This window comes from Vanellus vanellus (genome assembly GCF_965231255.1).
Source record: "Vanellus vanellus genome assembly, chromosome: 2".
In the NCBI taxonomy this organism is placed as follows: Eukaryota; Metazoa; Chordata; class Aves; order Charadriiformes; family Charadriidae; genus Vanellus; species Vanellus vanellus.
The window spans coordinates 145,878,703-145,950,445 of record NC_138906.1 but is presented as its reverse complement, the minus strand read 5'-3'; the positions used below and the strand labels follow the sequence as shown (position 1 = coordinate 145,950,445).

The following is a 71,743-nucleotide window of genomic DNA, read 5'->3' as shown; positions in this document are numbered from 1 at the left end:
GGTGATACAGCTCAGTGGAAGAAATTAATGATCGTGCTGCATAAATCAAAACATGCACTTTCAATCAGGCAGTAGAGAGGCTTTTGAAGGTAATGCCCAAGAGTTTTGGGGTACTCAGTAAGGGTAGATTCAGCCTCAGCAAGAGCTTCAGCAAATCCACGTAACCAGCAGAGGGAGAGGGAACTGGTACCCACTGGAGGACTCTCTCTCTTTCCTACTGAATATCCCCCTCTACCACACAGTTCCACCTGTAGATACTAAAACAGCCTGGCATTTTAGGCACTGATTTTAAATTGCTGACTCACCCTTTTGTGTAGAGATGGCAGAGGGAGAAAACATCCCATCCACACCCAGTGGCACCAGAAATTCCTGTACTGTACACTGGTCACATTTTCTTAAAACCAACAGGTTGCTAGAAAAGGGCTTTTTCCTGCCTGAGAACTTTTTTGAACTTGTTTCAGGAAAAGTTAATAACAACACAGTTGAAAGCCTAGGAAGACTGTGCTGTATTTTTCTTAGGAGACATTATGAGGAGATGGTAGGTAACCCCTGGACTTTCTTTCCCCTCTTCTCTCTTTTCCCTGCCTCAGCCAGCATCTAATTCTACATGTACAGCACGAGTTGCAGGGAAGGATGCAGCAAGTACACAGCAAATCTTGTTGACTCAACAACATATCAAGCTTTATTTGTTCCTTCTGCTCCCTGGATTCATCTGTTTTGAGCTTCCTCTGTCCAAAGAAGAGGGAGGAGTGAAAGGCTCCACAAGAGACTCTGAGATACCAGCCTGATTATCCTGGTATGCTGCTGGAAGTTCAAGCAAACCCCGCTGTAAACATTCTCTTTGGGCGGGGAACTAGCTCTTCATAATTGTTTGTAAAATGCCTAGCACAGGTTGGCTGCCGAGATGTAAAAAAGCGCAGCAGAAGTTGCAGAGTTTCCAGTATAAATATATAGCGAGGAGACAGTACAGCAGTATAATGCAGTCCAACAGTCTTTCTAAAAGTAGCCCCGAAGTGTGGTCTGCTGAGAAATACAAAGCCCCAATGGTACAAAATGTTCTGTGTGGGTGATAAACCATCCCCATGTGGCACTCCACTGGCATCAGAGGAGTTCTGCAGAAATAGCCTCTAGTTCCCACATGAGACAACTTTGAGTCACCTTCTGAGACTTTGCAGTAGCATAATCATGTCTGAGCAAAAATGACTATCCTAGCTCAGCTTTTTTCCTCTTTTGCTTATGTGCACTTTGAGTCACTACAGAAGACATCAATTATAGATGAAGCTCTTATGTTTCCCTAAACAGAAGCATAGTGAGTATTGGGTTGTTAATATTTAATCTCCGTAAAATCAGGTTCAAAGCATCTCTACTTTTCCTTCAAAGTGCCTAGAAGACCCTCCTGGTTCATTGGTCCCGATGTTGCTGTATATCTCAGAAAAAGAGTTGAGGCAGACAATGTGGTATTTTGTTCTGGAGCCTTCTGGTAATGCTTAGGAACATGGAAAACATCATGATTATAAAAAAATGTTGATGAGATGTCGGCTTGAGGAGACTTCAGTAGAGATTAGTTATAATAGCAAAAATGATTGTAAGCAGGTCAAGATCCTTCAATTCCTCTGAACAGAATATCTGAAGCTGATATAATCTACGCACTTCCCATTCCTGGACTTTGTATTTAACACGACCACAACTATCAACTATGAGAGCGAGCACTATTTTTGGTAATTCTCAGGAGACAATCGTAGGCAACAGCTGGAGCACCCCAGGAGGGTCCTTGTCTGCACGAGGTCCTGTTAGGAGCCATGCATTCTGCTTGCAGTGTGACTCAATGTGATGGCCTCTCTCATGTCTTGTGATTAAAGGTGACATGTTGGTGGGTCACCAAGCGGCACAGAACCATGGAAGAATAGCTTGGCTGCTGGGCAGCACAAAGTGAAAACTGATTGTTTGAATTTCGTGCTTAGTGTGCAAGACTGGACAGAGCTGTGTAAACTTAAATAACAGCCCTGAAAAGCAAACATCATCTTTGTCCCCCAGGTTCAGCCACAGGACTACCATCTCTGGCCCTACACCACTGCTTCCCCAGGAGGCAGAAGCAGCCAAGCACACAGACCTGTGCACCCCTTCCAGAGCTGCCATCAGGGACTCTTGTGTCCTTTTCATGGTTTTTCTTGGCTGTTTCCTTTCAGAAGTGAGTCTTCTTGGAGGGTTTCTTTGCTTTCAAACAGGAGGAGATCAAAGTGGAGCCTTACGGTAGCTTTAGCAAGAGAAGAGCTGATGACAGCATGAGGACTGGTGGAGGGCTGATGGACAGAGCCAGCAACAGTGACTTGGCTCAGTCAAGGTCGGTGGTGCTCGGCACTACCTGCCACTCTGGGGGCCGGAGTGAGGTGGAAGAGGGAATGCAGCACCAGAGCTGGTGTGATGGAGCGGTTAGAGCCAGCGACTGTCCTTGGGCTTGTTTTTGGATGATTGTTCTTGCGTAGTTTGAAATCCACGTGACAGGGCAGATGATGGTGCTTCCCTCTATTGGCATTGTGATTGAAGTTGTCTAGGGGATATAAAATGAATCAATACCTGAGTTGTAGTTGGCTGCCTACAGTAGGGCTGTCTCATGGGTTTCTGCACACTCGGTGGCAACCAGTCCAAGGGCCTGGGAGAGGTGGTGGGTGCTCAGGTTTGCGTTCGGGGAGGAGCAGATCTCACAGTGCTCTGTCGCCTGGTGCTATGGCCACATCCCAGTCACAGCATCCTGTGTGCCAGTCCTGAACTGGTGTGTCATGGAAAAGGATACCTGGGACATCTCTGGAAGATCTTTCTTAGCCTGGGCACCTTTCTGTGTGGGGAATATTTATTTAGCACAGCTTTCTTCTATTCTGTTAACAATTGTTCACTGTCAAAATAGCAACTGAAGCTATTTGGGGGCTGCTGTAGCTGCAGCCTGATAATGTGATATTCCCCTCTGGCCCTAAGATGCGTTTGCCAGTGACACGAAGAGCGAAGCTGTTACCTTTACTTCTGCTCTCGACTTCCCTCAAAACCCTGTCGTAGTTTTCCACAGGGAGGCCAAGATGAACTCACATGTCTGCAGATCTTAACATGACTTCTGCCTCGGTTCCTGATTTAGACATACCCAGTGTTACACTGTTGAACAAAGCTGGAGAAGATGGCCGAGTTACTGACTGTGAGACCGAGGCAAAGGCCTCTTTTCTACCAGCTGGTGGCCCAGCTTTCACCTCTGGGTGCAAGCCTGGTGGGGAAGGAAGTGCCTCTGGAGGGAGATGAGACTAGCACTCCACAAGAGACTGGAAAGATTATTAAACAAGGATTAGTCCGGGAATGCATTTTTTTTCATCCAAGAGCAAAAGGCTTTCTTAGATTCAACACATTAAAAAAAAAAAAAAGTTTGATTTTTTTTTTTTTTTTACATCTTGCAATAAATATTTGACTTTTTTAAAAGGAAGTTGGTATAAAATCCAGATTTGTGTTTGTAACGTTCTGGGATGCAATTGTCTCTCAGTTGTCTTTGGGAGCAAGGGATCAGTGTGGAGGTAAATAAAAAATGAATTAAAGCATAATTATGTTCTGTTCATATTTTTGAACACTACGAAACTGGGGGAGGTGTGAGTGCAGTAGAAAATTTTAGTAACTGAATGTAGCTGATGACTGCTTTCCTGCTGCAGTCACTCTCCAAAATGAGGAATCGGCTATGTTACATTATATAACTGCTGCTAGTAACTGTTCAGTCACTTCTTTGGAAAGTTCATCAGCGCAACACCCAGGTCTTCTCGTGTCTAGTGTTGCCTTATGGCGACTGCCGGTTTAAGAGTGGAGTGGCATTATAAAACATAAATTAATATGTTGGTGACAAAACCAAAGAGATAGATGTGAGGTTTTTGTATGGCTTGTTTTGTAGGTAAAAAATGACAATAACCAGATTCATTAATGATGACAATCTCATTTTCTGTCTTTTTTCCCCCATTTGATTACTTTCTAATGTGCACAAACTTCTCTTTCTTCATGTTGTCTCTAAGGCTACCAGGCTTCTGAGCGCCTCTCAGTGCAGAGGTCCATCATCGCTGTTTTCATAAGTCTTCTGGGCTTCACAGAAGATTTTTGGCTTTTGCACTTACTGTTTTCTTTAGGCATAGAGGGGTATTTGGGCAACGTGGGTAGGAGGGAGAATACCCATCCTTTTGAGATGGCAAAAGGCAGGAGTTACTAAGGGAATCTGCAAAGAGACACACTAACAGCAAGTCAGTAAATTTAACTCTCTGTTATTTAGCTGTCAGGCGTTATTGAAGGAACAAGTTTGAACCGTGCACAGTGTAGGCAAAGCTGCTTCAGCAACTGCAGATGTCCTGCAGTGTGGTCAGGTAGTGTGTCATTGAGCTTTTCAAGGTAAGCACTTGACAGGTACCTGTGATTTAAGAACAACAGCGTGAGATAAATATTTTCCTTCTTACAATGTATGGCCGAAATTTTGAACAAAAGGACAGTGTTTGGGGGCACTTTTTTTAGTAGGACAGGGGAGAAGGGCAAAGAGGGTAGCAAAAATAAGCTTGTGTGTCACAAAGAGTGACACTAGGAATACCAAGGAGAGACTGCGGTTCCGCCAGGTAAATGCTTTACTCCATAGGAATTATAAGCAGAGTTTCTGTACGAATTATTACCAATAAACATGGGTATCTTTGCTGTCACATTAAAAATGCTACCAGTGACAAACTATAGCTAGAAGCACAAAAAGAAAAACCAAAGGAACAAGAAATGCTCAGAGTTTAACTTCTGCTATAATAGGAAAGATAAATGACAACAACTGTTTGATAGATCAGTCAACTGGCAATAAGGTTATTTTTTAGCAGAAGATGCTTAATAAAATAATTCTCCTTTGAACTGTTAGAGCAGAGAAAATGAATGTGACATCTCAAAGACCCTGAATGAAGGATTTATTACATAGTTTCACAGCTTTAACTTTCTTTCCTTATATTTTCAGATCTTAGAAATTATAATATTCTGCATTCTCCTCTATTTTTACAAAAGAAAGTCTGTGAAGCACATCGTGGTTTTGTTAATGATGGTAGCACTACTGGGTAAGAACATATTATTCACTTTAATGTTGCTGTCTGTTACTTGATAATTCCTTGTCACAGCCTCCCCAGCTAGTTTAGATTAGGGCCATTTCAAAGCAGAGTGCTGAATGAGAATCATCGAAACTTTTCCCATGATTTTTACTGTGGTCTCTTTTGGAAGAGAAAAGCCGATTATGAAACACAGTTTCTATGCTTATTGCTGGGACTATCTCTTTTTACAGATTTCCTGAAATTATTATGCTGTGTGCAATGGTATTCTATAGCTTTTCTTTAAATAACGCTTTAGCTTTAGATCCTGGGAAAGGGGACTGTTTGAAACTGTTTCGGAGAGCAGGCTAGCTGTGGAAATAAGTTCTTTAAAACAGAGCAGATTAAGATCTTGTAAGCACTCCATCAGCAAATGCAGAGATATGCTATGACTGCACAGGAACTTTGAATTATCTATGCCTGTTTGCACATGCAACATTTCATACTTTACCACCTTTCCGGAAGCATAGCAAGACCTCAGCGGGCCACTGAAGTTTGCCGGCTGATTAACATTGCCACAATCAATACCCAGGGAAACAAGGGAGATCATTTTATCAGGCAGCTTTCTACCAAGTTAAACTTGAATCAGTTTTGAAAAATGTCAGGAGTCTATCTCTAAAGCTCCACTTCTTGCAGGGATATATTAAGAATTTGTCGCCACCCTGTCTTCTGCTGTCCTTGCCTTGTCACTTCTCCGTGAAACCCTGATGGGACACCACATTACTTTGGTTGAAGTGAAAGGTGCTTGAAGTGTGCCATTGAAGCCAATGGTTATATTTCCACTGAGTTCAGCGGGTGCACGTATCAGTCTACAAAGACTTATAAAGCACATTTCTAATGGACCTTTGGCACTAATGGTCATGAGTGGGCGCTAATGGTCATGAGTATTTTGATAAAACAGAATTTCACTAAAATTTGCCAGTTATACAATTTGGATTTAAATGAAGGTGAAAAACCCTCACGGATTCATTACCTGCCATTCATTACCATTACCTTCAGACCCCTGACTGGTTTCTTACCTGGCTGAAAGGCTCAGTCTTTCAGATACTCTTTTTTGGGACAGTCCTCCCGTACAAGTTTCCCAGCACTAGGAACATCAGGATCTGTACTCTGCAGAAGCCTTGAAGGATTTCCATGCTCCCTGCATAAGGCAGAGATGGAAGAGCTCCAAAAGCCTTAGGACTAACTGTTTGACCGCTCTTGGTTTGGAGGAGTGACGTGTGGGTCCAGCCAGCCCTCAGCTCCTAGCACGGAGCCTCGGAGCTTTGGCAGAGCTCACTTGAGCTGCTCTGCAGCTTCTTACCCTGTCATGAGGAGCACGAAGCACTGCGTGCTCCTGAGTGACAAGTGGGTCCAGCCTCCTTGTCACATAGCTGGGAGCCTGAAGACCCCCAGATGGGCTTCTGCACTTGACGGCTGCAGTTCTGGGCAGACCCACCATGATGGCTGCCCCAGGCAGGGTCAACACATGGCTCTGGGAGACCTGGGCCACTGGGCTGCGTAGCCTTGCATGCTTCTTTTGCCACAGAGCCTGCCAGGCCTGATGCCACCAGTGCCAAAGAGACATGTGGAGCTGCTGAACAGCAGCGGGGCTGCAAACTCGTGCCACAGCAGGCACTAACTACAGTTTGGTGGTCAGGATGCAATCAACCAAAAATAACAATTTCAGCCGGTGGCTGCTGACATTTTGGTGAGCATATGCAGCTTCAGGAAAAATGTGTCATTATTTCTGGTCTATTAAAAAAGACACAAACAAACAAATCCTGGTTCATGGGAACTTTTGAAATACTGACATTTCCCTTGAGCAGGAAACCCAGAACTGGGGCTGGCTCTGGTTCCTGCAGCCGTCCTGGTGCCTGGCCATCCCCACAAAGCTACACTTAAAGCCTTCGGCTTGCTCTCCAACTGCTCTGCTGAGCAAAGTGATGGAGGTCTGAGAGAGGTCCCAGCAGCTTTGCTCCCAGCCGTCTGCCACACACACTGCCCTCGGAGAGCCCTGGCAGTGGGAGGGGTGGATGAGGCTTGGGGTGTCTGCGCAGAAAATTCTTGGTGGCAGCTTGTGGAAGGGGATTTCTGCTTTTTCTCATATCTGCACCGATACACTCCTGGTGGAGGGTTTGTACAGATGTAAACAAAATGTAGAAATGTTTCTTTAAAAAGAAGGCAGCCTTTGTGCTTCGTTGGATATGAGAGCTACTTTCATTGGGAAGAAAATACAGAGGTGATTGTGAAATCTGCAAATGTTTTGCTTAGTAAAACTCTGCAAGTTCATTTGGTGAGAATTATCTTACCTCATGTATATACTGGGAGTTATCATAAGTTTGGGGGGAAATGTTTCAGATTAAAGTGGGATTTCTGAGTTTCCTGCCCTAACAGCTGGAAAGTGACATCATTTGTCACACTAGCCTTGCGGGGGGGTCATTCTATCAGAGATAGGAAAACCATTTATTTCCTAGGTTTTGAAACATATTCCATGGCTACTTTAAATAAAAAGATCATTCCACTTTTCAAAAAAACCCCAAACCAACCAACCAACCAACCAACCAACCAACCAGCCAACCAACCAACAAAAAAAAAACCAAACCCTTATGCTTTCTTTTCTGGGTTGTTAAAATTCTAAGGGATGGAAACTACCCTTTCATCAGAAACTATTTTTCAGCAGTCTTTACCCTTAGTTGGACAATTCAAACTACTGATTTTTACCTGTAAGTGTTCCTTTAAAGTAATAACTCCCCCACATTAGGGTGCAAATCTTGATTTTTATGTAGGCTGCTTGTTGGGGCTTGAGTGTGGTTTTTTGACTTTTTATCATACCATTAGCACCACTGCAGGCCTGGATTTGACCTCCTCTGCTCAATTTTGCTGCTGTGTTTGTTAAACCGCTCCATCTATTTCCATTACAGAGCAAGAAGTGAAGTACTAGGTGGAAAGGTTGTCACGAAAACAGGTTCATCACAAGACGTACGCAACTCCCCCTGAACTTTTGGACTTGCTCTAAGAAAAATGCTTGCAATCAAAACCACAGACCTGAATCTGTTCTTCTTCCCCCACCTTTACTCCCAAGCCTTGGCCTGAACTTTTTGCACAGTGCAGCTTCCCTTGCCAGTCTGAATTTTGCAGTTACAGGAGGATGAATCAGACCACCGAAATCCAACACTCCTCAGCTCTGGGAGAGGCTGGAACTGGATCCCAGCTTGGGGACAGTGCTTCTGACGATTAATTGCCTCTCTTCAAAGGTCATCTCCACACCCTGACTCTTCTTATCATTTTTTGTTTCTTTTGAATTTGTTACATTCTACTTGCAGTAATAACAGCTTGCTTGGGATAGCTTCAACAAACCACGAGCACGCTCCAAAAGGAAATCTAAAGTAACTCTCAGCTGAACAGTCAGTCCCTTTTCTGAAAGATGTATATTGCATGACTCCTCTGAACTGGCGACATGCATTAAAACCATTGCCTGCTGTCTGAGATTTGTTTGTGCTGATGCAATGACAGTGACTAAATGGATTGAAAACACACTACTGAAGTATTCTACTCAGTGGGCTAAATCCAGTAATGGTCTTATGAGCCTGGCCCCTGAAACGAAACACAGCCCCCTGTGCTGGTTGACTGCTCTCTGTACAAGACCAGGGGTGAGGAGTTAGATGCTTTGTGATGTGACTCCAAAAGTCAGCTTTGGCCAGCTTCGGCCAGCTCCCATCTCAGCAGAGAAATCCTGAGGGTGAGGAGTTATTTTAGGCTGCTGGTGTCACATGCAGGCTGCTATTAGGAGGTGTCCCAGCGACTTTGAAAAGATAACGAGACCTCTCAGGCCTCTCCTGAATAATGCAACGTGGGCTCCAAATTAGCAGCTGGAGCTAAATAAAGTATGTCTGGAAGATGTGGAGGCTGTTGTACCACCTCGATCTGGTAGTCCAGTGTTTAGGATGTGTGCCCAGCAGTGGGAAATGGATCCAGTTCTTTCCTCTACCTGAGCTCAGCCTCTCTCACACATGCACACAGAGCAAGATTTTATCTGACTCTAACTTCAGTTACCCTGTGGGAAAATTGGGAAACTTTGGGTAGATGCAGCTTTGCAGACCTCATTGCTACAAGAACTTCCAAGCAAAACACAAAGCACACATGGAGTGGAGTTAAGGCCGCTCTGAGTTTAGTCAGTAACTTAGCGAGTGTTTGTAAAATCAAATGCTTGGCTTTCGGTGCCCAAATCCTACCTCAGTGCGTCTTTAGGTTATGAGCCCTGTGGCTCTGACCTGCCACCTTGTCCTCCCCTACTGATGCTCTGAGGTGCCGGCTGTGAATCCTGCCCCGCTAATCTCTCCCTTTCCCTTTCAGCGTCGCTGACTGTCGTTGCTGTAAAGGCTGTGGCCAGCATGATAACACTCTCTGCAAAGGGGAAAATGCAGCTAACTTACCCCGTTTTTTATATCATGATTGTTTTAATGGCAACTTCTTGTGTTTTCCAAGTCAAGTAAGTGAGTTTCTACTTATCTCCTAACATTTGTACCCATTTATCTGTCATTTTATTTCAGATCCAAGTTGCACTTAAAGGCAACAAATTCCTGGCAGAGCCTTGACAGATGCATGAATTGCCTCCAGCTGACTATATTGTTTATTTAGGCTTTATTTCTCAGTTTATAATTGATTAATGACACAGATGCTCCCTCATTTCATTATCACCTTATACAAGGTCTTACCCAATTTAGTTCTAGTTTGGCACAGGTTTGGAACTCATGAAATGAAATTTATGTTTATGTAATTTTTTTTGTAATTTTTTTTTGTTACTTTCAGCAACCTTCATTGCTGAATAATCAAATGGCCATGTTTACCGTCTTTCTGCATCTCTTTTCCCTAGCTTATGTCACCATATCAGACCAAAAAAGAGAGCTTACCCCAACTTTCTCCCCGCCTCTGTTAAATCTGCATGTTGCGCTTTGTTACCCTGTATGCCTGTACCTTTTTAGGAAATAGTTAACTTTTGGTGAGTAGGGGACATCCAAGTTTTCCCTGCTGGCCTCTGGCCTGTTGAGCGATTGTTTTATGCTGCCTTTGCAGATTGCTGGGGGTGGCAGCACGGTAAAATATGACTTGCAGCTGAACAGAGAGTCCGTTCCCTTTATGCCGGTCCCTCTGCTTCAGGTGCTGATAGCATCATTCAGTAATCTTATCTAGACCGCTCCAGTGCGAATCTGAGTGTTTACTTGCATGATTATTTTCCGGTAGAAGAGCCAACCCAGCTTTCTCGTGGCAGAACACACCATTCCCATGTGGAATCAGAAAGTCCGTGCGTTATTATGCAGTGACTCTCCATGGCTGACTCGGGAACTCCCCTGTAACAGATTATAGAGTGATTTACACCCAGCTTGTCTTCGCTGGGAGGACAGCTCAGGGCATTTAAAATAGGAAATAAAAACTTGGTAAATGGGAAGCCGCTGAATTAACCTCTCCATCTTGCCAGTTTTTTCTTTCTTTCATTTGCTGGGTCGAAATTAAAACAGAAGTGAAATGTGCCCATTTCATTCCCTGGGCTCAGTGTCTCATTCTGTCTTCTCTGTTGGACACGTTTTCTAACAGAGACTGTGCTGTCAGTCTAAATTTTTCATTTTATTTGTTTCCTCTCTTATTTTATTTGACTGTCGTGTGTTAGCTCAGAACAGCCTGTGCTGCAACATCCTCCTGGATTCAATGCTGGGCCTTGGTATCACTGGTTTAGTCCCTGTGACCGAGTTTGTTGCAAATGGGAGAAAATAATGAGGTGTTTTCAATGACTTCAAAATCCTGACTATCCTGTGGATACATAGGATTTCTTTATTTTTAAAGCACCATGGAGACTGTTCAACAGTTGCTAAAATAACCATGCAATTACTTTAATGGCTAAAACAGATCCAAGCTTGGATTTTTACTGTGCGCATATATTGTATCAGTGAAACATTTGAATGTGGTTCTTTTTATAGGTTTTGAATACGCTCTGCAGCCTCCTGATTTTTCTCTTTTGGTCTGAAATGCACCGTTCACATAACAGAGTATCTGCTGGTGCATCTGAGAGTTCACACTCATGATTCATCATGCTGTGTGTAAATGTTGATAGCTCTGGTCTCCATACAAGGGGGTTAATTGCTTTGCCTTTTTCATGGGCTGATGAAGACTGTGCGGGCTTCTCCATGGCCAGTGTCTTAGTCTTGCAGGTTTGTGTGCAGTGTATGCTTCTGCACACTCTTGCTCATGATTCCGATGAGGCTTTGTCTTGCCTTTCTGAGGAGCACAGCAGAGAGTTTCCAACCCAAAGAGCACAGGCTTGGAGCCACCTTCCTGGACTTTCCCGTCAGGAAAGAGTGTGTCTGGGGTATGATTGCATGGATAAACATACATATATGTGTTTTAGCCAAGCTGGATTGAGCAGTAGCAGCAATGTGGACTTCAGCAAAGTGAAAAAGTTCCTACAAGGACTTGCATGTTCATGTCCGTGCTGGAAATATACCCTTACATAACCTGTTTAAATTAGAGCAACTTGTCCCTGGCTGCTCGCAGGCAGCACTGCTTCCAAGAACCGATGCAAACCGTAAGCAGTAATACCCTAGCATTCCTCCCTTATCTGTGGCAGACAAAATTTTTCCAACAGTGCTTCAAAGGACTCTCCAATGACAGCCTATGGCCAGAAGAATCCATGGCAACTTCCTTGCTTTCGCGTATTTGTTTGTACCCTGCAGAGTCAAAACCAGAAGGTAAATTCAATAGATATATGCATCTGTGCAGGGCTAGGTGCTATTGAGGTAAGAAACGGTCACACTTATTGTTAAACTGACATAAAGTGGTTTAACCTGACTGAAAGTGCAATGAACCTCCTGTAGGCACGAGGTACAATAACACCTGTCTTCCAGGTTCTTGAATCAAGCGATGCATCTGTACGAAGCGAGAGAAGTTGTGCCCATTAATTTTGTGTTCTTCACCACCAGTGCCATCATTTCAGGTTTGTTTCTGGCCTTCTGCCCCTACAGAACGATTTTCTAAACATCAGGCTTTCAAGAATTACTGCCTGTGAACAGGAACACAAACCAGTCATGTTTGTCTTCACAAAAATAAGTTTTTCCTAAGTGACAGGTGTTTAAGTTTTGAAAAATGAATAAGTTCCCAACTTTTGAAGCAAAATAAAAATAATCAAATTCTAGCATTTCCAGATTTTATTTGTATGGTTTACTGTGCCTTGCTGGCTTGCTAGAAATACCTGCATTTATCCTATCCTCATCTTGACATCCAGTAAATGCGTTTACCATGTGCACGCCAGCCTCTCCATATCCGAACTGGTAGAGTAATTTTAACAGCCTGGCAAACTACTCAAATGACAACCAGCTGTGTTTCATAGTAGTTAGTGTATATTCAGTTTCAGAAGGTGGAATTCTAGGTTAAGTGAAGGAAATAAAATGACTCCAAAGACCTTTTAAGCATTTAACATTTTATTCTGGGTGACAACTTTGAACTCAGTGTTGTTAAAGAGGGACTGCAAATCTTGGGAACGATGCGCAGTGTAATAACATGAGCAAGGAGGACGACTAAGATGCTGTATCAGCAATGAGCCAAAATGATCGTGTTGTTAGAACATTTATGACTCATTTTAACACACACTGGGGGCTTTCCTGTCATTGCTGCGCCGGAGTTTCTCATGCAGAGCTGCCATTAATGAGAAGGGGAGTTAGCTTCACGCACAGATTGCCTCAGCACCTGTGTTAGAAAAGACCTACACTTTGTGACTAAGAGGAGACTTGTGCCAAAAGGGAGTTGCGTTCTTGTGACCATATGGGGAATTTGGCCTTGGGCCGCCTTAAAAGATCAAGTACCTATTCAGGAATGGCTTAATAGCTTTGAGACTGGATACACATGCATTTGCACCAGGTTAGTTAAACCAGTGTAGGGCTTAGAAGACCAACCTCTGCTGAATCTTGCTGGGGTGCTCGCAGAAGACACCTCGTCTCATGATTCCCCAGTCCCAAGTTACAGCCTTTGAAGATACAGTCACACTTCAGCTGCATTGGTTCACACTCTGGCGTTTCTAAGCAAAACTGTGCTCATCAGTGGTTTAAAGCTAATATACTTGGCTGTGAATTGGGGCAGCTGAGATCCAGATACACATCTGGTTCTGGCACCTCCACTGCAGAGGTGCTAATTCCTGGAAGAGGGGTGACCAGAAAGAGCTAGTGATCCCTTCAGCCAGAAAGATTTGGCAAACTTGGCTGCTGGAGCTCTTCACTTTGTGTAAACACCGGGGACACAGCTAGTTATCGAAAACCTGTTCCCAATTGGAGTTAAGATGTCCACATGGTCTGTTGGAGTGGCTTAACTAAAACCATGAAGAACCTGTTAGCTATATTGGTACGACTCTGCTTGTGAATAAGGCCTTGAGTTTGACCTGCATAAAAACTGTTGCTGACAACGCAAAAAATACCTGCATCTGTGCAGTTACTAACACAGCACATGCTCCAACACGGTAGACTAAATCTTCTCCAGTCCCATGCACTATCTTGAGAAAGCCTAGATAATGGAATATGGGCACATAAAGGGAACCCATCACAATGCGTATTAATACCTTATTTGGGATTTTTTTGCTCCGTTTGAGCATGACACTGCTCCTGACCCTCCCAGCTGTAATTCATATCACTTGGAAGCCAGTCAAGATCTGCAATTCTTGTTTCTGTCACATTCCAGGGGTCGTATTTTATCGGGAATTCCAAAGTGCAGCTTTGCTGAATGTGTTCATGTTTCTGTTCGGGTAAGTGTTATCAACCTAAAATCTGCACTAATGTTTGTACTGAAACTGCATTGCCTTGTGGAATCCCTTCTTTTCTCAGTAAGAAGAAACCCTCTTTTCTCAGTAAGAAGAAACCCATCTTGTTATTAAAGTATTATGGAATAGCCATTATAGTAGGATAAAAAAACATTAAAGGAAAGATTGATGTCTGTGCTTTGGGAGTTTGGAGGCCTGGTTTTGAATCCAAATATGTAAAAATGTGAGACACTTATGAACTACTAATCTTGTGATGGAATGAAAAACCAGCAGCATGTGTTCCGCCAGCAGGAAGGAGAAATCATTGCTCTCCACCAAAGATCATGTTATAGAGGGTGCTTTTACAACTGGGAGAAATCTCCTCCCATGTTACCTTCCACTTGCGTGTCCGGCTGGTCTTTGCTGCCACTAGGCGTGGGCAATTATATGAGTTGCTTGCCTATGAGGCAGTACTATAATATCTCTCCCTCATCTTCCTGTGCCTGCGGAAAAGTTCAGAGCATGCTAAGAAGCTGTTAACAATAAATATTAGAAGAATGGCCTAGGTGTTGTGCGAGCAGAAACCTCCTGCTGGCTACCAGCACCATAACAGCTCTGGGGACAGGTGACAGTTACTTGACAATGGGTGTGAGATGGTTAAAAGCATCCCCCAGCACTGCTGGAGGTGTCTTGCCGCTGTGCTCTCAAATAAATGGGGCTGATAACTACAGACATCTTCATGCTCTGCAGTCGGATCAGAGTAGGTGCACGCAACCGTTATGTTGTTTGACTGCAGGAAAAGTGACAGAAAATGGAGATGAGCAAATTCGACCCATGTATTTGGCAGGCAGGAATTAGTGGTTGTGTGTCCAACACAGAGCGGATAGAAGATTTATCCAAGCATAGCAGTTTCTCATCATTCCTGGCTTACAGCTTGCCCCTGAGACACACAGTCAAACGAGAAAAACAACAGAGATGTTGATTGTCTGCAGCTAGACTGAGCTGTTAATGAAATTGCAAATGCTAGAATGCTAGCTTAGATGCTCTGTGAAGATTTGCTCAGGGATTCAAAGGTTGTGGTCTCACACTCACAGGCATTTGATTAGGTATATATTGCTGAAAGTGTAATTTTGCCTGTAGAGCTTTTGGAGCTGATAATAAAGCTTCAGGAGGCAAAAACCGGACTGAAAGAGAGCCCAAGATGAATTTATAGAGCTGCCAGGAGGAAAAGTTTCTTTATAAACTGAGCAGCTTGGGTTTGGAAGTCCTTGAAAAAGAAACATGGAAAGACATTCTCATCTCAGATGCAGTGAACTGTTTCTAATGATACCATGCCACTGTTATTTTGCAGGTGTCTCCTATCTTTCCTTGGTGTATTTGTAATTGCAAGAAATAAAAAAGAGGAGCATTTTCAAATGCTTTTTATTGACTGTGGACTTATTCCTGGTAAGTAGGGCTTTTTTTCTGTCTCTGTTTGAAAATGAGATATCAGATAATGAGATGACCTAGGAGAGTTGAGTCACAAATGTGCTCTAGTCATATTTAATAAATATACTGTTCCCTTAATTTCTATTCCTGTTCCCAACAGATTTTTCAAAGAATTTTTCAGAGTTTTTCCAAGCTATTGTTACAACTAGTCAAATGAAAACAATGATTACTTGAGCAAAGAATGTTTAAATGATGGATTGGTGGGGGATTTGTTTTATTAAAATTCTTCACAGAGCTGTTGTTTTTCCCTTCTCTCACCCCATTTCCTTAGGAAAAAAATTGACAGGCAAAATACAACCAGATTCTCGCAGTTCACGTTATGGCACTTTGAATAACGAAGACGACTCGGTGAAAAGTCAAAGCTGAAAGAAGAAAGCACCTTACATACCAATTAACAAGAGGAACACAACTGGAACAAGGATCAGCAGCACCTTTTTTGTTAGACATATTTAAGTATATCTTGAACTCCTGTATGTTGATGAGTCATAGTATTATTTAATCCTACTTAATTTATCCCATGGCTGTCCCAAATGTGTTCTGAAGATAAAGGAACCCTCAAGAAAAACTAAATAACCATTAATGAAATGGAACATCATTCTCCTGGTATCAATACCTCTTGGGGATATTTTTAGAGTCTTGATTGCCTTGAAATGCAAATAGGCACAGAATAGGACTATAAAAATTGCCCTTTGAGGCCCCCCAGATCTGTCTAGATGCTTAAAGACAAAGGTAGGAAATGAGGAGAATTTTCATAAATTACTTCAAAATATTCTGCTATACGTATAATACCTTTAAAAATCTGATCCCTCCTTTCAAGAGTGAAAACTGTGGGCATATATACAGTATACACAAATATATACACACAAAGTATTTTGTATTATGTTTAGAAGGAAAATCCTGACTATCCACTGACTAATTCTCTTATCTTTCAAGGAAGTAAACACTGGTGTGCGGAAGGGAAGGAAGTTGCCATAAACATAGGCAAGTGCACACACACACATATTTGTTGTGCCCAGCAAAGGCAGAGCTAGGGAACCACGGTTGACATTTTACAACCTCCCAGAAGACTCCTCTGCACTGGGCTGGGCTATACTATCTGTTAGTATAGTGTAGCCTGAGGTTTAGCCTCTGGTTTTGGGAAAACAAGATTTTAGTTAAGAAAGTGCAAAGTTCTCCAGAGGGAGTGGGGTAACCACGCTCCCTCCCTTGATGCGTCTTGGAAAAATACTCCTAAAAAAAGAAAAGTAGGGCAACTCCTGCCTCCTTCCTCAACCACTGGTAATCCTGCATGAGAAAAGGCTGTAAGAAACAGGATCACAAAGAGTCACAGTAACAGTACAATTTTCCCTTCATTAAATGGTAGTGTCTCAACACTGATTTGACGAGTCAGCAGCGATGGGAACCATGGCAATACAGGCTCTGTGTTCAGGTCTGGGAGGTCTCGGTGTCCCTCAGTCCCACCTTCTTCTGGGCATTCACCATGGGTCCCATGTACCCCTGCCTGGTAGCACTGATCTACCTCAGCCGCCACAGTGAGGATCAGACACCTCCTCTGCAGAAACAAGTGAAAGTGCTCTTGAAAAGTGTTCACGTCTTGGACAAGGTACTTCTTTTAGGTTTGAATTAATCTGCAGTAATGGATAGAGGCCATAGGCTGTGTGTATTTTGTTTCAGTGGCATATGAGGAAATTAGGTCTCATTTTTTTCCTGAATAGTTGTTTATTTCATTTTAAAAGAGGTACAGCTGAAGATCCATAACACAATTTCATTTCAAACCCTACAAAGCGCACAAAGAGCTGCGGTTTTTCCTATGCAGCAATGTCCTGGGAGCCAGGGCGCAGGGCGGGGGGTTGTGAAGTTGTTTTCCAACATGGATCTTTTCCAGCTGGCACCGGACAAGACTCTGTGTCTGCACCTTACTTGTACCAGCTGCCTGGCCGTGGCCTTCCTTTCCCCCCTTACAGCTTGCGTTCAAGTTTCTAAAGCTTAAAATAACAAAAAAAAGGCACATTCTTTTTGTATGCTTTCTCCAGGGAATAAGAGCATGCCTCTATCTTTCTTTTGCAAGGCAAATTTGAGCCACTTTCTGAGTCTCAAGCGAGAGTGTGCGCTAAAGATGGAAATAGGAGGCCTACAGTTTTTTATTCTGTGACCTCAGAAACAAATGGGTGAAAGGATTTGGTTTTGTTTCTTTTTTAAACGGTTGGCCTTAGGCACCTTTCTGAAATCTGTTTCCATGATTCAGGAGGGCTGGAGGAGAAGTAAGGGTTACCAGGTACAGGATTTTCTCTTTAAAGCAGGAAATCAAACGAAAAATCTGTCGCAAAAGTTATTATTTATTTTAAACTACTGTATTTCTTCTTGAACAGCACTTCTTTTCCTCCTATGGGTTTCTAAAAAATTATAAGGGTTAAAATGTTTTCTGTAAACTTGAATGTAATTGAAATTAGTTTATGGAGCAAAACACCGACAGGAATTATGTGCAATTAAAATTTGTGATTTGACATGATTTTTGAGATGTGAGCATATGCCAACTACTTAATGTATTACAAGATTAGAAAAAGTAAGTGATGAGAATTCATCACTGCTCTGCCAAGAAAGGGACATGATTTGTTTCAAGAATCAGTTTCTAATCAATGTCATTTTCAGATTCTACTTGCGATATTTAGGTTGCAAACACCACAGACAAATGCCTGCAAAAAGAAAAGCCTTTTCACTGGAGTACAAAAAAGTCTCTGGAGCCCTTCTTTTTAATAATGAGTTCTTTTCTTGCGATGTTATCCCTGACATCAAAAATGTGGGCCAGATATAAGCTGCAAAACTTGCACCTGCAGACTGAACTTTCTCAAACAGATCCTCCAACGGGATCTGAGGAAATCAAATCAGGAGAAAGCGGCGTGGGCAGGCGGTGGCTCACGTGGTCCCCCAGGCTTCAGCTTGGGATTTTTGACAAACCAGAACCAGCAGGACTCATTTAGTGCTTGTTCCACTGCTGGTCACGCTGCGGTAAGAGATGAAGTATTAACTGGCCATAGGCCTGGAAATGGGAGCTCTGGAGTAGAGCGAAGCGGTTTAATTTTTGCCATAAAATATCAGGATGCATTTGCCAAACAGTTTCAGCTGGCAAAAAAACCAATTAATTTTGGACTGGATTTGTATTTCTGCCCATGGTAGGGGCCTGGCGTTCACCTGGCAGGTTTATTGCCTGTTCCCCACTACAACCCAGTTTTGGTGGCCTCCCGTTTTGTGTATAAGGGCACTGGTCACCTAAAACTAAAAGAGAGAGGTCGGACGTTATAGGGGTTTGAGCTTCTGTGCTTTGAAGCTGTGGTTTCACGCACTTGACGAGCTGCTTGAACGGTTCGGTGCTGCTCATCCTCTTTTTCCCAGCTGTGAGGTCACGCATGGCCTGTGGCTCTCTGAGAGCCAGTCCAGATCAGTCACCCCGCAGAAACCATCTGCTTTCTGCTCCTTGTTGGGTTGGCTCTCCAAGCTGAGCCAACAAGGCTGACTGGAGAGTTTGGTGGGAAGGAGGGGAAAAGGAGGAGAGGGAGTGAGAACCTGAGCCAACGAGGCTGACTGGAGAGTTTGGTGGGAAGGAGGGGAAAAGGAGGAGAGGGAGAGAGATCTCTCTTCTTTAGGGGAAAGTATTACATTAGTTGTCTCCTTCTGAGGAGCTTCACTGTACAGCAAGTGTCCTGCTAAGTTTACTCCTCATGTGTCACCACAGTGAGTGCTGAGTGGCTCCATGTGGGGCTAAGATAGGCACCTTCTGACACAAGGAATGTCCTAAGGTCAGCTAGAAGCCTGGACGTGTGTCTGACTGTACACCTTGCCCTATGGACTGATTTTTTTCTTTCTATTGACTGTTTGCTATAAGGTGCATAAACAGCGCTGGAAGGATGGGCTGGAACCAAAAGTCTTCTGAACTCAAAATGGTCTCCCTTTGTGATCTCTCCTTCCAACCCACTTTATGCAGGATTATTGGTTATTTGCAGAGAAAAATATTGATTCTGATAACACTGGGGTGCAGACAATTAGACTGAGCTATCTTTCAGCTTGCCCTTTTGTTACTGTCCTCTGAAGCGTGGCCTTTTTCTTGTTTAAATTTGTTTGTTTGTTCCGTTTGGAGAAATCAGCCGGACTGTGTTAGCAACTAGCCCAAAAGAGAGAGAGGCTAATTACCGTAATTATTATTGGAGGGTGAAGGTGGAAGATTTACAACCTGAGGCCACTTCAGGAGAAAAAGATAGAGGTACAAGGAGGCAGCACTGGCAAATACATCGCTACACATTAAGCAGTCATGACCATTTAGAAAGGATCATTGTCCTCTTACGTGTTAAATCTGCTCAGAGCACGTGTAGCTGATCTGACCCCTTAGGCTGCATATAAATGTATTTTTGAAACATGCTGAACCAGTTTCTGGGGTCTGGGCCTCTTGAGCGCCCAATCAATGAGTCTTTGGCGTGTGCTGTCTCGCATGCAGAGCTCTTGCCAGGTCCTCCCTATGTGGAAATTAGACTGTGGGGTGGGTATACACCACAGGCATACTCTAATAAGAACATACAGTATTGCCACCGCATTTCCCTTGACCTGGGAAGTGTTTATGGGGTACTGCCCTACAAGGAGGTTCCACAAACCTGCAGTCTTTTTTTATGTTGTCTTTACTTTGTGATTCCCACCGGAGTAAGCAAGGGAAAATTTGCGTATCCACAGAAGCAGAACTATGGGCACCTCAGAAAGTTCCAGGCACAACAGGTGAACCCTAAATAAAAAGTTAGGTGACTGCTGAGTAGGTTTCTTATTTAATCTAAATCCCAGATTTTCAGTTAGGCCCCTAAATTTTGTCCAAGACTTTCAGGGAGACAGTTAATTTAATAGTATAAATCTGCAGTAATATTTTGACTGCTGATGGACTCGGGCATCGGTGCTGGGGGAATTTGTGTCAGTTCACAAGGTAACGTTGAGGGGGATGGTGTTCGGCAGCAGAATCAGAAACGTATCATGGTGGCAGGAGAATTTTTCATGAACACAGAGGAATGAGTCCAGAGGACAACTGATATACAGTGGTCTCCTGAACTCCTTGTTGACAATGTCAACAAGGCATTTGTTGACAGTTTTCAAAGTAGAGCTACTGTAAAGGAATGATTAAACAGGTGGTTCTAACGCTGACTGGTTTACATGAAATCAATATATCACTGTAGCCCATGGCACTAATACCTTAAACATGAAAAGTGGCCTGTGGCCATTGATGAAGGAGCCAGTTTCTCTACTTTGCTAGATCACATTGGGAAAAATAGAAATGATTGATTTAAGCCTCCAGCACAAACATGTGCTTGCCAGTTCTCCAGTTGGAGATTTCCACTCTTGGAACAGGCATTGCCTTGCCTAGATGAAAACTTTGGAGTCTGCTGCCAGGTCTTTTGCCAGAATCATTAAACTGGTTGAAAGAACAGCACTGTCATTTGTCTTCTGTTTGATAGCTGGTGGACATAAATCCAGAGCAGCATGAACACAAGATCAGGATTTCTCTCCATTAAAAAAAAAAAAAAAAAAAATTATTTTATTGAGTTTCAATAGCATGTGTACCAGGCCCAGAACTTTATGCTGTCTAAGGCTCTGTAATGCCCTCAGCCTTAAGAGAGAAAACTGCTGATGAGGCAGTTCTTACCTGTCACTGAAAGTTACTGCTGGTAACACATCATATGGCAATAGAGTACAACAACAAAGTCCTAGAGCTTCTATTCAGTTTTCCAAGAACAGCTGCTCTGTGTTTTACAAGGGAAAGGAGCTGAGGAATATAATTTACTATTACTAAGCATTGCAGTTACCCATGTGTTTATTTTTTCCAGACAATATTTAACAGTTAACTAACAGCCGTGTCCTGACAATACTGATGGGATGCTGGGTGTGTGGTTGTGCGGTTGTGCTGCAGGATTCGACGCAGCGCTGTGAGTAACGGCAGGTTGCTGATATGAGAAGGAAGTTCGATGTCATCTGGCCTGGCCTCCTCCACAGCTATGGTCAGACAACCTCCTCCAAGCACTTCTGTGTGAACCCTTTGGCCCATCTACAGAAGAAGGCACCCCGTCCTCTCCTACTCGTCAAAGCAGAGGATCCACCAATGCCATTAGTAATTTGTACTAGCAATGAGTCATTGTTTGCTTTTGAACTGTGCCTTATGTCTATTTTAACTTGTCTGGATTTAGCTTGCAACTATTTGTCTGTTGCCAGTGATTTAAAGCACTCGGTAAGTCCCTCTAGTAAAATACAGTAAGATGACTTGGGCTTCTCACTAAGCCAAACAGACGGACCTTTTAAGTCTCTCACCATCAGACATTTCTGTCAGCCCTTACATTGTTTTCTGTGGTTGTTTTCTGCTCTCTCTCCACTTTTCCAGGGTCTGCAATGGCGAAAATACAGAGTAAAAATCAGATCCTAGAAGAGCTGAAGGAGTAGCACAGACCTGGTCCAGATCCAGCACGCTGTGATCAGGTGCCCGGCTTCCCCCCTTCCCCAGGCTGCAGCCCTGCACCCCGCTCAGCTGCCACCTCCCCCCGGAGGTGCCTATGCTTTATGATTTGACACTAATTTAACGTTGGCCACCCTGCACGCCCAGAGACGCAGCAGCCTCCATTATTTTCAGCGATTTGACCTCTGACTCATTGCTGAGTTTGGCCATGGTCCAAAGAGTAGGTGCCCCTGGTCAGAGGTCTCCAAGAGGTCCAGCACAGCCAGAGACCCCCTGAAACCCCCTGGCCCAGGGGCTGGCACAGACACGGTGGCACCTGGCAGTAGGAGTAAGCAACCTCGCTGAGCTGCCCTTTCTCCAGCACCCACGCGACTTCAGAACTCAGCCTGGATTTGAGAGGAGGGTGACTCATTCAGCAACTGTTTAAGATGCAGTCAGTAAATAAGCTTTGGGAGGGGTGCCTGGACGTGAGGAGACCCTGCCCAGGTCAATTGGTCTCTTCTCAAGGACGGTGATGGTGCACTGTAGAGAAAAAAATGCTTTTGCTCCCTCTGCCCCTTGCTGCTCACAGCCTCATGGCAAGGATGTGTTTTGAAAGCAGCAGCTTGGGCATCTCCCGGATAACACTGAATTGGGCATCCAAACCCCAAAGAGCGGCAGCATGCATGTGCCAGCCCTGGCCTCTTTGGCTCGTTCAGGTGATCAGTAATTTGCTCAGGCAAATAGTCGCTGCCCTGAGGTGCCCAAGGCTCCCACAGGGTCCTGCTTCTGGGTGGACTCTGTGCTTTTGGTCCTGCTTCTTGTCCCTGCACAGGGGATGAGTCTTCCCCAGCCCTTTTTTAGGGATGTCTAAATTTTGAAATGCGTTTGTGTTGAAGAGAAAACTGTGGTGCATTTACAGCCCAACATCCCGTGTTATACGACAGAGCAGGCACAGCGATTTTGCTGATACCCTCGCACTGTGAATAGTTTGAATTCAATGCTTTGAGGTGTTCGGGTTGTTGGGTTATTTTTTTATCATTTCAAATGAACAGCTCGGTAATGTCACCTCAATTAGCCAGAGGTAATTTGTGGTGGAATTCTTAATAAAAAAAAAAAAAAAAAGAAAAACTGCTTTTAATAGTGAAGTCTTTGCAAATAAAAGGCCATCCTGGAGCACTTTGAACATGATTACAGTGACTCATATTTTTAATGGCTTTTTTTTATCTCAAAAATGGCTTTATTCCAAACAAAATCCTACAAGACCTCATATAACAAACACGGGTTACTGCTCTTTTCCACACATAACATGAAAAATATCCTTGAGTGGAGCGAACTGCAGCCCATCTGCTGTAGCTTGGCCCGGCGCGCGGTGCAGCTCCCTGACCATTACGCACGGCTCTCGGTAAAGCAAACCACCTGCTTCCTGCGCGGGGTCCCGCCTCGAGCCGCCCCAGCGCTTCTCCGAGGAGGAAACCTGTCCAAGCCGCTGATGGGGGATGACAACCTTGGCATTCCCTTTTGCTGCATTTGTTCTTATGCCATTTGTTGTTCGCTCAAGTGCTCCGTGGACTTTCGTCTTCTTTTCCATCCAGACTAGAAAAAGGCAGGCTGCGCCAGAGATAAATAGACTCTTACTTTCCTGTTTATTGCGCTCTCTTGCTCTCCAGCTGCGGTCGGCAAAGTCCTCATTTGGGAACCCAGAAGGGCACCCTTGAAAGTGGAGGAAAAGGACAAAGAGGTGTCCTGGGGTGATTTTGCCAAGGAGTGATCTGAACGTCATCCCCCTCCTCCCTGGTTCAAGGGCTGGTGCTACAGATGCTTAACTGAGCTGAGCCCTTCATGAATCCCACTTATGTCAAACAAGTACTCACATGAATTCCAGGAGCATCCCAGACATGTACTTCCCAGACACTTTACCTAGACACTTGCAGTGCAGACAAACTGTAATTTTGCAAAGGCTGTGCTGAGTAAAAAATGGCATTTCCCCCAGCTGCTTGCCATCACGCTCCACAGCTCTGCCAGCTGAACAGACCGAAGCCAATGCCATTACACAGTGTGCACTGAGCATCCTCATGTTGCCTTCACTGTCGATGGAGGGAGACCTCCACTAATCCCACCCTCACTGATCAAAGCAGGTTAGGGACTAATCACATAACCCCAACCACCAGCAGCTACACTGAGAAGGTGCTGTGGAGGTAGAGGTGGACATGGCTTCGAAGGACACGGCGCTTTACAAAACAAATGGCTTCCGACAGCCTAAGTGAGCTCAGGCCATGCACTGCTCCAGGGTACCTCTTAGTGGTCAAAACATTAACGCAAAGTTTAAAAGTCTGAGTTGAAAACCTTCCCCAGTCTGAATCAGAGACCACTAGCTATGCCTTCAGGAAATGGAAGAACTGGGCTATTGGGAAATGAGGACTTCTGCTCAGCCATGAGGCCACTGCTGCAGTCCAGAGGGTGCTGTGATGGCACTTCATATGGCAGTGAGGACAAGATGCTTCTTTCCTCCTACATTAAAAAGAAATTCAGTGATGTTGTTTTGTTAAGAAATAAACACTTTTCACTAACTTTTCTCTGAAGAAGTTAAATAATATTATTAAATCAACTGATTATAAATAACCATCAGCAGCACTCAGAGGTAGACACCTTGTATGAAAAACTTCAGCTGAGATGGTAGAAATTCGACAGAGTTTTATGATCAGCTCAAAATGGGATCTTAGAGCAGAGAAGGAAGCAGTGCAGCCAGCTGTGCTTGAGACCAGGACATTTGCCTTCTTGAATAGCATCATTTGAAGGAAAAACTGTTTGCGGATATGTCTGGTTAAGTGGGAACTTGTAGGGCATAGATTAATATCTCACTCACACCAGCCGTACCATGTGTTTGTTAGTGTGTAACGTGCTGTGCCACTCAGTGCTCAGAGTGCACCTTTTTTTATTTCTTTCTTAGAGACTGAAGTTGGGCAAAGTGCAGTAAATATCATTAGAACTGGAAAAAATACTTATTTGTTTTAAGTCTTCTGATGCAAAATTAAATCACAGCTTTAAAACGTGTCATCATTAACTGTTGGCCAAAACAAAATCATAGCTTAAAAATGTATCTAGTCTGGTTGGCCAAAACTCAAGCCTATGTTAATTTGTTTTAAATGGTGGCTTTAAACGCACCAGGCCATCAGCAGAGCTAGGCTGCAGTTGGGGCTGTATGGTACAGGGTAAAACGTGCAACACTAACTGCAGTAAAGCATTGGTTAAGATGATCTCAGCATCAGCCTACAAGAATACAGTTGTGCTAAAAAAATGATAGGAGCGTTATCTGCTCTGCAAGATGCTCCAAAGTCTATTTCAGCAAATGCTGGTGCTCATAGAATGCAGAAGCCACAGCGGATGCCAGTGTCCCTGTGCTTTCCTTCAGCTGCCTAATAACTAACAACCAAACTGCTGGGGTGAGCTGGGGGGTTACTGGGAGGCATTCAGCCCCTTGCCTTGAGCCTGTGCTTACAACAGACCGTGCCCCAGCACAGATAAGAGACAACCCCAAATCCCTGCATGCTCATGGGTATGGCAGTGTTTTGGTTCCTTTTTTCTGATCAAAGTCAGGTGAAGTAGGTGTAGCCACAAAACCTGGCCTCCTCATCTCTGGAGCAACCGCTCCTGTTGACTCTTCCCCATTCCCTCCATTAGCCTTTCACAGCAGGTCTTTGGGGTATTTTTCTGTTCCCTATGATGGAAGAGGCACCAGAGCTGTCAGCAGTCAGGACGCCAGTTTGACTCCTCTGCACACATTTGTGTTTTGCATCTTCTGTTTCGAGTCTCATCATGCATCCTTCCAGGTCAGCTCCACTTGCAGCGCTTGTTGGGCGCTCAGCAGCACCCAGGTAGAGCCCATGGGTGTGACTGCAGTACAAATAATTCACAAAGATAAAAGGCAGCATGAACTCAAGAATAAATAGGCTTACTTATACCATAAAAATGTTTCGGAGATTACAAAGTTTCCAGCCACTGCTAGAAACAAGCTCTGGAACAAGGCTCCAACAAGCTTTCCAGTAGAAACAGCGGGAGCAAGGAAATTAACTAGTCTTAAGATGAAGTCTGCAAAGCGTATGATCTCTTTGTCGGCAATAGTGCAGGAACCTGTGATGAGGAGGTCTCTCCCCGTCTTATGCTCCACAATCTGATGTAGCTGTTACATTCAGCCCTGGCTCCCTGCAGCTGTAAAGCTGCAGTGTGAACTTCTGTGCGTGGCAGAGAGCACCTCCTCTCCGTATAGCAGAGCTGTGAGGAAGGGAAAAGACTTGCGTTTGAGCCGAGGATATGCAGTAGCTGAGATATTCCAGGAGCAGTGTTTATACTGGAAAAGCCTACCCAGCCCTACTGCAACAGCGGTAGTAAGGGCTCCAGCAGCATCTGAGGTGGTGTCCAGGAGACACAAAGAGAGAAGTAAAATAATATAAAACTGCTGGGTTTTATTACTAGCTCTGTTGCATCTAGTACACTTCATTCATCAGTATTAAACACCTGGTGGAAGGTGGAAGCCTGATGCAACAATCTGTCATGGACTCTAAAGAGTACAGACAATGCATGAGGCAGATATATTGTGTCTTCCCAGAGAAATAAAGTAGTGGAAACACTTCTCCAAAGCAGTGTTTTTCCATGCTTTTTAATCCAAAGATCCCTGAACTTTTTTGAGGACTAAGCTGCAGGCTGCTTGAACAGTCTTAATGCAGTGGTCTTCACGAATAATCAACTAAAAATTAGGGCACCCTTTGAAAGTTGTGACAACATATGTATGTGGGTTTGGGCAGTTTTGGGGTGGGGGGAGACGACGGGGAGAGTTGCTTTGTTTTAGAGTGATCTCACAAACCATTCTCTGAAGTCTTTCAGACCACGCGTGGTCTCCAGAGCACAGGTTGAGAAATACTGTCCCAAGGACAAAATAACATCTGAGAGGAAACAGTTCCCCAAAGCTGCCGAGTTCGTGAGGGATTGCTCAGAAAGCAAGGGTGGTTAGACCTCTCCATTGTTATTCACAGCTCTAACTTACAGGGAAATAGAAAATAACACTCTAATTGTGTCATAGGGAAGGAAATATTTAAACCCCGATGCACACGTAACCCATGCTGTTCTTCTGCAGGCCTGTGTGGAAAGCCTGAGATGTACGATCTCCTGGCTATTCCCAGGAACTAGAATATAAAATCAGACCTGATGCTTTCAACACCTTGTGAGCTGTAACTAATTTCAGTGATGATCAAAGCATGCAAGAACTGAGAGGGAGTATAGATTTTAAGAAACGTTGCATCTGCAGTCACCAGTGTAAGAGCATCCCAAGGAAGTAAGGTAGGTGGGCTCTAGAAGACACAGACAGTAAATGCACAGACCCCTGAAAAGAGCCAGGTTTCCTTATGGGTTTCTTTCATTTTCTGGGTTGAGGAGTAGCCTTTGAAGAGCCTGGAAATATTTTCTCAGTGAATGAGAGGTACCTCAGAGATGAGATGTAAAAGGATAGTCTGACTAGAATAAGTATTCCCCTCCCCATCAAATTTCCTTTGGAATAGTAATAAAATGTAAATATTGAGAAGTCTCCTTTTGGTATTTACCACGGCCTCGCTTTTCCGTTCCTTTTGAGGAGCACTTAAGAAAGATACCTCTTTTCCCTTTGTCAGTAGGAAAGAAATAAAACTACAGTCATCTGAAAAATACTGGCATTAGCTCTGAAAAGGGATAATGTAGAAGTATGTCAAAGAAAAAAAAAGGAAAATTAAATTTTTGTTATAGACTGGTTAAAATAACTGAATTCCTCTAAGTGAGTAGCACATTTATCATCATGAATGTCAAAATTTCCAAGGGTAACCTTCATTAAGTCTCTTAAAAAGTCAACCATCAACACCCACGTGGTTCAGAATCTGCACAGCAAAACCAATAACAAAACCAGTAGGTGTAATAATTGCTGCTGTTGTCTCCCCATCGCTTGCTTTCTTTATGAGTGACTCTGTGTGTGTGTGTGTGTGTGTGTAAAACAGACATAAATCTAGCAGACAGCAGAACTTTCTTGTCTCTGCTCATATCATGCATTGATGACTCAAAAATATATAATTCTGAAAAATAAAGAAGTCTTCCTTCTCCCATATCATCCCCCTACAGGAAGAACTTAATTTCCCCTGGCCAAATCATCATTTAAAACATTTTAGGACTAAAACATGACTAAACCTAAACATTTTCATATGGAGCAAGCATTTTCCAGCAGATTTGGGTGGTTATCTGTGGAGATCATTTGGCTTCTATGAAGTTATTTGCAAAGAAAAAAAAAGGGTTGTTATAAGTGATTTCATTTTTTAAAAAAGATTACTTTCTTGACAATGTTATACAATAAACCCCTAATAGCTGGTTTATAGGCCAGCTCCGCAAGACAAACAGACCAACTACGCAAGAGAAACAGTGAACAAATTGGCCTGGCCAAGGAAAGCTTTCCTAAGATAATTAAAAACACCTCGTGCCTGCACTGTGAGAAAGAAGACAGCTTTCAAAATGTTTATCTTCGAGCTAAAATACATGTCCCAAGCCTGAGTTTGAAAAGCAGCTGAAAAATATTTGGCCCCGATAAGCAGCCGATGCGCAGCCGGGGGTAGGAGGAGGCCAGGCTGTGAGCACCACGCAAGTGGGCCCGGGGCCAGCGGGTCAGCTGGGATGGTCCTGGGAGGAGGTGGGCAGGGACCTCCTTCACCTCATTTCTGTTCAGCTTCACTTCTCGGAGGGGCACATTCCCCTGGTCTCGGAGGCACATCCTCCACCAGCTCTCTCCCAGTCCTTCCTCACATGAGGCTTCCCACTACCCTGCATCAGCACCTCTCACCTCTCAGCTTGTTTCTTCCTTTCGGTCCCTCCATCTTTCTGCACCTGCGGATGACCACATGGCACCACTGCACAGCTCCTCTGCCTCTCTTGCATCTTCTCTGGACTGCCCCACCATTGGGGTATCCAAAGTACCTCCTTTTTGCCAGCGTGTTCGTCTCCTTCTGTTGCTTTCCCTCATGTTGGCTGCACATAAGTTATTCAGGCAATGGTTTGTATGAAAAAATGAGGGCAAGAATAGAGGTCGACATAGTAAAAAGGCTTTGGTTGTAACCTCACTTTCAATCCCTAACTGTAGGAAACTGCCGTCTCCTGGTTCCAGGTTTCCTGGCATTGCAGCTGTTTGCAGCTCAGTAGTTCTGTTTATTTTGGAACATCTCCTTCACAAGAAGAAAGGAAGCAAAGTTCAGCCATTACTGTATGAGCGGGAAGTAAAGAAAAAAATCCTCTCCTCATTATAAAAACATACTCAGACATTTTCCCTGCCTTCCCCCACCCTCCAAGCAAGACTTCAAAGCAAAAGGCAGTCTCAGGCAGTGACATTTGCCATGGAAATACATTCACGGAGTCCAGCACAGGGCTGGATCCCAGAGGAAATTTTTGTTCTTGACTTGACAGTTACAAGGATTTGGAAATCACCTAACGAGCACGTGGGGTGGGGTGTTACAGTCTCACTTGCTCATTAAACCTGCACCTGGTGCATTTCTGTGCAGCAAACAGCCATGTGCAGGACTGCCACCTCCAGAAATAAATGGCCTGAGGAAACCAAGGGTCTGGAGAGAAGGACAAATCCCATGCCCAGAGGGAGCTCCTGCACGAAACTGTACAGTAGTGCTTTCTGCTGTAAGCGTTAGTCTAGCGCGTTTGGCCATCTGTTGGCTGTAGACGAGGGCTTTGCCAAAGCTTGTGGGCCATCTCCTGCTCACTGGTTAAGTTCTTCTGTTAGTCCTGCCTGCAGATGCTGTTGGGCTATAAAAAATGCCGTGTGCTCCAAAAATGCAAGTAAGTTGGACATCAAACTCAAGAATATGGTCACAGCGGAATTACAGTTTTGAAGACCTATTTCTCTGAGAACTAGGGAATAATAACGCCCAATAAACAACACAAGGATACAGTGAATGCTGGCCACTATTACAACATGCACAGAAGAGTGACATCTTTGGACAGGGATCATCTCTTATTTGTGTCTCTTACTTTCTTTTGGCTAAGAGTGGCATCTCTTCGTAGCAAATACCTGATCTGTCCTCACTGCATTTTGTACTACTAAACGGCTTTGTTGAGCCAGGAGATGGCACAGAGGCACAGAAGCCCTGATCTCTTGCAGGTCCTCTGAGATATCACGTCAGCTGTATCAGGAATAGCACGTAGTGTCCATGAGGAAAAGATTAAAACACTACACTTGTGAAAAAAAAAATTGTTAAGAAAAAATTTCAGACCCAGCAGGAAGAGTTTCCAAGGCTGAGAACCATGTGTTGGATATCTTCCAACACTGAAGGACTACTGAACTCATAAAAGACACGTAACATCAGATAACACCGGTGATGCACCCAGATCATTATCCCATCTCTGGCCACAAGCAGTGGTGCCAGTGTAAAGGGCAGGAAGACCTGTATCCAGTAATTGCATGTTGGGTGAAAGTGTCGATGGTCTCCTCATCAAGAGTCACGGCTTCTAGGATGAACGCAGCCCCGCCTTATTGAAACAAAAATAAAGCAGGGGAGGATGTGCCACCAAATTGTAAGGGTGATCAGCAGGAAAATGTCTCCACATGCTTATGTGCTTATTGTGGACAAGTTAATATTGCATTAAAGCCAGATTTAAACCTTGAAGACACTTGACACAGGAGTAAGCTTGCACACATCTGAAGTTCAGAGGCCACCTTATTTGTTGTATGATTAGCAGCTAAGGCTTAGGCAGCTGCAGCAGTGCTACAGCACTTACTTGCGCAGACAGAGCAAAACACAAATATGAAGCTGATAATTTCAGCAGTATGTTAGAGGTCTGTAGCAATACGGGAAAGGGCCAAAATGGATGGTGGCAAATAGTGGGGAAAAGGTCATGAGAAAAAAAATGAGGGAAGTAAATTGTATTAGCAGAAAAAAAGGGCATGACCCCACCATTTGGCAAAGTTACAGAAATGTTAACCTTTGGAAATGCTATTAGTTCATTGCTGTTGGAAAGTTGGCTGGAAAGGGAAGACTCAAGACTGACTCAGTTCTAGGGTTTCTGCTGCGCTAAGCACAGTAACACATGAACACACCTCCCCTCTCGGAGGCGCGCTCGTAAGGAACAGTCACTAAATACTGTGTTATTCCTAATATTTTGCTACCCTGGGCAACCAACCACCGACTCTGCTCGGCATGACACAGCCTGGAAGAACTAGATAGTCTAGAATCAATTTGCTACTCCAGTTGAGTTTGATTTTACGATCTTAACACTTGTCATTTTGGGAAGGAACAAAACATTCACTGTTCCCAGGATATGTAATGCTACTGGGAAGCCATAAATTTTAATTCAGTGCTTTATTTCCCTCGTGAAGAGATGTTGTTCATATGTGCTGTCACAGCTGGGGGTTCCTCTTTTTTTTTTTCCTTTTGGTTGCTTGTCCCTTCATGAAGTTGGAACACGCTCAGAGGCACGACAGCTTTTGTTTCTATCCATGATGGATGTTATAGTGAGAGTTTTGGTCTGGTTTCCTTGGACCAGGAATTGTTTCGCATGAGTTTTTCTGCTGGATGAGCTGGCACCCCTCACTCCTCCCAGCTCCCTCTCCAAGCTCTGCCAATCACTATTTTTCTTCCTTCAGCATCCGGCTTGAATTTGAAGTGGCAGGAAACAGAGATTGATGGTTTTATTCTTCAGAGGAAAGGAATCAATTCAGAGTGCATGCTAGTGCCCAAAAGAGACTTAAGGGAGAGAAGTGCCCTGCAAGTTTATCTGAGGGTATTTCAAGGCTTGAAAGTGGAAACAGAAAACTTCATTAAAAATATTTGAATTTTTTATTTAAATTATTATTTTAATTTATTGGAAACCCATGCCTCTATGGATTTTTCTGTAAGATATATTGCTTCATATTTGAGAAAAAAATACCTGGATGTCTACAGGGTAAGAGAAAATATCTGCTTTTCATTCTTCCCCTTTGCATTTTCCACTTGAAAAAATTTTACCATGACAAAAACTGAAGGTACATACAGAAGAACATCCAGTTAATTGAAGGGTGCATACCACAGTCTATCAAAGAAGATATGTGATAACCTAAAGGAAAGAAATTTTAACGATAGTATCAAAGTTAAAAGGGGAATCTTTTAAGTGTTTTCTATAATTTTATGTTACGGGATAAAAGTGCATCCTGTCTGTGAGGTCAGATACCCCATTTAGCTCCTGTTTGAGGAGACTCAGACTTCAGTCAGGAGGTCGGCCAAAGCTTTTCATATCTTTCAATACTCAGTGGTCTTAAAGTTTTGAGGACTGAAAAGGAGGAAAGAGATACTGCAACTTGTATCAAGTCTAGGTCCCCATAGACTAATTTATATTCTTGAAAATACGCAAATTAATTTTACAAATGGATCTGGATAAGAATCAGTTTTTACTCGTCATCAATTTAATGACCTTGCAGATAGAAGAGGTCACCTCTCTTGCGTCTTAATAAACTCTGAAATCTAGCTGACATGTGGAGTTCACTGGTTTCAATGGTGAAAGGGAAGCTATTATTTTTGGTAGGGTTTTTTGTTCCCATCCCTGAAGACCACATGAAAACTGGCTACTGTCCTGGGACTTCTAGTTCAAGTTATTGTCTCTGTAGTCCCTGGAGTTAACCTAATAGCCTGGGATCTTGCCTGTAGAAAACATTTGGAGAAAAATGAATTTATGTTGTATTTCCTGCATATTTTTGCTAGCTGCTTGGCCAGACTAACAGCATCCCTCCTTGTAATGTGGGACAGTCATCTTTCAGCTTTTTACGGCCTTTTACAGAAGTAAATCTGAATTTAAAAAAAACCCACAGTATTTCAAAATGAAGGCCAAGATTTACTCAGACTAGAACCAAAGTGGAATTTAAAACACAAACACAGCATAAATGTGGCCTTTCCCTTGTCTGTGGTCTCTACTACTCTGGAACAGGAAAGTTGTCAAAAAATAAACCATTCCATACCAAACGGTGAGGGCACCGGGTATGAATTCATGGGGAGAACTCAGCAGAGAACCCCGGGGAAGGATGTGATGAGAACCAGACTGGGGGCTGCAGACCCGAATCCCCCACGGGCTGGGGTCCCCTTTGGGGGGCTGCCCAGCTGTGCAGCACTGGGCTGAAAAGCTTTGCTCTTAAAAAAATACGCATTTTAACTACTGGAAGGGAGCTGTCATTTGAGACCCATCCTAATGCTCTGGACTTACTATATCTAAGTCTTCATTTGAAGTGTTCTAATGTACACATTAAAGTGTGTATGCCCTAGAAAATAATCCCAAAGCTACAGCATTACAGTTAAAAAAAAAAAAAAAAATAACATGCTCCAAAATCATGAGAAAATAAATAGAAAAAAGTCCAAACAGTGACTGGATGACTGCTACTGTTTACACAGCAGACTCCAAGAATCCGGTTTAGTGCCTGTGGCCCATCCAGAGAAACAGCCGAACGACTGAGTTGCTGGTGGCACGCGTACCAGTTTCCTCACTGTCCTGTATGAATACAGGTCTTGGAAAAAATTCCAGGTGGGAACTGAATCCACCATTCTGGCCCTGGAAGGGATACATAAGGCACGGCAGGTGGGCCAGAAAGCAGTACTTGGTGCATCTACCTGCCTTGTTTAGAAATGTGAATGACAGAACATGTTACCCAAACATTATCTTGCTGCAGGATTTTGATACCTTTATGCTCTCTGTTACAGGGAGGCCTTTCCCAGGACTTCTGTTTTTCTGATGTGATCTATTTTATTGCCTCTGCAACATCAACAAGCCACAAGGGTGCTTTCCACTCAGCAAAAGGAGCTGAACTTAAGGCATTTTTACAAGTTAAAAGATAGCATACTATTCAAATTACCTTTCTAAATAAAGGGAAAAGTCAAGTTTCAAACCATAGTGCTTTTACCAGGAGAGAATAAAAACATCTCTGCCTTTGAAGGTTTTGATTTTAAAGTTGTGTCAAGCCTCTTCTGCTCGTCAGGCAATCACAGAAAATTCTTTGCTCCAAGAGAAAAAGCAATTTACATGTATGTTCATCAGGAAGCCTCTTACCATGTGTGTCACGCGTGGTAGCCCACATGCAAATGTTGGCACAGCAACATCCTGTACCATTGGGGCGCTCCAGCTTTGTGCCAGCGTGTCGCACAACAAAAACGCATACGGTGTGAGAAAACAGCCTTCAGGCCTGGAATTGCTATTTTCTGGATATTTCTGGTTTTGTTGGACACCTTAAAGTGGCATAAAACTAGCCTTTTGCATGTCTACTAACCTAAAAAAGGAAGTATTTTCTTTTTTTCTTTTTCACCCTTTTTTCTTTTTTTTTTTTGGCCAATGAACCCAGAATGCCAGGATCAGGATCTCTGAGCTACTCGTTAGACTCACCCTTCCTTCTCCAACCTCAAAGGACCCCAGAGCTTCACCACCAGCACAGGAAGGATGGGCTCCCACAGCTTTCGACAGAGAGCTGCTGTCACGTTGCTCCAGGAGCAATTTCGGCAGAAGTTGTCTTCTCATGTGCCAGCGCCTGTTTCAGCTGGCGGCTGCCGGAGACGCACACCCAGGCTGGGCACTGCCCTGGAAACCTCCTCGGTCCCAGCATCAGGCTTGGAGACGCTTTAGGGACTACCCAAATCTGTAGTTTTGAGGTTGCCATTTTAGAAGTTGTGCCACCGTGTGCTACTTATAGGCGTAAAAATAAGTTCTTAAAGACACTAATAGAAACTACGTCTAATTCTTTTTAAAAGAATTCACGCTAGTGCCTATGAATCATTAATACGTCACAATACAGTAGCTCAGGGAAAGTCTTAGAAGGACTAATAGAAACTACAATTAATTCTCTTTTAAGACTTTCCCCAGGCCACTATTTTATAGATGCACTAATACTTATTTTCATCTGCTTCTGTTTGAAAAGAGAAGTTTTGAGCCAATTTCATACCTTTTCGTGATTTTATTTGGAACCTCCTTGATATATTTTCCAACAAATTTACAATAATTATTGCATTGTAAAAATATTCAGAAAACCTGAATGCAATTGCTTGCTGTAAGACATTCCGCCTTACAGGAAAATAAATTATTTATTGTTAACCCTTTAATCCCTGCTGGCCTGTACCAAAACCACTTCCATGTGCATCGTAAAAAAAAAAATTAAAAAATTGCTGCATTAAGCAGCCGCCAATCTGGAAAGCGTCTTTCTAATTGCAGATTTACAGTTTGTTCTTCTGTGCATGTACTCTGAATTTTTTTAAGCACTAAGGAAAAGTGACAGACTCTGACATGCGCGGTCCCCCTTTCTCACCCAATCCAAACCATTCTGAGCAACTGGCTTCCCACATGGGTGAAGCTGCCTTGGGTGACACCTGGTACAACTTGGGTAAGATTTTTCAGAAGTGTGTGTTATTGATAATTAATTACACCTGTAGACACATAGGATTCATCACTAGAGCCACAGTTAAAACAACTGGAGTGTCTCAAGTGGGGAGGAGGAAGTGGCTTTTTTCTGAAGTGGCATTTAAATTCATTTTTGAGTGCTAAAGCTCTAAATAATTCAGGTTTTGCCTGTTGAGGTTTGCTTTCACTTCACCCTTTTGCTAAAAGACCGGAAAAAAAGAAAAGAGCCTTTTTGATATTATCCAATGAAAAAAAGAACAAAATCAGAAATAAAGAGAAGTGACGTGTCCCAGTGAGCCTTGACGGGCACATGGGTTTACAGATGCATGAGTTCTCCCTTCCGTCACAATCACTGTATTCTTTTTAAAAGAAAAGATTTTCTGGGCTAAGAAACAGGATGTTGAGAGAAGGACTGAGCTGAAACAAACAGCCTTTCTCATCCTGGCTATTTATTTGATCTTCTTGAGATGAAATGAAATACTGAATTGCACCATCCTTTCTAGAAATTACAGTAAATCCTCACATATTTAGATCATGAAATTTGAGCCGCTCTCTTCTTTCAGACTGCTTTTTCATTCTCTGCTTTATTCTGGCTATGTCCTGGATGTCTCTTTGATTTCTATTTCCTAAGAATCAGGCTTAGCTGTGCAAGGCTCTCAGATTAGCAGCACTGCTGGAAGCCCCTGATGAAAAGACAGCTAAAATGTGTCAAGCAAGCTGATACTGGTACACGTTATGCACATCTTGGAGCGTCTAAAAAAAAAATTATAAAACCAAATCTTTCTGCGTAGGCATTTTTCCTACTACAGAAGAAACTGTATTTCTTTAAGAAGAGACCCAATGCAGTAAGTGAAAGCTGTGTTTTGTCTATTCTGTTCTTTTGTCACCCCACCTACTTTGCAAACGACCTTGAACTCATGAATTTTCTTTTGTCCAGGGTCAAGCAGGCTCTGGCTTTAAAAGCTGCCACAAAACAGTTGCAGCCCATTTCCTCTGTCCTTTCCCAGAGTTCTTATTGTTCAGTACAAGTTTACTCGCTCTAGCAGGGATTTGATGAGACCAGTGTTCACAAAGACGAACTTTAGCACAGCTGAGTTGAGTTTGCAAGAGGTAAACTGTGGGTGCTATTCAGATTGTTCACCTCTGGGAAGAGCTTTTAGAAGCGTGGGACTTTGGGAGCTCTGGGGTTGGGGTTTTTTTGCATGTTATATTTTTGGAAAGTAAAACGCTATTGCTTTCCTGCTTTTCTCAGTTTTAGCACTTCAGAAACCGGCCTTTGGTAGTTTACTCCCCCGAGCTCTGTTCCTACTACCTCTCTCACACGTGAATGGATCAGGTTTGACATATCGGGCTCTTCCAGATTTAGAGCACTGAAAGAAAACTGTCATGCTGCATTTGACTACCCTCTGTCTGTGTGTGCTGTGAGCCCCCAAGGCTTCCACATCCATCAAGAGGCCTGTCACCCGGCCAATTATTTTCCCAGATTTGTTTCTACAACCCCGTCTGCCTTTCTGCCAGGTAACTTCTTCCACTACTTACGCATTGCTAAACAAACTGATTGCCCTGCAAATCTTTAACACACAACAATCTGGCCAGGGTCCCACCTCACCTCATTCCGGAGTAATCACCACCCTCTTCTGCAACCTCATTTTCTGGATTTGCGATGGTAAAGAACGTGCATTTCCAAGCCATGAGACCTTCAGCTTGGTAGGTCTATTAGTCACCGCACCTGTCTTAACGTAGCAGGCAACTATCATGTAAGTAATGGTTCCGGGTGCGAAAAGACTCTTCACCAGGTGAGTCTCAAGTACAGCATTCATTCAGCTGCTCTGAGGAAGCCGTAGGTAGAGCTGCAGGAGCAGTGCAGTAGCATTCGAGCTCTTCACTGCTACAGATAATGCCAAAATTGCCTTCTGTGCTTCACATCAGGTTCCAAAAGCTCTTGCCAAGCAAGGAACGAGAGCTAAGGGTTTGTGCTGGCACCCATTTTGAGAAAGTTAGCTGGAGAACAGCATGGGAGCCAGAGAGCTTGTGAGAGCATCTTTCACTGCGCGAGAGCTTCCTGGGTTCCCAAAAATGCTCGTGTATCAGAGTCCACATGAGCTGATCCAGATGCTCTGGGGTAGTTAACCAACGGGTAATAACTGCAGTAAGATACAGCCCAAGAACAGATGTGTGCTGCAAACTACACCTGATTCAACATGATGAACACAGACATACTGTCCAGCTGATGCACAGATAACACAGGTTTAATTATCCACAGTTTGATTATCTGGTGTTGACACCGTTTATATGACTAAGTCACCCTTGAGACGCTCAGAATCTGGAAATCCCAACCGCAGATAAAAATTTCCTTGTGCTACAAAAAGTCACAGTATTTTTCTGACAAAGTTTGGCTGAGAGTTTCGAGCATTTTTACCTTATCGGGCTTGCAGTATATTTTACAAGGAGAGTGAAGTCTTAAGGCATAAATCATTGAACTAAAGGAAAACAACTGTGTAACAATATTAGAAGATATACAGAACAGGATGCACTTAGATTCCAGTTTCTGCTCATTGGCTCACCAGAGAGAAGGATCGTAAATCAGAAATAGAGAATGGAAATCAAAGAAAAGTAACAGGAAGTGTCAAAATGAAAACCTGGCAGAAATTACCGATAGGAGGAAAAGAAAAAAGACTCCAGATGTTTTTTAAAAAAATAAAAACCTGGGAAAGATTCCGTGGACAAAAGATCTACAAGCAGAAAAGAAAAAATGATAGCTTGGGCGGGGGGCTTCTCCTCTTTCTTGCATACAAGCCAGGTCTAGTGAGGCAAGAAAATATGTATCTACTAAGAAGATGAGGGAGGCGAAGGGGGGAAAAAGCCGTATAAACATCACCTCCCCTCCTTTCTTCCCATGAAGCACAGATCTGGAAATTCTGATCCTAGAAATATTTCAATCGGGCTCACAATTCATAAGGTTCATTAAATCCAGGATTATTACCACGAGAGAACTTGATGAGAGCAGCCAGGCTGTAATGTTTAAGGGGCTCCTTATTCACACATACCTACAGGCTGCCGCGCTCACAGGGCGAGGAGCGTGTGAATCCCAGCCCTGCGCAGCACCAAGCTTTTTCCTCTGGGGCCATCTGCCGGCTTGCGTGCAGATGCTTCTCAGGACCTTTCTGGGACGATGATTGCTTTATCAGGTGCATCGAAGGTGAGCAATGCTGGAGCCATTAGGCATGATTCCTCACGGAGCTGTAGTCCAAGCTGTGCTGGAGGCTGCGTCTTTCCGTCCCACATACCACTGTAACTCCAACTGGCACGTGATTCTTAAGTTGGTCTTCTGAAGACTTAAAAAAAAAAAAAAAAACAACAAAACAAAACAAAACAAAAAAACCCACACCCATCTCCACTTTGCATTTTTCCCCTGTGATCAGAGATGTTCTCCCCCCTTCCCTGTGTGTGTGCCATGTTTAATCCAACAATGGCTCTAAATTTTCATAATTGTGAAGGTAAGGTACTCTAAATCCTTCCTCCAACAAACAACTCCAAACAACATTAATCCAATTGCGTAAGACTTTTTCAAACAAAACTGTGAATGAGGGAATTTGCAGACTGATACTTAGAAAGACTAAGTCCTTAACCAATCCATATTTAATTTCTTAAAAGAATCAAGCTTAGTCACTAGATTCCTGAATCGAGAATAGATTAGATTTTTATTTGTACATGATCATTTCACAGTAATTTTACCAACTGGTATATATTTGTATCATGCTGCTACTAAACTACAGTGTATTACTATAAACTTGTTTTCAAGTTACTTAACTCAAGAATGGCTAGAAACTTAAGGCTATCATTAAAAAAATCCCCAACAAAACACCAAAACCAACCAACCCACCCCGCCCCAGTCAAATCAAACACCTTTCTCCCCTCACCCTCCAGCATACTTTACAAGTTTTATGAATTTGAACTACGTTCATAAACCATACAGTAAAATGAAGAAGCCTTCAATCCTAGCACATTCCATACAAAAATAACCTCATGTTTTAAGGAACCAAAATACCCCCTATTATTAACAGAAAATGTATGCTGACCCACCTCCGGCAATTTGCATCCAAAATGCTTATTGCCTTTCAAAAACAGAGTTTTCTCTCTCATACTAGAAAGAGAGACCGATACACTTTCCAATTTAAGAGCTCCAGTTGCTGTAACTCAAGATTATATACACAGGCTATATTTTGTTTGCATTTCATTTAAGCACAGAGCTTTTCCACCAAAGTACCCTTCTGCTTTCTTAATAGATCTGTCTACTTAGCTCTGTTCTACTGCAGCCACGTGCATTCAGACATGAAGCATCGGGAAGAGCCACTTACTATATACACCGGTCCAGATCGCAAGCACTTACATGTAAACAATGCACTGGAAAGTTAGAACCCATCTGACCAAAGGATTTCTAAAAGGAAAATAATGATTTTCTGTGTATTGTTATAGCATCCACTGCTCTAAGGTGAAAAATGAACAATATGCTTCTTAATCTCTAAAGAAGATCATGATAATGGATGCGTTACTGTTAGAAATCCTTAGCAATGCAGATATCAGAAGTAATACTAGGTCTGTTTATGCATTAGTTATTTTCATTAATAATACTACAAAGCTTTTTAATTATTTCATAATCCTCAAGACGTTGTTGGGGCTCAGAATCACCTCAAATTTGAGACACAAAGGCCACAAAACAGACATTCTTTGGTATTTTTGGCATTCTACTGCATTGCAATGATACTTAAACCTCAATATTAAGTCTTGCAAATCTGTACTGTAGAGATGCTGGAGTTCTTATCAAAACGAGCCCTTTTTTATCTGCTGGCTGGTTGTGTAACATATAAAGTAACCCTGTCAAGCTAACAAAACCCAGTGCTTCTCCATAGCCCACAGCCAATGAAAAATCCCCTCGAGTGACATATCCCAGGAGAGTTCTGGAGCAGTGGGAAGTAACATCTGGCAGAGCATCTCCCCAAAGACCAAGTATGAGGTCTTCATGCTCCTCAGTTGTTTCTTTAACTGGAACGCTCAGGGGGTCACTTTCTAGAGCCTTCGTGTTATCCTTTTTCTTCTTCTTCTTCTTCTCCTCTTTTAGTTTCTGTATCTTGTGCTTGAATATGTCACAATGTTTGGGTTCTTGAGGACCGCAGAAGAGTTTGTCTTTGCTTAGATGCAGAAAGTCATCTTCTGTTGGGATGCAAATCATGGCGTGTAATTCAGGGTTTCCCTTTCTCAAGAGGGACAACTTGACCCATACAAGAGCCCTTGGATAGCTCATCAAGATAGGCAAGAAGACATCTTCAGTCATTTCCTTCTGTCCCAGTCGAGAAGCAAGGCGGACTCGCCGATCTTTTCCAGCAGTGGGATAGCACCAGGCTGATAACTGCATTAGTAGTTTCTCGCTCCTATAAATTTTTTTTTAAAATAAACATCAAGGATGATTTATTAACAAGTAGTACAATAGAAATCCAGCGCCTCGCTTATTTGCAAAAGCATAATTAAAAAAACCCTGGAGCTTTCTGCAACCTTCCAAGCTGGTATTTGTATCCCTCTGAGAGCGTGGGTAAGTAGAATTCACGTGCAAGGCTATTTCTTCAGAAGGAGACGTTACTTGTTAAACCCCCAAAACCTGTTAAATCACAAATTCCCTAAAACCTTCAGTGACATTAATGCAATCCAGAACTGCCAATGTTTCCTTCCCCTGATAACTACACAAAAATGAAAGACGTGCATTCAGGCACTTTCGAAACACTGTTGCTGCCCTCATGCGTTGCATTGGAATGCAGGGGATTCTCTCTTTTCTTCATAAACCTTATTAAGAACCACCTGTGACTATGTATTAGAAAAGAGAATGAAAGCTGCTTTACATAGCAACAATCTTAAAATCACAAATATGAGCCTCTAAAAGCTTCATCCACCTGGAAGTAGACAGAATAAGCCAAGTCCAAGAACGCACTAAACACAAGAGTGTTAAATTTAAGATAATTTAAGAAATTTACTTCATCTAGTTACCAAGTTTGCTGGGGAAAGCAGGAGAAAGACTTCCACTCAACAGCAAATTCTGATCCAAGACAAAACTATTTAATCTCCTCACTGTATTTGTATCAAATAATTCTCTCACCTTAATAATTGAGGCTGAGGTCTTCCTCTCCCCAATTCAATAATTCACAATGAAGAAATAACATTTCACATGTGCACATCATTTTGACATACCTGAGAACAATAAAGTCACTTGTTGTCATAGTTTCATCTCTCTCATCAACGTCTTGGGCGCCTGTAACATCCTTTGCCTTTAGGACACCTTCAGAGCTTGTTATTTCCATGGTCTCCTCTACCTCACCAGTCTCAGAGGAAGCTTCTTTGACCACTTCTGCTTTGGGGTCACAAAAGCTATGCTCTTCAGTAGCACATTGCTCAGGGTGTGGGGAAGAAGGATGTACAGATTCTCCTGAAGCTTTCATTCTTCCTTCCCAGTTCTTCGTCAGCTGCCCCCAAGGACAGACAAATGGGGACAGAGTGCCCAGCTTGACATAATTTGGCCTCTTTGCAGGTGGACGTCTAAATAATAAATCAAGCCGGTAAGAATATTTGTTTCCTGGGCCCTTATTCAGTCCCTAGCACTTCAAAAGGCTGTCTACTTGGTCCTGCTGGTCTAATAATGTTTTCTGTTTTCAAAACCAAGTATTTAGAACAGAAAGTTAACCATACATTCCCTTTATAATCTCATTGAGCAAGAATTTTAAAGTCATACTTCTAGACAACACTGCTGTATTTCTGACCACCATACCCTTTCAGCCATGCTGGATATTTCTATCTACCGTGACTGACACCACCACCTTTTCCTCCAAACTTCTCCTGCTTCCCCCTCCTAGCTGGAAGGGGAGCCAACACCAGTTTGTGCAGAGGACATTTCCAGCTACCCCATATTCATGATTAAGAGTTCTGTGTTTACCGTAGTGAAAATGAAGGCAAATTTCAGAATACCTGATATTTAAGAAGTGAACACCGAAATATACCCCTTCTTTCACTTTATTCTTTAACACTTAGTACATACTTTGATATTCTGCCTTTGCCTTCTCCTCCCTCATTTAGCTGCTAAGAGAGCTTGAAATACCTTTATTTATTTTATTGATATGCAGCCTTGTTACAGCCTTATAACTCAGTGTATCTCTGGGAATAGAAGGTTTTAGTTAATTTATATGCACTTATAGCAGAGCTTTTCTGTTAAATACATCCAAGATTCTTTTCTTTTTTATAACATTAGGATTTAACATGCTAGTGAAAGATCGTAATATAAGTCCAAGTCTAAATGAATACAACAGACAATTAAGGCAATATTTTAAGCAGTATTCATTTTTTTCATTCTTGCAATCAATTTTGAAGTTAATATTACCGTTTGAATTTTTCAAGAAGACTGGTTTCCAGTTCCTTGGCAAACTGTATTCCCGCCTGGCAGTCTGGGAAATCATTTGGAGTATGAGGTGTTCTTTGATACTCAGAATGCTTTAAAGCCTCTTGCAAGCCACCAACTCGTACACCTCGATATATCTGTTATAAAAACCAAACCCCCAAAAAGCAATGTTTATACTGATTCCGGATTCCCAACAAAAAAAACCCCATACTAATGCTCCAGAATCTACTGCCTTCGAAAAGGCAAAGTCTATCACTTTAGCTTTCAAAAAACCCCAACTTAAGTATGGTTCTCACAGTTCTAGATGCTCATTTCAACAAAAACATTAGTCATGCTCTTTATGTTTAATTCTGAAAAACTATCAGCAAAACTGAAGAGAATTTCACAGGTTCTGATCTTGTATGTTGCCAGGAATGTCATATTACTTTGACAAAGTCACTGCCCAATTTATTTTAACGGTACAATACGTATCACTGCAATTAATCCCCTTATACATTCAAAAGCATAAATGCAACTGCAGAAAGACATTAAAACTGCCGTCTAAACATTCTAAGCAGGATGTTCCAAACAGCACAACAGAAGTATTCAAGCTTCACTCTAACTTTGTGTTCCAAGCCTTCTCCCAAATCAGAGACAACTAATTTGTTGACAGAGTGGTGGAGATAGCCAAGCTGGAAATGGATTAGCAGCAGGCACCAAATAATTTCTCTTTAGACATACACCCTTAGAAACAGAAAACCAAAGATCGATAGCAGCAGCTTTCTCTCCTTACTCCCCACTCAAATTTCATGCTTTAGACTGCCATGTGGGCACAGTTGCATCTGACAGAAGATATGGAAAGCTATTGTTTTTAAGATTTTAAGACCAAGCTTCTGTCATCAACCAGTTCATACACCTTTTTAAGTGGGATTTTGATCCTGTAATTATGAATTGGTTACACAATGTGAAATATACCCTCTAAAAATCAATTATTTTGAACTAAACTATATAATTTTTCATATTTACTTGCGATTTGCAATGAAAGTCACTTACAAAAGGAATCCAGAAAGCCATGCCCCAGCCCTTTGGGAGATAAACATCCCAGCCACTGCCCCATCCTGGTCGATCTTCTCCAGCCATTTTCCCTGGCTGCTGCACCAATAGTATGGGAATCTTAGATTCACAAGGACCCAAATCAAGGTGTGATCCAGGTACCAGTAATTGAGCTCTCATATGGTTTAAATCCTGAGAAGGAGGAGACATTTCCCATAAGTTAGTAACCATTCTTCTCTCTTCTAAATACCCTTCTGAGATACAGAGAGGAGGTGAGCTTATAACTACGAAAAATATACTAGTAATACGCTACACGTTTGAACTGACCTTCATCGAGGCATGAAAAATGTTTTTAGAAAAAAGTATTAAGCACCCTTTTTCTTCCCTTCTTACTTCCACAGACCTTGATGGAGGGCAGGTACTGAAACTCAGAGCAAAAATGTATAGCACAGATGAAGGAGGAAAAACAAGTATTGCAACTTGGTATTTATATATTTATACACAAGACTAGACTGAACAGGTGCTTTCAGACAGTCTGTCAATACATGGAACTAATCTGAACTATATCCAGGGAGATGGGAAGAACATTTGGTCACGAAACAGTTTCATATAAAACATGCTGGCACCAAGGCTTTGTCAATCACCAGTTGTTATATTTCATCGTACCACATTAAGAATACATTTATAAATAAGACCAGACCATCAGACTGCCTCTTTACACGTCCCTTCTGCATCAGCTGTTTTATAAGGGAAACATTACATTTCATGACAGAATGAAGAACACTGTCATACACAAAAAAGATTGTGCTTATTACTGTTATGTGCTAATGTAGTATTTTGTAGGTACCCTGCTTTTTTTACAGTATGGCAGCCATTTTGAAAGAGCACAAAACTAATTTTCATAAAGAGAATAGAGAGATGATTCTGCCATACAAATATTTTCACCTTTTGATTACAATGGTGCTGAAAGTTTATCAACTCTTGTGACTAAATCACCATTTTACCCATGTATTTTATGGGTTCCTCCTCCACTGCCGATGGAAATGTCAAGATAGGAGATTTCAAACCTGTAACAGCACGTTTAAAGCTGTCTACAAATGACAGGTATTGCCCAGAACCCCCACAACAGTGTGCAGCAGTTCAGAACCAGACGGATTTATCTCCTTCCAGCTTCTGCGATTCTCTTGTCAGGAGAACTGTCCTGGCTGTGACTGAGGAGTGAATGGCCAGAGCCTCTCTGTGCCACTTCATCCCTTTTAACTACTGTCAAGGTGATGTAGGAAAATCCAATTCCAAACCCTTCTGATAAATAAAGCTATAACTATTTGGTCCTGTAGACCTCCAGCTCTGGAGTCCCCAACATAAGAAGGACATGGACGTGCTGGAGCATGTCCAGAGGAGAGCCACAAGGATGATCCGAGGGCTGGAGCACCTCTCCTACGAGGAGAGGCTGAAAGAGTTGGGGCTGTTCAGCCTGGAGAAGAGAAGGCTCCAGGGAGATCTTATTGCAGCCTTCCAGTACCTAAAGGTACCGGAGAGCTGGGGAAGGACTTTTTACTCGGGCATGTAGCAATAGGACGAGGGGGAATGGCTTTAAACTGGAAGAAGGCAGGTTTAGATTAAACATTAGGAAGAAGTTTTTCACTTTGAGGGTGGTAAGGCACTGGAACAGGTTGCCCAGAGAGGTTGTTGAGGCCCCAACCCTGGAGGTGTTCAAAGCCAGGCTGGATGGGGCTTTGAGTAACCTGATCTAGTGGGAGGTGTCCCTGCCCAGTTCCTGGGGGGGTTGGAACTCGATGATCTTCAAGGTCCTTTCCAACCTAAACCATTCTATGATTCTATGATTTTTACATTTAGGATTATTAGACAATCCAATATAGCTTTCTGTTAATTGAATCATGAACAATGGTTGTGCAAGAACATTACATAAAGGCTACAAAATAAACACTTCAACTCAGCAGCTGGATGCTATGACAGTAGCAAAGTACTGCTCTTGGATTTATACGAGTTTCAAGAGTCTCACTCTATGGACTCGATGGACTGTTAGCCATTTTCTCCACAGCAATCCACCTTCTTAGTTACCTGCTCTGAGATTTTATTTTCAGTGACGTTCTTACAGATGTCCTGGTCCCAGATAAAGCTGTGAGCACAGTCTACAGGTACACCCTCCAGGTACAGCTGCCTAACTTTATCATTATCTACAAAAGAAGAGAACCTTCAAACAAAATTCAAACAATTTTTGTGGCTTAAGTATCAAATTACCAAAACCACTCCAACTATCGTAAGTACAATGAACAGGTGACTAAGTAAACAGACTATTAAAAGGTTAAAAAGCACCACTGCTTCTGCAATACTTTACTATCACATGTTTTCCCAAATACAAAATATGAAATAAACTGTTAGTTTTAGAAGCATTAACCTGGCATTCTCTTACAAACAGGCATTTCTTATTACAAATGACATCACCTTTAGCAATGTAAGTTACATCTTTAGCACCCCACCTTTAATACTCTGGCCTTTCAGGCAGAGGGTGAAGCTCAATAGGTTTGGCGAAAATCAGAAGCAGCAACATTACAAAGCCTGAAATAAGTTCGCCTAAGTAAACTTGTAAGAGAAGCGAGGATGACCTTTAAGAAATGTATATACAGGAAATATTTTTATGGCTATGACCAGCATGCAACTACTTATTGAGCATTAGCTTCCCACTCTGGATCTTTTCAGGCTCTGAGCTTCACAGAAGGGACTATTCTTTGCTTATGTCTGCACTGACCAACAGTTGTGTGTGTTACTGAAGATAAATAACACTTCCAGACTTCTAGCTTTAAAACTGATCATTGAGATATTAAATAACCTATCTCTTCTTCAGCTCCGCAATCTAACCAAAGCAGAGAAAATATATACCTACCTTTTGTGATCTCTGTATTAAAAGCCTTCAGTGTACAGTATGGAATCCATGCTGATCCGTATTTTAAATAAAATAATTCTTACCAATAAACAAGACAATGAACCTATTAAGAGTTCTGTGATTAAAACTTACAGGGACTGCTGCTCATTTTGTCATCTACAAGGTCTTACATATTAAAAGAACATAATGTGTTGGGTTTTGCTTTGTTTTTTAAATCAGACAGTCTTTCAAAAGAAGATTCAGCTAATTTTTCCAGTTAATGTTGACAAAGACTTTGAGCACAGAAGATATGGATTATTAAGTGGTACTCACAATATAATAGTTACTGCTGAACATAATTGCAATACTTATTTATATATCCCCCTCACTACCCTAAAATATCCTTCTCTAACTTGGTACATTCTTTCTCCTTGATCCCCATTGAACTGGGAGAATTTAGTCTCTCTGCTAAGCACACTATAATTCAAATCATAATCCCAAATCCTCACATGAGTTCTCTTTATTTCTTACCTCTCACCTGTTTTCTTCAGTCCACATTTTAAGATTGTTGGGGAAATAACCCTACTGATGAATAAGTTGCAGATGATAGTGGAAGTAAGATGTTAAAGCTAGTATAGGAAATAGGGAGTTGTACTACTAAGCGCACAAAGCTCAGCAACAATCAGCACGTTATCTACTTCTAGTGTCAATGGTTGGTGCTCAGACAGCACAGGCAGATAGAGTAAGGTTTTGTTCCATTTAAGCTGTTGTTCTGATTTGCATAGCTGATTATCTTAACAGTCTTAGAAGACAGGCCTAAGAGTAAGAGCTCTTCTATTTGAAATTTTTCCTTCCCTCTGTGAGGAAATAGCAGAAAAACCAAAAATATAAGCACTGCTAGGGAGCAGTTTCAGAGACGTATCTATGTAGGGGTGCGTACCAGGACAACTGATGCCTGATACCCAAACCTCTGCAAAAGATGCATTTACAGGCAAGGACTCAGGCTCTGTGTCTGCAGAAGGAACTTTGGCTCACTTATCTTTCATGATGCATTGTTCTTCTATGTATCTCATTCACTGATTGTTTAAAAGGTCCACCATACTCCATGTTGAGCTGTTTTTAAGGCAGTGGAGTTTGCATTCTCCCATAGAAGACAGTAAAAGCATATCAAAATGTCAGAAGTGTACTTTAAAACAGAGAAAAGACCAACACTAATTTGTAGTCATGTAAGCACTGACTGCTTACTGGGAGTCTTGACTTCCAGAAGGCATAAACCTGCTGAGAAGGCAGTGAGAAGTGATTTATTCACAAACTTTCTATCCCCCAGCCTGAAGAAACGAGGACAGTTCTTTGATTAAATCCCATCAGCACTTATCTATAACACACAGCTTGCATACATGCATATGCATTCAGGAGTGAGAGTAGCTGGGAAAGACTGAAATTACCTTTGATTTGTTAGCATGTCACTGCCAGGGAAAAACTACACAGGCATATCTTAGAACAGCATTTGGAAAAAAAAAGGGGATATGGACAGATGTGTATCATTTCACAGATCGCATGTATAACAATCCACAGGCAAAGATGATGGCAGTAACTTACCTAAACTGTTCATTTACTTGACAAACAATAAATAGTAGTAAAGATTAGTAAAGATTTCCTAAGAAAATCAGTTAGCTTTCGTTTAACATTAAAGAACAAGAGAGGCTAAAGCACATACAGAATCTGCTTAACATACAGAGTGCCATTTCAATCTTACTAATACTAACCCTAATAGTATCTGAATGTCCAGGAAGCAAAAACGGGGAAAAAGCGTGGAATACAGCAAGGGTTCCTTTTTATTGCTCAATCAACATGATATCATTAAGGTGAATGAATGACGACTACCATTTCTTAAATAAAGATCAGCTCGCTACATTAACACACCTGAATAAGGTTACATCAAAACCAAGGCTCAGAAAATAATTGGTGTATAGAGGCAGTGAAATATGCAACAAGACCCCACGCTCCAAGGAGATCACAAGCTAAGCTGACAGAATTCAGGATGACCTTATAATGGGTCCTGAAACAGTAAATAGTGGCAAGAAAGCATAATGTTTGCACAGAGAGAACAGATTAGACACAAAATGCGTTCTGCACAATAACTGATTACGTCTAGTACTCATCCTATTGATACATATGCAATTTTACTTTTTCTTTCAAAATACCAAGAATTAAATGCACTTGAATGCTTTCCACTGACTAGAAAATTACAGAATTATCTGATCTTAATAATCTAACATGGATTAATTTTCTAGAAGTATTTAAAAAAAAAAAGTTCTCTGCTTTTAACTACTTGAACAAGGAGGCCCATTAAGGCAGAAATATAGCACAGGTAGCTGCTGTCACATAGCAAACCACAAAATTAGTTTAGGAACAAAAGTCCGTGGGGAGTAACAATAGCCTCCCTTTCCAACAAACACCTAGGAATACTCAATGAGGGAGACAGGAGAGTGGCAGATGACCTGTCTTGAGTTTCTCAGGTAGGAGAGATGAACTACCCTGCCATAGGATTCCCCCGCTGCACATGTCACAGATATGCAGGAGATTGTGAGTGATCCTGTAACTCTTCCTACACAGCACTAGGAAGTCACTCAGGTGGGAAACGTGGAAAACAGCAGCTGCTTTCCCTGAGAGTCTCCCATACTCTCTCCTTAACTGCTTCTGTAGAAGGGCTGGCCCCTCCTTTTCTACTCCCTTACCATCATGTCCTTTAGATTTTCTACTAGAAGACAGCTGTATTGTTTGTCTTCTTTCATCCTTCTGCCTACTCAACTTATTTAGTAGTGACATGCTTGTGTAACATCAAGTCCTTTAGCAGAACCTAAATTAGAAAGTATCGTACGTTTTACCTGTCCTTGCTAGCTGATCAAGGACTTTCCCCCTCTCCTGAACAGACGTCAGAGAGGGCAGATGCAGTTTTAAGTTCATGATGAAACAAACAAACAAACAAAATACTTAGAAAGGAACCAGAAAGCAACACCATATTTTCTGAATGTTTGTGGTTTAGAAGACTTTTTGCAAGTGAAGCATAACTCCAAGTAGAGAGATCTTGATGATGGACATTTCCAGCCAGCCAAAGGAAAAAAGGCATAGGTATTTTCTTCTTCTTGACGCCCTATCTTACATCATTATCTCTTTATCATGGCCGTCCTTCCTGAGGGACAACCTCTGGCACTGGGAGAGAAACTACTATGAGACATTTCCCTTGCCTCGATGCCTTCTGCTGATCTTGCCTTCTTGAACACATCTTCACAGATACAACAAGCAGAATGAAGGGGCCCAAATTACTTCTTGTAGTTGCTAACTCCTTTACCAGCTCAAACCAGTATCTGTAAACAAGTGCTATACAGCTCACCTTACTTCTCAGCAGGAAGGAACCAAAGTAGAGGTCATGTACACTGCAGCATTTTCAACAGGAACATTAATGATAAAGTTAGCTGAGCAGAACTAATTAACAGGAGAAAGGCTGTTCTAGATACAGAGGGTATAATAGGAGGATGTAAGAAAACCCAAATAACAGAGTTGTGCAGAGAGGTAAAAGACAGTAAGTAAAATAGATGTTCAACCTGATTTCAGCGAAAGGTAAGGCCAGATTATTCTAGCGTCTTGCAAATGTCCCACCGCAAGGAAATTAAGTATTTTCAAGTCTCTGGAACATTCAACTTGTCCTATTCGCTACTGTTTGCTAGCTGGCTATTACATTTCTCATACTAGGTGAGGCAGTCTGTGTTCAGTCAACCTAACTGGAAATGCCTACACAGCACTGTATACAAACCACATTGTATACTGTATATGCTCTTGCACATTTTCCAAGAATATTCAAATCCAACTGAATTTGAATTTTGCACTGAACTGAAAGTTTCAGAAGTCACACATACATATTTGATTTTTTTAACATAACCAGCATTTTGGCCATCTGAAATGCTAATCTTGCAAAGGTAATTTTTTTTTTTCCAGTGGAATTGCAAGTTTCATCACTACAGGACTATAAACCAGAAACAGCAGATATCTTCTTGACGAGATAAACAGCATCAGGAAGACTAAACACCAAACAGAAACTCACTAAGTAGCTTTTAGCACCTGGTTGGCCTTGCCAGGATTCGAACCTGGATCATCTGTATGGTCAGACAGAGGCTTCCACTGAGCACAAGACCAGCTTTGGTGCATGTCCCTCCCTCACAATTGCTGTTCTAAAACCTATGCAACTTTCAAGCTGTTTCTGTTCTGTTAGGGGCCATGGAAGGGGGAAGAACACATTCTGAAATCAAATGCTAGAGCAAAACAGCAAGAGACAATCAGCAGAAGATGACAGTAAATAAAAATGAAAGTGTAGAGAGAAACTGAATCCCTTGCCTTTGGCAGTTCCAAGAAAAACTTAACATAAGCAAGGCATTTTACCTTGGTATTTTTCAAAGTCTGGCATGGCTTTTGTCTTCTTTTTTGGCAAATTGACTCGAGGATCTCCAACAGTGAGGCCCAGAATTGTACCCGGTGGCATTTCTGATGGTGAACTTATCCCTTTAAAAAATACACAGATGAACATTGCCATGAAACCACCAATTAAGTTGTAATCTTTTCCTGAGCTGCTATTTTGTGCATATTTGCCTGCAGGGATGTGACACCACTGTGAGCACTCTGGATTGCTTCTCTGGCTTAATCTAATGCGTTTTGAAAACTCATCAATGCTTGTTAAATGCCCAATAACAAAAGACAAGAATAGCAGTGTGAGACTACTTAGTTTGCAATTGCATTTATGCCTAGCACAGAAGTGAGGTCACTCTCACAACTTACAGAATCAATTCATCCTGTACACTTGGCACATCGCCTAAAGAATAAACAACCTTTTTTTTTTTTTAAACTTGTCTTCCAGCAAAAGGAAATTAAAAAATGTTTTTTAAAAGTTTTACCTCATCTCTGCTTAACTGCCTCACATTGGATAGCTCGAGTATAGTGTGAGATCTACCAAAGCCAGTTCCTTACCTTTTTTCCATGCCAGAAGGTGATGAGATGTTGTATGCTTTACAACTCAGCCAAGTATACAACTGTTCATTAGAAACAAGAATGTATAGACAAAGGTATAATACTTTTGCTTTGGGTAGGAGTCTACCATTTTATCTCTGGAGGTATTGTACGACTTATTGCCTTAATTTGGTGTGTACGGGGAGAGAGAGTGACAGTATACGTCAGACCATATATCCATCAGCAATGTCAAATCTAAGTTCATGAAGATAAGAAACGAGATTCAGTTTATCAAGAGTTTGTACTACACAGAGGATTAAAATTCCCTTAAAAAAAGTTAATGTAACATCTCTCAAATCTTTGCCATCCCACAGTAATTACCTAAGCACATGCTCAACAGCATCGCTCTCTTGATAAAGTGAAAAATATGCATTTCCAAACTGAAGCAAACTTATTAGCATGCCAGTTTTGACCACCAGAGTTTAAGAGTTTCGCCTTCTTCCCATAGCACCCACATGCCCAAATACCTTCTAATAACTCAAAGATAGCACTTTGACGTTGATGAAGGGATACTTTTTCAGAGTCCTTGCAGTTTTCTACCCACCAGTTATTCAGTTCTGTCTCTGAATCTGCCATCTCCTGGAAAACACCACATCAAATTAAACTCAAGTGGTCACTCAGTATTTTCTATCAGTATGAATTTACCCTCAGTTTGCCTTAATCGCTATGGTTGCTTTCTACCTCTTCAGGTTTCAAAGCAAAATAATTTTTTCCTGATGCAGTCTATTCCTATACTCCACCTTACAGTAATCCCCAATAAGATGTTCAGTTTAACTTGTGTTCCAAAAATAAAAATAGCAATCCACAATGCTTCCTAATTCTGTCATTAATTATTTCTCACAGAAAGTCAGAGATTTCATGGCCTAGTCATGTTTGCTGCAAGAGACAAAAAAACTCCGAAACATTAAAACTACAGTGATGTTACGTGCCAAGAAGTAGACAAAATACTAAATCCTGGAGAAACCGCATATTAGATTAAAAAACCAAAACTCTTCTATACCTTACATGTAGGTGCTCTAGCTCGTTGCTCGAGAAACATGATCTATGGTTTGTTAAAGAGGATATGAATTATCCTGGACCTCTCAGCACAATACATCACTACAGCAGAAACTACATAGCCTGCTCAACAGCATCACCGCTTCTATTTTCTTCCTATCCCCACTTGAAATCCAGATAGGAGTCCTTCCCGAGATCAGCATTAGTCAAGTGGCTCAATACAGAGAAGCTAATAGAGCAGAAGTACATAGGTTAGTCTTTATAATAAGTAAGGCTTGATAGTTTATTATTCTTTCCAGCAAAACCAAGCTTGCACATTCTAGAAATCTTATCAAAATTACAGTAATATCCAAACTGTCAATTTCCTTACTGTTTGGAGAGAAGCAGCTTTCAAGGTCTCTGTAAGGACTGAGTGCGATAATGGGCCAATCAGCCGATATCTGAGAATCTCCATAGTTCTATCACTGAAACAGAGGAAAATTTCAGGTGAATGTCTAATCAGACAATACATACTTTTTTTTCCCCCAGTACTCTTAAGCCAGAATTCAGCTATATTAACTGGTTATGGACCACAGTTTCTGACTCTACTATGAACAAACCTGATCACAACGCCAGTAGTCTGCGAGATCCAAGAGTAGGACTGGAATGGATCTCTAGTGCCATCACCAATTATTTTTTTCACTGGCATAGCTCTTTCTCCTTCTTTATCCTCCCTCTTTCTTTTCTTGCCAAGGCTCAGAACAACATCCATTTGTTTTTCCTCTTGAATTGATGGTGTAACAGACTCGGGAATACAGATTTCTTCAGGCTCTGAACACTGAAAAATTGCTTTTAACTCTCTCAGTATGTCCTTAAAAATGAAAAGTTTGGATTAGGATGATAGGCAGTGCATTGCAAAGCTTAAGTACAGTTTTAAGAATTGCACTCTACTATTTATTTTCCTATATGGATTTAAGGGAATAAACTTGATTTTGCTGAAGTCCAGGGCTTACTATCAAGAGCTGAAAGTAATACTGAATGTTGCTAAGAATTTATTCTCACTCAAATTCATAGAATCATAGAATGGTTTAGGTTGGAAAGGACCTTGAAGATCATCGAGTTCCAACCTTGCTGCCATAGGCAGGGACACCTCCCGCTAGACCAGGTTGCCCAAGGCCACAAAATATTACTTTTTTTACTTTTTACTTTTTTAAAATTTACTAATATTACTGGCTAAAAAAGTTCATAGCTAAATATCAGATTATGGTTATCTGTGATGAGACCAAACAGCCTGTTGGGGGTGCCAATGGGAAGGATATGAATCAAGCAACATCATATTGCAAATGTATCCTGAAGCAAGTGGCACTAGAAAAAACTTTTCACAAGTTCAAACACTAGGAAAAAACATCTCAGAGGCATGCAGCTTCTGTACAAGCTTTATAAAAACAAGCTACAGCACATGAATGTTCCCAGAGCAGAAACAGTCTTCCAAGTTTTAATTCCTGAAACCATGTATTGTATCCAGCTTTTCTACACCTTTCAGAAGGTATCTTCAGCATTAAAAATGTTCAATGCATAAAGGAATCAGAGTTCCACTGTAAAGAAAAAAATACCTGTTTGAGAGCTGGATGCATCCAGATCCACAACTGTCTGTTTTCAGAGCCATCCCTGGGTTTCCAAATAAATGTAACAGGACCAAGCATATCCTCAGGATAGCAATCTGCACGGTAGAGATTCAGGCAACCCTCGAATTTTCCAGACAGACAACAAGCCTCTTCAAACGTTAATCCTAAAGAAGAAGATACTTATTGAAAAACAAAATATTCTTTCATTTAAAAAAGAAAAAAAATGAAATTCAGCCTGGCTGCTGGGACAGTATCAAAGAAAGAACATGTACCACAATTAGTTTATTAATAAGAAAATGAAAATAAGAACATCTTGTCCTAGACATTTTCATTATGTTTTTCAACTAAAATCACAACTCAGTATCAACTCAGTTACTACTATTGAGTGGTAGAATATCAAAAAAGGAAAAGGATGGCTCATCCTTTAGTCTATTCAGAATCTTAACTTTATTTTGAACTACATAAAATTTACCTGTGTCAATGCTACATAATCGAGCAAGTTGCTTCAGAAGCTCATTCTCTTTACCAGTCAACTCCAGGCAACAATAATATGATAAGTCCTGAAATAAAAGGATAGCGTTAATGTGAGAATAATTCTTGAAAGTGAGCTTGGCAAGGAAAGACCAGACAGAGTTTCACAATTTTCACTTTTTTCATTTACTAAAATTTGTGTCAAAGGGAAACGATTTTTCTTTTTTTAACTTAAAATGGTTAGTTATAGGAGAGCTGCCAGGCATTTATTATTTGAGGGCCAACCTGCTTCTCAAACCAACAGACCAAAAAGGACATGGAACAAAGCACCTTTCTTCAACAGCGTCCTGCTCAGGAAGATGATGCAGGGATTCACTGAACCTCTTAGCTCTTCAGAAAACTGAAGATGCAGTACTTCAGTCATAGTGACCTTAAGACTCTTCTACAGGTTCATTTTGTTCTTTCTGATACTCACCACCCTTCATTGCAATTATGAAATCACTCATTTCATACTTAGCAGTTATTAACAGCTGACACAACAGTACTTCAAAGAGACAGAAATACTCATTATAACTGAACAGTTGATTACTTCACCTTGGCAAAATAACAAAGAAAACAAATTAAAAAAGATGTAAATATGATACCTGAAGAAGGCAGTGGTTTGTCATGGCTCGGTAACAAGCCCTGTAGCACTTCTCTGTAGGGCTATCTCCTAAACAGTATCCCCATTTCTTTACCATGTGAAATCTCTTTGCATGCCAAATATGCGTTTCCAGCCAAATATTCTTTCTTTGCCTGCGATTAAACTCTGCTACCAAATTTATGTGGCGCCTTCTAGCTTTGCGGCATTTAGTCTTCGACTGTTCTTTTTTCTGATGTACAGCTTTCTCTGCCTGTTTTAAAGAGAGGATATTGAAGTAAATCTCAAAAGGAAAAAAAAAAAAGGCTAACATATAGAAGGATACAGAAAATATTAGCATTAAGTTATATTTTATTCTGATGTTAGTTCTCCATAACTCTTGAGGCTAACTAACACTTTGAAACTTTATACACAAGCCCTAACCACACAAGTGCATCAAGGTTGGAATGCAAGCCACAAATAAATCAAAATCCCCACACATTCAGAAACTAACTTACCAGTGAATGGTAAGATCTGCTACTTTCTGTGTGAAGTTTTTGCCCAACATCAATATATCCACATGAACAAATGAATGTGGCATTAGGAACACTTGGAGATTTGAGCTCATACAGAAGCAGTACAGACTCGCAGACTGCCAGGTAGGACCCTAAGGATTCTACAATGTGTAGAAGCGAACAAGAAGGGACTGTGGTGATGTCTTCGAACAAATCCTTGATAAATACCTGGTCAAGGTCTGAATTATTATGGGTGAATGCATGGCTGGAGAGGAAGGTTTGACTCTCTCAATCAATGCTTGATTTGTCTATTTGTGAAAAGAAGCGGTAGAAAGAAATAGGGACTATAAGACACACAAAAAATTTTAAGATGTCAGTTGTAAGCTCACCAAGGAATAGTTGACAACAGACCACTGGTTATAAGAATAGCAAAGGAATGAGAATTCTAGAAGATCACTGCCAAGAACACAGAAAACACTGAAGCAGCCCATGACATCAAAATAGAAATACACACAAAAAAAAAATTATTTTCCCATCTGAGTCATCATTCCATCACAGAGTAGGCAATATAAGCCACTGTATCAATGGCATGTGACTGACTGGTTCAGAAAGACAATTAGAGCAAAAGGGATGCGGTATTGTAGGTGAAAAACACGTCTCTCTAAGCTTTTGAAAAGATAAGAGATGGTCCAGATAAATGTTTGGATGAAAATGGTCATGATAAAAGTACCTAAGAAAATGAAAGGAAATGCAGCAGAATCAGAACAGTTAACTTTGAAGAAGCAGACTTCAAACACAGAAAAGTAATGTGCAGAACCTTTACAAAAGGAAATAGTTCAGGAGATATGACAAGCTGCAGGAAAACATGAAATAAAACAGCTGGTGCAAACATAAACTACACCAGAAGACCTGAGAAAAGAAAACATAGCAGAAGAAATACAGCTGCACCAGGGCCAATTAATAATCTCAAAAATCCAAGAATCATACAAGGAGTGGAAACAAGGATGGGAGAATACGCGCGAGCATGTACAGAGAAGTTAGAAAGGCTATCATGTGAAAGGAGTTAAAAAAGCAGGACACAAAAGAACCAAGCATAAACATTAAAGAAATCTAGATTATTTAACAAGGATAGAGCACATAACTAACTACACAAAATAGCCCATGCCGTCTTCCTTCAGTTCTCAGAAAAAATGCCAAATTGCATCTCTTGTCATGACTAACAAAGCAAAACCAATGCCAACCAGAGCACTAAAAGAAGAGACACAGGTTATGAAGATCCAGTAAAACACACCCTAAGGAACACGTGTGGAAGTACCCAAAGTAATTTCCAAATCATGGACAATTATCTTCAGGAACTCAGGGTGGAGGGAGTAAGGTCTCAAAGAACGTAAAAAAGACAATGCAAGGAAAAAAAGAATGCAAGAAATATGTTAATCAGTCAACCTTAATACAAAGAAAACTTACCAAGCAAACTCACTTGATCACTTTAAGAGGTGTCTAGAGATAATAAAGTGATCAATGCCAAACATAAGACAGATCATTTCACAATAAAATCCTGCTGAACCAATCTTTTAATACTTTTTTCTTTTTTTTTTTTTTTTTTAAAAACACAGGAAGGCTACAGTGGATCATGAACAAGTAACTTCACAGGAGCATTCTGACTAAACATTGAGATACTGTCACAAAATGAGTGAGTTTCATGAGCAACCAGGAATAGTCAATTAGTAAGTCTTAAACTGCATGCAGCCTGCCAACAACTCCAGCACACCTCCCACATTTGAGCTATGTAACACATGAACCATCATGCCGGTCATGAACGAGCTATGCTGGCTCAAGGCCCGCAGCATCACAGGTGTTATCGAGGACTCCTGGATCACCTGGAACCAACACACTGCCTGAACAACCGCTCCTGAAGTGGACACTTTTATCATTGTTGCTCTAATAACTTTTCAAGATGTCACACAACCACAGAGCCAAGTGGTTAGAGAGATCTACTTGTACTACTATCTAAAACTGAGGTGTTCCTGCATTTTGAATCCAAACATCAGTTAGAGTTTGAGAACCTGTGTACGCAGAGAAGTTTTGCAGACAAGCTCATACATAAACATGCAGCTGAACACTGTGCATTAGCTATGCCCACTATACAGTCTGTCAAATACTATAAAACACACTTATACCTCTTTCCTGGCAATCTCTTGGAGCCGCCTGGGTAGGCGTTTAATATTGTGACTCATAGCTCGCCTTCGCATGTGCCTAGGTAGAGTCTGGAAAACTAGAGAGTTGGAAGACTTCTGCGCAACTGCTTTCAACATGGCATTGATCTCAGCAGCACGAGCTTGAGCAAAGGCCGACACTGGAATGAAAAGAACGGCATCAGAGCACGACAAATAGCAAAATTCAAAGAAGGGGACACTCTACGTAAATTACTGGATTCCAGCAGAGTATTCCTAGTACATCGGTTTAATGACTTCTTGAGATAAAAGTAAATACTGTATACTATTACTGAAAAAAATTCAATTCTTTAGCTATTCTGAAGCTTACTGATATGGTTAAGCAAATACTTATACATGAACGAATCGGAAAGCTGTGGTATAACCAACAAGTCCTATTTGCATTAAGTACTTCTCCATTAAATTACAGTAGCAATCTTTTCAGATGGTATTCAGAGAGATGAAAAAAAACTTCAGCATGGGAAAAAAAAGGAAGTAGTAATCATATTACAAACTGTTTTAAAATGACCAAATAAAAAGTCCAGAGGTTGGTCTTGTTTTATGCTTATGGAAGTGTATCTACTATCAGAGCACTGCCACATTTTGAAAAGCTAATCTGCTGTCCTAAATAAATGTTCTGTTAGATGAAAAGTTGTCTTTAACTCACATCATGGGCAAAAACAGTTTCACTGGCTACATTAAAAGCAGATGCCTGTCAGTACTCATTCTGTGACAGACAAAAACCTAAATTCATACCCCTCATTACAAGTAAGTGCAACTTTTCAACTCAGAAGTCTGAAAGGACTCTTTGAACAACAGCTGGTCATTTTTCCCAGTACACAACTACTTCTGTATTTTGGAGAAAATTAGGAAAAACAGAAGAACATAGCATCAGTTCTAATTTTTGCTCTTGCACAGAAACAAGAGACAAAAAAAAAAAAAAACAACAAAAAAAAAAACTGACAACAAACTTAATCACCAGCAAGTTGCCCTGGCCATATAAATGATGACCTTTTTCTCATATACAAACCTGTTATGTATTTTGGCATTTCCTCAGAAACACTCTGGCGTCCTCCTTGCCATCCTCCTCTTCCTCTCCCTCTCTCTCCTCTATTCTGCCCTTTTGGAAAATACTGGTCTTTCCTGTAAGAAGGCCCAGATGACTGGTTCGAAAATTTCTGCTGCTCAGAACGAACATCTCCTGGAGGGTTTAGAGGTGAAAAGAGGTAACAGAAATGCAAAGCAGTTTGAGTAACTGATAACTATACACAGTCTTTCCTCATAAGATTGCATTGCACATTCCTCCTATTATATGTAATATATGTACCTGAAAAAGCCATCAGTAATCAGAAGAATTAAGCTCTCTTTTAAAGGAATAAATAAAAGTTTTGCACTGTCCTGCATCAAGCCTGCAGTAGACTAAGTAACTTTTGCACATTCTGAAAATGGTACCAAATCAGACTTTGCCTCAGACCCAGCAGGAAAGACCTGACTAAAATCGGTCTACACAACATCAATAGTGATTTTTACTATTGTCTAGTCACGGTTTTAGTACCAAACCAGCAAAGTTAATATTTTTCCCTCTTGCCCCCTCATTTTTTTTTTTCCAATAAGCAAATGTATTCTCGTCTCACTGACATGTATTTCTGTTACAGCAATAAATAAGGTAACCATGATACATGTATGTTGGTGCAGTAAGTTACTTTTCTGGTCCAGGCATTTAAACCAATATTGAAATTAAATAACTAAAGCCTACAGCAAGCTTCCTAAGGTACAGAAATACCTTTTAAGAGTGATAAGCACCTAACAGTACTTTAAGTTTAAGAGGGCCTTGAAGTCCATATTTAAAGATTAGCTTATATTCAACCTATTCAGTTAAGTCTTGGTTAGGATTTCTAGTACAACTTGAGATATGGTTCTCAGGCAGCTCGTGCTGGACAACTGGACTAAAAAGGGCCAAGACAGTCATTCCCACCACCCCACCCACTGTGTCAAAATGAGTGCTTGAAAGAACATGGGGCCATACAGTTCAGGGAGCTCCTCTAGTGAAAATCAATCTGTGCATGAGGAGAAATTGGGTAACAGATTAAAAAAAAAAAAAACAGTTTTCAGGTTGATCAGATTCTTCAACAAACCTATCACATTGTCCCAAAAATGCTACCATTGGCATGAGAAACAGACAGGAGCAGATTGACCTCCAGTAGCCGCAACTTATGTGAACTTAAAATGTCAAGGAACCTCCTTTTTCCATTTCAAATAAGCATGAAGCTGAAGTTTTATGTTCAGCAGCAATGCTGTTGCAGCCCCAATGCAACCACACATCATGCAGAACTGCAGTAATTCAGACAAAAAAATAATTTGAGGTGGAAACAGAAGTTAGTTTTTATGTGGAATAACTCCCTGACCTGGGTTCTCCACATGGCCGAAAGCAGCACTGTCCAGACAGTGAGGTAAAGGTGTGAAGGAAATAGCTGGGAGAGAGAGAGAGAGATGCTGCCTCAGTCAGCGAATCTATGGAGACGTACCTACAGCTAAAGCCAATGGTGGGAAGGTAAGCGGACAACAATTAACTCATATTACAAAAACACCCTTTCACTACCAAGTTAGCCTAAGAATGGAAGAACTAACTATTTTAATCAGAAGGTGGAAGAGTGTTTCAAAAGACAGTGACTGACTTAATACCTAAAGAAAAATTAAATTATTTCAGGTACTATGTAGATCCAGTTTTATAACTCCAATTTTCTTTTTTTTTTTTTCTACAAAATAACCCTATAAAACTGAGATACTCACTAACACTACAGAAGAATGTTATATGGATGAACATGCATGCTATTCAACAGGACAGAAAAACATAACCAAGTAATCTTACAAGTTCCCTGCTACAAATAAAGTTAGAAAAATGTGCTTAATCTGGCAATACTCCTGTAATGATATTCCAAAATCTTCAAACAGGGCTGACCATAATTTGCTATGTCATTCTGTCTGCTTAGGAACTCTTCAGTCACTTAAATACACAGTGACACTTCAGCATTTTTTTGTTCAGCCATAAAGATGCAATTTGTCGCCTCCTGAAGGCCTCATAGTAACAGGCCCTGCTCTTTTTTCTCCCCCCCCCCCCCAAACAATACAGGTAACAAGAAAAACACGAAATGGGGACGAGTGTGGAAATCGAAGTCCAACTGAAGCATTCAGGATTCAGGTCGAAACACACAGATGAAAAAAGCACCTGGCATAGGGGCTGACAGGACCCTTCCGTCTTCAGCCGCAAAGGTTACCTGCCTACAAAACGCTGCAGCAGCGACCCAGCAGCACTGCCATTGTAGGGACACGCCTCGCTGCCTCCTGCCAATACTCTTCCAGAGATACAGGAGCCACAAGCGCCAAAAGGCGAAACGGTTAGGCACAGCCGATCCGGCGGCAAGCGGCGCAGCGGCCGTGGGGCCAGCGGGCCCGGCCGGCGCCGCCCAGGCCTGGCAGAAAGCGAAGGGAGGTCGAATTGTAACGTTCGAATTCATTTTAAGACTCGTAAGCGGGAGGGGGACTTGTCGTGCAACCGGAGGGATGACGCAGAAAAACGTGTATTAAGGAGAACCACGGCCAGAGGAGCCACGGGCAGGGGACGAGCGCAGGGGTGCTCCCACACCGGGCGCGCCTCGCCGGCCGCCGGGGCGGAGGAGACGGGGACGCCCGGCCCTGAGGGGAGGGGGGGCGACGACGACACACACCCCACCCCCCCTCCGCTGTCACCCACCCCGGCCCTGGGCGGGGGGTCCCGCAGCCGTACCTGGGGGCGGGCAGGCTCTGCTCCCGCCGCCGGGGAAAGGCCCCGGCTCGGCGGGAAGGGTGACGCTGGCCGGTTGGTTCCTCATCTTCTTGGCCCGCTTCTTCTCCCTCGCCCCGGACATTTCCGGCAGGGCCCGAGTGGAGAGGGGGGGCTGCGCGGCAGAAGAAGATCACACCGGCCCCGGTACGCACCCGCGACACGGCCTCCGCCCGCTACACGCGGCCGCCCGGCCCTAGGCACTGCGCATGCGCGCGGCGCAGCAGCCACACCCCCACCGCGCGCACCAGGAGGACTACATTTCCCAGAATCCCCCCTTGAGGCGCGAGGGGAGGAGGCAGCGGTTGGCGGGGTGCTGAGGAGAGGGCAGGAGGGGGTTGGTGGCGGCAGCGGCAGCGGCAGCGGCAGCGGCAGCGGCAGCGGCAGCGGCAGCGGCAGCGTAGTTATGGCTTCGCTCGTGAAGAAAATAATCAGCACTGCGAAAGCCCCCGCTGCACTGGGTCCCTACAGGTATGCCTTTGCGGGAGGGGGGTCTCTTGGAAGAAACAGGAGTGAGCGGGAGAGGGTTTGGCTAGTAGGGCTTCAAGTAGGTCCCTGGAGGGGAGGTGGGTCTGTCAGACAGCCCTGGGGGCTGTGGTGAGGGTGACACCCGCACCCCCCCCCCCCGCCCCGAGCAGGGGCCCGGTAACCCTCCCTGGGACACCTGAGGCCCTACAGCAGGAGTGGGTCTGCAGTGCTGGCGGCAAACTTCAGCCTGACAGGGGGGGAGGGGTGTCCTGATAGGTTTAGGTGAGCTTTTAAAATGTCCCTCAAAAAGTGATTTTGGGAAAATAATCCTGAAATTAGTGATAAGTGGTGAACGAAAAAATGATGCAAGAGAAAGAATGATTCCTTTCAAGGGAAAAAAAATGCTTGCTTAGAAAATAGCATGTGGCATAGGCAAGTTAGCAGTGAATACTGACTCTGGAGGCGATGGGCAGCAAAGGCTGAGCCTGATCCAGGATGTGCTTTGGCAGTTGGATAGTTCACTGTCTGGGAATTGCAAATCTTTTCTTATTTTTGAATGTGACTGCCAACAGGTTATAAATGCTTTTCAGCCTAAAAACTAACTGCTGTAAAATATTTAAGATGTTGTTCAATGTTTTCACAAGTTTATTGTTAGTTGCAACAGTTATGAATGCAATTAAAAAAAGTAATCACAATTTTAAATGGAGAAAGGTTTCTCTTTGCTATTTGAATGTGAAAAAATGTTCAATAACTATGGTAGAACCTTATATCTAAGGTACTGAGGGATTTTTACCAGGGAATTTTCTAAGAATTTTTAATTCTGCATTCAAGCTTTCTTTTCCCAATATAAAAACAGGCACCTTAGGTTTTAACTTTTCATTTTGTAGCATCTTAGTGCCTTCCAGATGCATTTTTGCCTTCATTACTTTGAAACTGAGCTTTCTGAGTTTCAAATTGTGTGTTCTCTGCAGGAATTATAAAGATGGACAAATACAAAGGGTATAAGCAGAGAGACATGACATGAAGGTTAACTTCTGTAGACAATAAATTGTTGGTGGATTGCAGCCAAGACTCTGGCATTGCTTGTAGTTAGAAAACATCTAAGACATGGGAAGGCAATGGTTCAACTGCATGTACACATGCCAACTGGCCTAGCCTTCAACTTAGCTCTCCAGTTGTGTTGAGGATTAACTGCACTCCGACATTTTGTGCTTATTGGTAGTTCTTGATACTGCTTGTTGTGCAGCCTGTTAATTGTATGATGGGTCTAACATCAATAAGTTTATCACTAACTTAGTTTATCAGGTTTCAGTAAATATGTCAAAGTCCAGTGAGCAAAAGTTGCACAAGAAATAACTGCTACATCTCTGCTGTGGAGTCTGAGCATGGTAACAGGAATGAGGGCTTAATATGGAATGAGGAATTGGGATGTGTGGACTGCATGCCTGGTTCTGCTACAGCCCTGAAGTGTGGTTTTTGGTGACCTATTTTTAATGTATTTTTGTATTTCCTTTACTGCATCCAATTTCCAGTACCTCGAGGCAGGTAGATAGATACATAGATAAATAGACAGACAAAAAGACTCCTGTGTGAGTGTGTCTGTGTACATATATACATCTCATTAATGATATTAAACTTTTTAAAAGACACAGCAGAGATACTGTTCTTGTAATAATCAACAATAATTTGTGTAAAGAAGATCTGATTAACTTTGCAGTCCTTGTCTTCAAAGAGCATGCTTCTTAACACCATCTCTCTGATCGATGATGTTCTTCTAAGGTCATAACGTCCATCCAGTTATGCATTTAGGTATACTGAAACCTGAATGACTTGAGACACATGCTCGGATCTCTGCTGAATCAAAGATTCAAGATTAAAGATTGACCCTAGTTATAGGATACATCTGCAGTTAAAATGTGGTTGGGTTTTGTGTAGTTGAAATTTCTCTGAGCTTTACTCATGCATTTGACTGCCGTAGAAGTATACCCTTTAGTTGGTAAATTGTTAATAGTCTCAGTGAATGGAGGATTCCACTGGTAAGCATACCAAGAGAAAAAAGTTGAGGAGCAGAGGAGGGAACACAATAAGACTGTTGCAGAAGTTGATCTGGAGGTGGTTTCAGAAGGCTTCAGCTTGTTTTTTGCCCAATTATTCATGACTTAGGATTGTCCGAAGGCCTTCATTGGGATGAATGTTTCAGTGTGTTGTTTGCTTTATAATAAGCACTACAAGACAATCTCTTTTTTTAGAGAACTCATACCTTCTTATTGCATGGTTCTCTGTGCTTCTGAAACAGAAGTTTGTGGTCTGGGGACCTGTGCCTCAAACAAAGCAGGACATTGTAGGAAAGAAAATAGAATTAAAGAAGCGTGTGCATGGTTCATGCACACGTTTTCTATCAACAAGTCTGCATTAGCTAGAAAACTACTTCATTTGCTAGTTTTTCTTCTTTAAATGGCGTAGTTCTGTAATTTACTCCAATTTTGTTAGTTGATGATAGAGAAAATAATTGCCACATAAGATATTTTGCTATATCAGATAAGTTACTGGCTATTTTTTCCCCTTACAAAATGACAGGAGAATGTAGGACAGGGGTAAAAGGAAAGATGGTAGTGATGGCACTGTTTGGCTTGCCTAACTGTAATCATTTTACTGAACCCCTAAATTAGGTTGTTCCCCTGTGAAGTCAATGGATTGAGCCAATCCAATTGAGTCAATCTCAATTAAGAGAAGAGATGTAATAAAAATGTTCTCTGAAAGAGTCCCTTTCTTTCTCCATTGACATTAAAGGGAAGCTAACCTCCTAATTTAGATACTTCAGGGAGTGCCTAACTCTGGTTTGTGTAACTTCAGAGGCTTGTTGAACTGTCAAAACAATGCATTTTCTTGTGCAATGGAAAGTGATAAAAAAAACAGTGTTGACACCACAAACGCTTTCAAAAGAATCTTTGTCTGATTTCTTTGCAAAATGTTTTTGATTCCCAAAGCAAATTATGTCTCTTGCATAATGTTTGCTTGGTAGTTTAAATCTTTGTTTTAATCTTTTAATCTCTTTGTCATAATTAGAGACATTAATAATTGCCAACTCCACTTCAGCAAAAACACACCTGACATTTATATAAAAATGTTTTGCAAATAGCTTGAATTCTGCATTCTTCTGAACTAACCCAGCCAACAGGTCAACCGGGTTATTTTATTAGAGGAGAGTGATCTGGGAATGGAGTGATCAAGGTGGTGTGCTGATGGGCCAAACTCATGACTGGAGTAATAAGGCCAGAGAACCAGCATGCAGGGCTTCACTTCACAGCTGTAACTCATTTATCATTGTGCCTGTTTGAGAAGAAAATGGCACATTTGCTAATCAGTTCTTTTTTGATTTTTTTTTTTGTTTGATTGCTTTTTCTAAAAAAAAAAAAAAAAAAAAAAACAAAACTTGATTGCTCTGCAACTGAGATGTAGATGAAAGTTATTGTCTGCCTATCAAACTGGGATGGAATATTTATCTGGGCAGGTACAAAAAATGTTTCCTCTGCCTCCCATTTGTGCTATCTGCAGTGTGGAAGCTGTGTAGCTGTGTTTAGTGTTGTATTGCTACACTCATGCCTTTTGCCTTTCCAAGAAACAGGGTTTATTATCTCAAAAACACAGCTATGCTAATGTAGTTGTGTCTTTCCATGGGTGATCTAATTCCAGGTCTCCCAAAGCATAAGCAGATCGAACGTATGACTGTGTGCAGACTTGTGCATGCATAACCTAAGTCCTCTATCTTTCTGAGATACTATAAACTACTGAAGAAAATGTGAAGTGTGTTTTCAGATAGTTAAATATTTTGACGGGGAAACATTAAACCTAAAATGTCACTTATGTTTTCAGCCAAGCAGTGCTGGTAGACCGGACGATGTACATTGCAGGACAGATAGGTATAGAACCTTCCACTGGGCAGCTTGTCCCTGGAGGGGCAAAGGAAGAAGCTAAGCAGGTAAGATGTCTTCGAGCAATAAACTTGTAATGGAGTCGTGTGCACTTTGTTAAACATGGACTTAAGAGAAATCAAAGATCCCTAGAGAGCGCATTTCACATCCCCCAAGATGAGGGAACAGCAGGACTATGTCATTCCATACTATCCATGTCACTTTCCACCCAAACAATGTGGAGATCAGGGGAGGAATCTGTATTTCATGTAGGAAAGAATCAATGTCTGTAACAAAGGTTCAGACCCTAGTAAAAACCTGGCTTTGGGATGGGGAAAGATTTGTTCCTCCAGAAGAAAAGAGGTTGTGTGAGGTAGTAGGCAGGATGAGGTGGCACTGCATCATGCATTTACATCTAATGAATGGATGGTTTAATATTTGTGTTTTATTAGAAGCTCCCATTTATTAATTTACTTTTTAATCTATTTCTGAATTTGCTTACTCACTGATGACAGTCAAAGATTTGCTGGGTGAATTTATGCTATAACATGGATGTATCCAAATTACAATTCATATTCACATATTTACCTAAATACAACCCAGTGGATAGTTAAAGATTTTTATCTAATTTTTCATTAGGCTCTAAAGAACATGGGAGAAATCCTGAAAGCTGCAGGCTGTGACTATGGCAATGGTAAGTGTTGTGGTGATGGTAGCAAGCAAGTTGTCTTACCTACCTGGATTAAAAAAAAAAATTAAGTGACCTTTCAAAGAAAAAAACCCCAAAACTGCTAAACATGCAGTTCTTATCAATAGCTGGAGACAAAAGGAATCATGAGTCTGGGTTAAAAAAGAAAAGAGATAAATCAATGTACAAATGTTTGTGATGCATATCAATGGGACACTACTTTTAACCATAAGTTCCGGTCCACAGTACTAATATTTTAATTCTAACTGATGAAGCCAAGGTACTGACAGAGCTGCAATCGACTACAGGCATTTAAGCATCCTAGACTTTGCTCCACATAAAAGCAGGTCTGTATTTATGGTGTTAATATTCTAGGCACTTTCAGTGCTTTTTTTTGAGTAGGACTGTAATAGTGGAGCCAAACCAGGATTAATGTTGGCTTGGGCAGTCATGGGCAAAAAATTCTATCATAGACTATGTCTTCAGGTCTTTTATGGACTTTTTTTTGGCAGCAGATCTTGTATATGACGTAATTTTTGCCAACAGTTGGCTTACAACACCTTTTTTTAATTGACCTGCTTGTCAGTCTGTGCCTCTTGGAAGAATTGGGCTTGGAACAAAATTTGAAACATGTAGTTTCAGAGCTGGCCAGGAATGTCTAATTCCTTAAAGTTTTATTATATACTAGGTATTCAGATTTTTTCAGATGGTCCTCTAGGTGGTAGCTCTAATGGTCAATATGTGTTTGCAAAAGTTTTCAAAATGTTTAGAATATTTAAAAGAAATTTATGAAATAAAAGCAAGAATGTACTAAATATTTTCAACTTTCCTATAAAAGTCAGAGGTCCAAAATAACTGCAGGTATGTAATTTCTAGTTGTGAAGACTACGGTTTTGATGGCAGACATGAAGGACTTCAATGATATTAATGATATTTACAAACAATGTAAGTAGATCTTTTGTTTCTGTTTTACCAGTATGGTTTGTGGAACACATTATATTCACAGTAAGCAAAGTGTTTTAATGACTCAGATGATGTACTTCCAGATTCTTTGAGATTCTAGTAGAAATATAATATTGAAAAAGAAATTTAATTTGCAAGCACCAGATCAAGCACAGCTCGATGTTTTTTTTTGTTTGTTTGTTTGTTTGTTTCCTTTTGTGCATTTGTGTCCCACCATTCCACTAATTCACTGTCATGTGAAGATCAAATCCTGCTATCCCTACAGGTTGATCTTCCATGCTTCTTTACCTTGATAAATGCTGTGTTGTCCCTAATATAATTCTACTCTAGGCAGCCTTCAAATGCTTAGTTTCAGATTTTTGTATCTCCATTTCTTTAAAGTATGTGTGTATCTTTGAATGATTTGTGGTTATTGCTATGGGACAGGGCTCATTTTTATACAAGGAAGAGCCACGCTGCTCCACTTAAGGAAAAAAGCATCATGGTTAGTTAACAAAACTGAATGTGGACTGATTCCAGTGAGCCATATAGTGCAGAAGAATTTGAGAGAAAATGCACATAAGTTCCTTATTTATATAGCTTTGGGTTTTAATTAGATAGTGACATCTGATCTTGAATGAAATCTTATTTATGAGCTACCAATATGGTCTTCTGCATGTCAAAATGGAATTATGTGTGCATTTAAGCAGGGCAAAAAAAGACAGCTGGATACATAGTTACTTGTTGCCGCCTACTTGTAGTTCAAGAAAGCAGTTGTTGCATTTCTTTGATTGTGGGTTATTATCCTGCCTTGTCAGTGCAGGACCCTGAAATTAACATTTCTGAGCTTAGTGTTAACTCACTAGTAAAGCTTTCATTTAATTATGCAAATTCCTTGGAAATGTTTGAAGTCAGGTTGGACGGGGCTTTGAGCAACCTGATCTAGTGAAAGATGTCCTTGTCCATGGCAGGGGGGTTGGTTGGACTAGATGAACTTTAAAGGTCCCTTCCAACCCAAGCTATTCTATGATTCTATATGTTCAGCTCTTATATCTTGACCAATTCCTTTTTTTTTTTTCTTTTCTTTTTTTTTTTTCCCTGTTCTTTTAATATCCTTGAATGCCCATCTTAATTGTGAATGGAGGAAGGGCCTATTTTAACTCTGCCTTTCTTTGGTATGAGTAAGGTTGGCCCCTGTTGACTTTAGCCAAATCCGGGATCTTTGCTCATGACGCTTTTGGCAGGGGCCTGTTTCTTCCCCTTGCTCTGTCTGTGAAAGAGCCCTCTCCCACTCTCTGGTCTTTGCAATTGGATGATCAACATTCTGTTTTTATGTTTCTTTTTCAGCCAAGTTGGTGTTAAGGCCATGCAGTGTCAGTAGAGTGCAAGTTATCACTGGCTGCTAGGTCACAACTGTACCTGCCTTCTCAATGATGAAAGGTAGTTTGCTGAGATGTTAAACCAGTCAGTGACCAAAAAAAAAAAAAAAAATAGAAACCAAGGGGGAAATGATAGCTGGCGCTGGCACAGAAGACTTTGTCTTGTAACCTTGAACCTGAAACTGTTCCAATGGCTGCATTTTATACTGATTACTTTGAACTGTGTTTTACCAAGCAAAGTTAAGTGATTAGTGGATGTTGGTGGATGTTTCTGTTTAAATTACAGTTTTCAAGACAAACTTCCCAGCTAGAGCAGCCTATCAGGTTGCAGCTTTGCCAAAAGTAAGTGTCACTTTTCTGCCTACAAAAAAAATGAATTTTCTGAATTTCCTTACTTCTGAAACATTCTAACAGCTTTTCTTATTCTGGGATAGCTTCAGTTGCAATTATTTTAATGAAGACTCTTAGGTTCTTAGTTTTTTTCCAAAGTATACCAGTCTTATTCCCACACATGATGAGAGATCTAGATATGAGAGATAGATTTCTTTATGGTGGAAGATGTCTACAACACTAGAAATAAGGGGGTCTGATACTTAAGTAAGAGTAAAGTGAATTTTCAGTATTACTTAACATTGCTAAATTAGTAATACAAGTGTCAGAATTATAATCTTCCTCAAATGTCGTTCTATTCTTACAAGGTTGTGTTATACATCCACTTGCTTCATAAAATAGACATATTAAATTCCTAATAAGTTTCTTTGATGGTTTCTCACAGGGTGCCCGAGTTGAGATTGAAGCTATCGCCATTCAGGGACCCCTCCAAGATGCTTCAGCCTGACTATAAATGGAGACTGAATATCCTACGACAGCAGTTTTAGATTTAGTACTTCTCCCTTACATCCTGTTCCTGCAATTGACTATCAGCAGTTACATACAGTTGAAATCACTAAACTTGCTGAGGAAAGGTGCTTTCTTTTGCATTGTGGCCTTGGATTCTCTAAAATACAAGCTTACTGTGAGTTCTATGCAGGCAAAGCCTGAAACCTCCGTGAGTCCTGCTAAAATCAGCCAAGCTTGATTGCAGGACAGGGCCTGTACTTTGTGGTAGTGACTGGATATTCAGATATGAAGTACACATTTGGGTGAACATATGACAGTTATACTATGAGTGATTTGGACATGGAAAATGGTAATTATTTGTAATAGTGGGGTTTTAGTAACAATTTTAAATAAGAAAAAATGACAAATGGTATAACAGTAGAACACTTGAATTGCTTAGCGGATGTTTTCACTTTTGTGTTTTGGGGAATTTTGCTGTATTTGTTTCTGAACTGTCTTAAACTCTTTACAGAATAGATTACTGTTGAGGTGCACATTTTTCTTTCATATGGAAGCAATTGCTTAAGAAAGTTAATATTAATTTCAGAAAGAAGAAAATTATGCTTTTTTGAAATAAAGTCCTAACTTTATAAATCAGCTGTAAATGTATCTCTACCTGTAACCTTTTTCATAACAATTCAACTTTTACTATCTTTTGATTTAAAAAAAAAAAAAAAAAAAAAACACAACAAAAAAAAAATCCCGTTTAATGAGAATAAATTATAATTGCATCTGTAAAACTGTGCTTGTCTATTCTGGGAACAAACTTTTCCTTTCATGGTTACGCTTTGATAGTCCATTATAAAAAAGTTCCTATCTTGCTTATTCAATAAGTAATAATTCAAACCAAAAGAATAGGTTTATTGTCTGTCTCCTAATAACTAAGGATGAAAATAATCCTCCAAGACAGAAAGCTTTCAGCTACCATGGCATCACAGTTCTTGGTATTTTTCTCTCTGCCATTAAGGACAGAAACACAGAATCATGGAATCATAGAATGGTTTAGGTTGGAAGGCAAATTCATCTAGTTCCAACTCCCCTGCCATGGGCAGGGACACCTCCCACTACACCAGGTTGCTCAAAGCCCCATCCAACCTGGCCTTGACACCTCTAGGGATTTGTTTGATGTGGTGATTACGGAATATTGAGAATTCAGACTGGTGATCCCATCCCTCTGCATTTATCTTCTAACCAAGTAGAAATGGATACCGTGTTTTTAAGGAACTAGTTTGAAAGTCAGCTGCCTTGTGGTAGAGTTGATTCCCTGTCTTCCCCACAGCCATATGACTAAGCACGGTATTGGTTTGTTCAGGGGGAAATGAGCAGAAATTATTTTCTGTTATAGTCTGTCAACCTCAACATCTTTGTTTTGCTCCTTTCTGTGAAGATGGCCATCCAATTACAGTGACAGTAGCATCCATATGTATCTTCACTGTCTTTGTGTAGAAAGTAAAAATAGCTATATACAGCATCTTGGAAAATGTACCATTTCAGTGGTAGAAACATGTACCTGCTTTATCAAATGTACTGTGAGAGGGAATGCTGTAGGCTGTTCCTTCCAGAGGCTGCTGTTTGTACGCCAGAGTGCCATGACTGAGCACTTCAGAATCTGTT

General features: G+C 41.6%; 3 protein-coding genes across 3 annotated transcripts in view; 2 read left to right on the top strand and 1 right to left on the bottom strand.

Moving 5' to 3' along the window:
- Positions 1-15,723, top strand: part of NIPAL2 (NIPA like domain containing 2) — a gene marked incomplete at both ends in the record, with an annotated part of 50,324 nt that extends 34,601 nt beyond the window's left edge. The window contains 6 exon segments of the mRNA XM_082479564.1: positions 4,991-5,087; positions 9,450-9,585; positions 11,993-12,081; positions 13,812-13,875; positions 15,221-15,315; positions 15,629-15,723. Of these exon segments, the coding sequence (XP_082335690.1) occupies positions 4,991-5,087; positions 9,450-9,585; positions 11,993-12,081; positions 13,812-13,875; positions 15,221-15,315; positions 15,629-15,723 (576 nt within the window).
- Positions 15,724-39,156: 23,433 nt separating this feature from the next.
- On the bottom strand, positions 39,157-61,947 carry POP1 (POP1 homolog, ribonuclease P/MRP subunit; the record flags this gene model as incomplete). The annotated part of the gene is made up of 15 exons (XM_082479670.1): positions 39,157-40,647; positions 41,456-41,800; positions 42,636-42,790; positions 43,686-43,877; positions 45,768-45,883; positions 51,007-51,126; positions 52,095-52,206; positions 52,994-53,087; positions 53,223-53,473; positions 54,216-54,391; positions 54,700-54,787; positions 55,343-55,591; positions 58,010-58,185; positions 59,073-59,243; positions 61,827-61,947. The coding sequence occupies 15 exons, from the start codon at positions 61,945-61,947 to the stop codon at positions 39,984-39,986; spliced, it is 3,030 nt and encodes a 1,009-aa protein (XP_082335796.1). The 3' UTR covers positions 39,157-39,983.
- A 238-nt stretch (positions 61,948-62,185) lies between these two features.
- On the top strand, positions 62,186-70,954 carry RIDA (reactive intermediate imine deaminase A). Its single transcript, XM_082479559.1, has 6 exons — positions 62,186-62,333; positions 66,204-66,309; positions 66,881-66,935; positions 67,806-67,874; positions 69,537-69,592; positions 70,026-70,954. The coding sequence occupies exons 1-6, from the start codon at positions 62,269-62,271 to the stop codon at positions 70,086-70,088; spliced, it is 414 nt and encodes a 137-aa protein (XP_082335685.1). The 5' UTR covers positions 62,186-62,268; the 3' UTR covers positions 70,089-70,954.
- The last annotated feature ends 789 nt before the right edge of the window (positions 70,955-71,743 follow it).

What these genes read in the sequence shown, in the direction of transcription:
- RIDA (XM_082479559.1), top strand. Translation starts at nt 62,269, where the DNA reads ATGGCTTCGCTCGTGAAGAAAATAATCAGCACTGCGAAAGCCCCCGCT. An exon ending in CAAAGGAAGAAGCTAAGCAG is followed by an intron (nt 66,310 to 66,880) that starts GTAAGATGTCTT and finishes ATTTTTCATTAG; the next exon opens with GCTCTAAAGAACATGGGAGA. An exon ending in TAATGATATTTACAAACAAT is followed by an intron (nt 67,875 to 69,536) that starts GTAAGTAGATCT and finishes TTTAAATTACAG; the next exon opens with TTTTCAAGACAAACTTCCCA.